This window comes from Triticum aestivum, chromosome 6B (genome assembly GCF_018294505.1).
Source record: "Triticum aestivum cultivar Chinese Spring chromosome 6B, IWGSC CS RefSeq v2.1, whole genome shotgun sequence".
NCBI lineage: Eukaryota > Viridiplantae > Streptophyta > Magnoliopsida > Poales > Poaceae > Triticum > Triticum aestivum.
This window is the reverse complement of record NC_057810.1, coordinates 703,256,290-703,324,115: the sequence shown is the minus strand read 5'-3', so window position 1 is coordinate 703,324,115 and position 67,826 is coordinate 703,256,290. Positions and strand designations below refer to the sequence as shown.

General features: G+C 43.4%; 4 protein-coding genes and 1 long non-coding RNA gene across 7 annotated transcripts; 1 reads left to right on the top strand and 4 right to left on the bottom strand.

Moving 5' to 3' along the window:
* Positions 1–14,755: 14,755 nt before the first annotated feature.
* LOC123135008 (uncharacterized) lies at positions 14,756–15,921 on the bottom strand. The gene is made up of 3 exons (XM_044554143.1): positions 15,745–15,921; positions 15,412–15,613; positions 14,756–15,102 (listed from the first exon to the last, which is right to left on the bottom strand). Exons 1-3 carry the CDS (start codon positions 15,798–15,800, stop codon positions 14,929–14,931), a joined length of 432 nt encoding a protein of 143 aa, XP_044410078.1. The 5' UTR covers positions 15,801–15,921; the 3' UTR covers positions 14,756–14,928.
* A 1,085-nt stretch (positions 15,922–17,006) lies between these two features.
* LOC123135007 (uncharacterized) lies at positions 17,007–17,897 on the bottom strand. The gene is made up of 2 exons (XM_044554142.1): positions 17,627–17,897; positions 17,007–17,531 (listed from the first exon to the last, which is right to left on the bottom strand). The coding sequence occupies exons 1-2, from the start codon at positions 17,834–17,836 to the stop codon at positions 17,364–17,366; spliced, it is 378 nt and encodes a 125-aa protein (XP_044410077.1). The 5' UTR covers positions 17,837–17,897; the 3' UTR covers positions 17,007–17,363.
* A 4,806-nt stretch (positions 17,898–22,703) lies between these two features.
* On the top strand, positions 22,704–30,495 carry LOC123139679 (uncharacterized). 2 transcript variants are annotated; one of them, XR_006469624.1, is made up of 4 exons: positions 22,704–22,945; positions 23,749–23,842; positions 29,849–29,967; positions 30,045–30,495. It is a non-coding gene; the product is annotated as an uncharacterized lncRNA (long non-coding RNA). The 2 variants fall into 2 exon arrangements; XR_006469625.1 differs by lacking the exons at positions 29,849–29,967; positions 30,045–30,495 and adding an exon at positions 24,979–25,216.
* LOC123139678 (probable LRR receptor-like serine/threonine-protein kinase At3g47570) lies at positions 24,169–28,719 on the bottom strand. 2 transcript variants are annotated; one of them, XM_044559413.1, is made up of 4 exons: positions 28,483–28,719; positions 27,697–28,020; positions 24,901–27,189; positions 24,169–24,816 (listed from the first exon to the last, which is right to left on the bottom strand). In XM_044559413.1, the coding sequence occupies exons 1-4, from the start codon at positions 28,547–28,549 to the stop codon at positions 24,380–24,382; spliced, it is 3,117 nt and encodes a 1,038-aa protein (XP_044415348.1). In that variant the 5' UTR covers positions 28,550–28,719; the 3' UTR covers positions 24,169–24,379. The 2 variants fall into 2 exon arrangements, with proteins under 2 accessions (XP_044415348.1, XP_044415347.1); XM_044559412.1 differs by having other exon boundaries at positions 24,901–28,020.
* Positions 30,496–32,661: 2,166 nt separating the features above from the next.
* Positions 32,662–36,004, bottom strand: LOC123135006 (probable LRR receptor-like serine/threonine-protein kinase At3g47570). Its single transcript, XM_044554141.1, has 2 exons — positions 33,262–36,004; positions 32,662–33,177 (listed from the first exon to the last, which is right to left on the bottom strand). The coding sequence occupies exons 1-2, from the start codon at positions 36,002–36,004 to the stop codon at positions 32,747–32,749; spliced, it is 3,174 nt and encodes a 1,057-aa protein (XP_044410076.1). The 3' UTR covers positions 32,662–32,746.
* Between the last annotated feature and the right edge of the window lie 31,822 nt (positions 36,005–67,826).

The following is a 67,826-nucleotide window of genomic DNA, read 5'->3' as shown; positions in this document are numbered from 1 at the left end:
GACACGTGTGGATGTGCAGTGAATGCAATCGTACAACGTACGTATGGATGTTCGATTGCACACGAGTATACGGAGACGTGCGGCATAGATTCTGGCAACGCGGATGGTAGTCTGTGTCTGTCGGTACGCATGCCGTCACATATAACAACATCGGGACCTACACGTGGCGCATGGGAAAAAAAAACTTTGGCCGCCACACGAGCTCGCGAGATCATGGCTATGGCGATGGCGGAGGATAATGGCTTCGAGTTCTTGTCAGATCCCGTCGACAGGCACCTTCCAGACCATGCCTTTAATAATTCAAGTCGTCTCCGGTGAAGGTAGCAGACCGGCCTACTAGTGCGCTCGTCTTTGTTTCCCCTTGTGGATCTGCCCGGCGGCGGCAGCAGCCTCCCCCAAAACGAACCCACTGAAACTCTGATTTCCGCCGCGTCCGAGTGCAGTATTGGCGATGTTGGCAACGTAGCAGTCACAGCAGCAGCCGATCTGAATAGCACTTGTGAGGGGGGCCGCCCTCTCAGCACCATTATAAGAGAATTTGACAGCCAAAGATGATCCTCAAGCACCCGGCTGGACAAAAAGGTATACTCCATCGGATAGTGTGCCCCTAATCTCTCTTTTCCCTCCGATTTGATTGCGTTATGTAAAAAGAACAATTTGCAACTTGACTGTTCTGATTATCAGCCATAAGGCACTCGTCAGGCATTAGGATCAGAATAAAAGCATCCATGTTTCTCATGTTGGAAAAATGGTATCCCGATGCTGCCTAACACGCGCATGTTCATAGAATGGACCCCCCTTACTCGCGTCAACCTTGCAGACGGACAGAATGGGTGGACATCTGGCGCATACGTAGTAGTAGAGGGGGTTGGATCTGACGATTGCAAGGTCGCGGCAAAATGGACGACGCCGTGAAGGCCGAGCGACGCTCAATCCTCCTCGCCAGAGCTGCACAGGTCGATGTACTTTGCCGCTTGCTCCGCGCGGATGCGACGCCACTCCTCAGCCTTGTCGTTGGCGACGGCGTTGGCGGCGACCGCCTGCAGCCACTGGAGGGCTTCGAGCTCCTCGGCGTGGCGCCGGCGCTCCGCCTCCTCGCGCACGCTCCGCTCGGCGATGGCGGCAGTGACGGCGTCGAAGTCTGCGATGTAGTCCTCGGGCCCGACGACTCCGTCGCGGCCGAGCGGAGCGGGCTCCTCGGGCTCCTCCTTCACCGGGACGAAGGCGAACGGCGCCGGCGGCTCTGGCTCCTCCTCGTCGTCCGAAAACTCCCTCTTCACGGGGAGGAAGCCTGCGCCGGAGGACGACGAGAATCCGACGTAGGAAGATCTCGCGGAGGAGAATGACGTGCTACGGCGGTCGTACTCCGCCGTCTCGCAGCGGTTGAAGCTCGGTGGCCGCGACATCCCGAGGTTGGTCCACCTCCGGGCGCCGCGCTTCCTCGCGCCGTCCGCCCGGACGCGCCGCTCACGCTCCGGGTCGCGCTCACGGCCGGATCTGCTGCCGGAGCCGCGGCCGGAGCTCCACGTTCGCCCCCACATGGCGGCTGGAGGGGCGGCAGGTGATCGTCGGCGGCGAGAAATTGCGAGAGGGGAAAGGGGAATCGGGTGGCTCGCGGCGGCGGGGATAGGGTTTGGACCCGCAAAACGGTCACGAAACCGCAGTTATACTGCTCAGTGAAGGCGGTTTGCGGGCTGCGACAAAAAAATTTACGGGCCGGGCGAGTATGCGGGCTCTGTTCTGACCGGAAAATTGGGCCGAGCCTACATACTCGCCGGGATTTTTGCGGGCTGGGGGTTTTGCGGGTTCCGCTAAAGTTGCTCTAACTCGATCGCACGTGAAAACATCAAGGTGAGCAGGCTGGCCACTGTCACACGCGATATTAATTCGCTTCCGAGGAATTTGTACGCGCAGCGTTAAGCAGTGCACGTACACAACGTCCGTACATATGTATCTGCACCAGCACACTGCCTGTTTTTTTAAGATAAACCAACACTGCTAGCTAGCTACCTTCCTTTTCCTCATTTTTTTTCTTTTGGATCAAAGGACAGAGCATTCAAACACATGCATGGATGCATTTCACGTACTGTACATCACTAGCTGCAAAAAAGTATCGTACATCACTTTAAGTATCTGTACGCACATGCACTTCCTCCCATCGATCGATGGTAGCTAAACTAATGCATTTCAATCTAGTAACAACCCATGCATGTTAGTCGATAGAAAATTAAATTTGGGTTAGTTGACTGACGCAAATTAAAACAAATAGTGAAAAAACTTCATACCTTTTACACATAAATTGTACTTTTTTATAATATGCAAGAAAGCACATATAATAATTGAAAGAAAATAAAATAGAACTAAAACTAAACCAAAATTTGCACACAATTTACAAAGAAATTGCACTTCTTAAATATGCAAGAATAAGCACATAATAGTGTAATTTCTAAAAAAAAAGGTTTTCTAATAGAAAACGAATTAGTGGCTTTGGTATTGCCCTTATAGAAATACTAATAAATAAAATAAAATAATAAACTTTTCTAAGGAAGAATGAATTACTGACATTGGTATTACCATTTAAGAAGAAAAAAGAAAAGAAAAAGTAATGACAAAATTTGCACAAAATTTATACAAAAATTGTGTGTTTTATAATATGTAAGAATAAGTGTATAATGGTGCAATTTCCGTGAAAAGGAAGTTTCCTCCGAAGAAATAGATTAATGGCTCTGTATTACCCTTAAAGAATAAAGAAAATAAAATGAAAAGTAAAACAAAATCAAAATAATGATGTTTTTCTAAGGAAGAATGAATTAGTGGCATTGTTATTGCCCTTCCGGAAGAAAGAAAATGAAAACAATTGCACAAAAATTGCACTTTCGGTAATATGCGAGAATAAACTTATAATAGTGAAATTTTCGCCAAAAGAAAATTTTCTAGAAAGAATTAAAGAAGAAAGACAATAAACCAAAAACTAAAAATTAAAACTAAATAAGAATGATGATTTTTCACAATTTATTATAGTTTACACTCATTTGTGTAATACTTGTGTCTATACATTCAAATAAAAACAACCCGACCAAAAAATAAAAAATAAAAACACACACACAAATGTCAATAAATAATCTGAACCATATCTTGTATCAATGGTACATCCCAATCTCACACATATGCACGGCACACAACACACACGCGCGCATAAAAAAACTAACATGCAGAAAAAGAAAAGATAAAAAAAGCTGCAGCGTATACAGGCATGAAGGCATGACACCGGATGTAGCCATGCATACGGCTAGTCAGAGGCAATCTTGCATGCATGCATGTTCGGAGTAAAAAGAAAATATACATGTTAGCCTTGTGCCTAACCTCAAGCAAGTTGCACCCCTACACCATCAACCGACCCCACCACCACCATCCCCTCAGAAACAAAATGAATAATGATAAAACTTGCACACAATATATACAAAAATTATGTTTTTTATAATATGCAAAAATAAGCATGTGTTAGTGGAACTTTTACAAAAAAGATGTTTTCTCAGAAGAAATGAATTAGTGGAGTTGACAATGCCCTTAAAGAAGAAAGAGAAAAATAGAAACAAAAAAATCATAATAATGAAGCCTTCTAAGCTAAAATGAATCACTGGCATTTAATAGTACCCTTGAAGAAGAAAGAAAATAAAAAAAATTGAACGTTGACAGTACCCTTTAAGAAGAAAGGCAATAAAAAACAAGTAATGACAATATTTGCACGCAATTTACACAAAAATTGTGCTTTGTTATAATATGCAAAAAATAAATGTATTACTGTTAAAGAAAGAAAATGAAATACAATTAAAATTAAAATGAAACAAAATAATAAACTTTTCAAGGGAAGAATAAAACCATTTAAGAAGAAAGAAAATAAATCAAACACAAAATAATGAAATTTTCTAGGGAAGATTGAAACCCTTTAAGAAGAAAGAAAATAAAAAAACAACAACAAAACGAAATAATGATGTTTTCTAGGGAAGAATGAAACCCTTTAAGAAGAAAGAAAATAAAAAACAAAAACAAAATAACGAAGTTTTCTATGGAAGAATGAAACCCTTTAAGAAAACAAAATACAAAAACTAAAACAAAACAAAACAATAAAGTTTTCTATGTAAGAATGAATCCCTTTAAGAAGAAATATAATATAAAAAACAAAACGAAATACTGAATAGAGGAAACTGAAACCCCTTAAGAAAAAAGAAAATAAAAAAATAACTTGCACACATGTATGCCTTGAAATTGCACTTCTGCAATATGCCCAAAATAAGCATATACGGTGCAATTTTTGCTCTCTACTATAATATACACACATGTTGTATCATACTTGTGTGTACTTACTTACAAACACAAAAATAGAAGTAATTTTTTCTAAGAAGAAATGAAGTATAGTGGCATTGGTACCACCCTTTATGAAGAAAGGAATTCAAAAATAATAATGATGCAATTTGCACACAATTTACACATAAATTGCAGTTTTTTAGTTATCTAAGAATAAACATATAATACTGATTTTTACATAGAAACAAAGTTTTTAAACAAGGAACGAATAAGTGGCATTGGTATTGTCCTTGAAAATAGGAAATTAATTAAAAACTAAATATGGTAAAACAAATAAAGTTTTTTAAGAGGGAATAAATTAGCGACATTGGTATTACTCTTAGAAGAAAGAAAACAAATAAAAACTTGCACACAACTTTGCAGGAAAAATGCACCTTTTATAATATGCCGCGAATACACATATAATAATGCAACTTTAGCAGTCTAGTATAATTTACACACATATTGTATAGTTCTTTCATGCATGCATGCATGCATGCATGCATACATACATACATACATACATACATACATACATACATACAATAATAGAAATGTATTTAATTAGCAAAAAAAATAGCACAAAAGAATTAGCATTGGTATTACCCTTAAAGAATAAAGAAAATAAAAAATAAAAATTCACAAAATTAGCACAAAATGCACTTTTTATAATATGTAGGATAAATATATAAGGGTGAAGTTTCCGTGCTGTAATGTAATTTGTACATGTAGTACTTGCATGTATACAGTTTCACGCACTCAACATCCGAAAATACACGTAAAGAAGAAAAGTCAACTGAAAAATAAAAAATCTGCACATGCAAAAAACAAAAGCAAACACATGGAAAAACAGCATGCACGCACGAAATTCAGCCCAAGAACAAAATCGACTGACCCAAAATAGATGTCAATCAAATCCAAACAGCCCAATATCACCAGCAAAACATGACAGAAAAAAGAAAAACTACACAAATCTTAAAGCACAATCCAAAGGCCAGAAAATTGATTGACCACATGACAAAATTCAGCTAACTGAAATCTAGCTAAATTGGTCTTAGAACTATTTGCATTGTTTGAGATTAGGCGTTGTTGATGTGACTACCTGAATTGGGTGACATGGCTCGTGGCCCGGAGTGCGGCAATAGAGCACACGGGCTCGCCTGGTCCTGGTAGCACGAGACAACAAGTCGTTGACATGTAATGTCTCAAAAAAAAACAAGTCGTTGACACGTGTGGATGTGCAGCGAATGCAATCGTACAACGTACGTATGGATGTTCGATTGCACACGAGTATACGGAGACGTGCGGCATAGATTCTGGCAACGCGGATGGTAGTCTGTGTCTGTCGGTACGCATGCCGTCACATATAACAACATCGGGACCTACACATGGCGCATGGGGAAAAAAAAACTTTGGCCGCCACACGAGCTCGCGAGATCATGGCTATGGCGATGGCGGAGGATAATGGCTTCGAGTTCTTGTTAGATCCCGTCGACAGGCACCTTCCAGACCATGCCTTTAATAATTCAAGTCGTCTCCGGTGAAGGTAGCAGACCGGCCTACTAGTGCGCTCGTCTTTGTTTCCCCTTGTGGATCTGCCCGGCGGCGGCAGCAGCCTCCCCCAAAACGAACCCACTGAAACTCTGATTTCCGCCGCGTCCGAGTGCAGTATTAGCGATGTTGGCAACGTAGCAGTCACAGCAGCAGCCGATCTGAATAGCACTTGTGAGGGGGGCCGCCCTCTCAGCACCATTATAAGAGAATTTGACAGCCAAAGATGATCCTCAAGCACCCGGCTGGACAAAAAGGTATACTCCATCGGATAGTGTGCCCCTAATCTCTCTTTTCCCTCCGATTTGATTGCGTTATGTAAAAAGAACAATTCGCAACTTGACTGTTCTGATTATCAGCCATAAGGCACTCGTCAGGCATTAGGATTAGAATAAAAGCATCCATGTTTCTCATGTTGGAAAAATGGTATCCCGATGCTGCCTAACACGCGCATGTTCATAGAATGGACCCCCCTTACTCGCGTCAACCTTGCAGACGAATAGAATGGGTGGACATCTGGCGCATACGTAGTAGTAGAGGGGGTCGGATCTGACGACTGCAAGGTCGCGGCAAAATGGACGACGCCGTGAAGGCCGAGCGACGCTCAATCCTCCTCGCCAGAGCTGCACAGGTCGATGTACTTTGCCGCTTGCTCCGCGCGGATGCGACGCCACTCCTCAGCCTTGTCGTTGGCGACGGAGTTGGCGGCGACCGCCTGCAGCCACTGGAGGGCTTCGAGCTCCTCGGCGTGGCGCCGGCGCTCCGCCTCCTCGCGCACGCTCCGCTCGGCGATGGCGGCAGCGACGGCGTCGAAGTCTGCGATGTAGTCCTCGGGCCCGACGACTCCGTCGCGGCCGAGCGGAGCGGGCTCCTCGGGCTCCTCCTTCACCGGGACGAAGGCGAACGGCGCCGGCGGCTCCGGCTCCTCCTCGTCGTCCGAAAACTCCCTCTTCACGGGGAGGAAGCCTGCGCCGGAGGACGACGAGAATCCGACGTAGGAAGATCTCGCGGAGGAGAATGACGTGCTACGGCGGTCGTACTCCGCCGTCTCGCAGCGGTTGAAGCTCGGTGGCCGCGACATCCCGCGGTTGGTCCACCTCCGGGCGCCGCGCTTCCTCGCGCCGTCCGCCCGGACGCGCCGCTCACGCTCCGGGTCGCGCTCACGGCCGGATCTGCTGCCGGAGCCGCGGCCGGAGCTCCACGTTCGCCCCCACATGGCGGCTGGAGGCGGGGCAGGTGATCGTCGGCGGCGAGAAATTGCGAGAGGGGAAAGGGGAATCGGGTGGCTCGCGGCGGCGGGGGATAGGGTTTGGACCCGCAAAACGGTCACGAAACCGCAGTTATACTGCTCAGTGAAGGCGGTTTGCGGGCTGCGACAAAAAAAATTACGGGCCGGGCGAGTATGCGGGCTCTGTTCTGACCGGAAAATTGGGCCGAGCCTACATACTCGCCGGGATTTTTGCGGGCTGGGGGTTTTGCGGGTTCCGCTAAAGTTGCTCTAACTCGATCGCACGTGAAAACATCAAGGTGAGCAGGCTGGCCACTGTCACACGCGATATTAATTCGCTTCCGAGGAATTTGTACGCGCAGCGTTAAGCGGTGCACGTACACAACGTCCGTACATATGTATCTGCACCAGCACACTGCCTGTTTTTTTAAGATAAACCAACACTGCTAGCTAGCTACCTTCCTTTTCCTCATTTTTTTTCTTTTGGATCAAAGGACAGAGCATTCAAACACATGCATGGATGCATTTCACGTACTGTACATGACTAGCTGCAAAAAAGTATCGTACATCACTTTAAGTATCTGTACGCACATGCACTTCCTCCCATCGATCGATGGTAGCTAAACTAATGCATTTCAATCTAGTAACAACCCATGCATGTTAGTCGATAGAAAATTAAATTTGGGTTAGTTGACTGACGCAAATTAAAACAAATAGTGAAAAAACTTCATACATTTTACACATAAATTGTACTTTTTTATAATATGCAAGAAAGCACATATAATAATTGAAAGAAAATAAAATAGAACTAAAACTAAACCAAAATTTGCACACAATTTACAAAGAAATTGCACTTCTTAAATATGCAAGAATAAGCACATAATAGTGTAATTTCTAAAAAAAAGGTTTTCTAATAGAAAACGAATTAGTGGCTTTGGTATTGCCCTTATAGAAATACTAATAAATAAAATAAAATAATAAACTTTTCTAAGGAAGAATGAATTACTGACATTGGTATTACCATTTAAGAAGAAAAAAGAAAAGAAAAAGTAATGACAAAATTTGCACAAAATTTATACAAAAATTGCGTGTTTTATAATATGTAAGAATAAGTGTATAATGGTGCAATTTCCGTGAAAAGGAAGTTTCCTCCGAAGAAATAGATTAATGGCTCTGTGTTACCCTTAAAGAATAAAGAAAATAAAATGAAAAGTAAAACAAAATCAAAATAATGATGTTTTTCTAAGGAAGAATGAATTAGTGGCATTGTTATTGCCCTTCCGGAAGAAAGAAAATGAAAACAATTGCACAAAAATTGCACTTTTCGTAATATGCGAGAATAAACTTATAATAGTGAAATTTTCGCCAAAAGAAAATTTTCTAGAAAGAATTAAAGAAGAAAGACAATAAACCAAAAACTAAAAATTAAAACTAAATAAGAATGATGATTTTTCACAATTTATTATAGTTTACACTCATTTGTGTAATACTTGTGTCTATACATTCAAATAAAAACAACCCGACCAAAAAATAAAAAATAAAAACACACACACAAATGTCAATAAATAATCTGAACCATATCTTGTATCAATGGTACATCCCAATCTCACACATATGCACGGCACACAACACACACGCGCGCATAAAAAAACTAACATGCAGAAAAAGAAAAGATAAAAAAAGCTGCAGCGTATACAGGCATGAAGGCATGACACCGCATGTAGCCATGCATACGGCTAGTCAGAGGCAATCTTGCATGCATGCATGTTCGGAGTAAAAAGAAAATATACATGTTAGCCTTGTGCCTAACCTCAAGCAAGTTGCACCCCTACACCATCAACCGACCCCACCACCACCACCCCCTCAGAAACAAAATGAATAATGATAAAACTTGCACACAATATATACAGAAATTATGTTTTTTATAATATGCAAGAATAAGCATGTGTTAGTGGAACTTTTACAAAAAAGATGTTTTCTCAGAAGAAATGAATTAGTGGAGTTGACAATGCCCTTAAAGAAGAAAGAGAAAAATAGAAACAAAAAAATCATAATAATGAAGCCTTCTAAGCTAAAATGAATCACTGGCATTTAATAGTACCCTTGAAGAAGAAAGAAAATAAAAAAAATTGAACGTTGACAGTACCCTTTAAGAAGAAAGGCAATAACAAACAAGTAATGACAATATTTGCACGCAATTTACACAAAAATTGTGCTTTGTTATAATATGCAAAAAATAAATGTATTACTGTTAAAGAAAGAAAATGAAATACAATTAAAATTAAAATGAAACAAAATAATAAACTTTTCAAGGGAAGAATAAAACCATTTAAGAAGAAAGAAAATAAATCAAACACAAAATAATGAAATTTTCTAGGGAAGATTGAAACCCTTTAAGAAGAAAGAAAATAAAAAAACAACAACAAAACGAAATAATGATGTTTTCTAGGGAAGAATGAAACCCTTTAAGAAGAAAGAAAATAAAAAACAAAAACAAAATAACGAAGTTTTCTATGGAAGAATGAAACCCTTTAAGAAAACAAAATACAAAAACTAAAACAAAACAAAACAATAAAGTTTTCTATGTAAGAATGAATCCCTTTAAGAAGAAATATAATATAAAAAACAAAACGAAATACTGAATAGAGGAAAATGAAACCCCTTAAGAAAAAAGAAAATAAAAAAAATAACTTGCACACATGTATGCCTTGAAATTGCACTTCTGCAATATGCCCAAAATAAGCATATACGGTGCAAACTTTGCTCTCTACTATAATATACACACATGGTGTATCATACTTGTGTGTACTTACTTACAAACACAAAAATAGAAGTAATTTTTTCTAAGAAGAAATGAAGTATAGTGGCATTGGTACCACCCTTTATGAAGAAAGGAATTCAAAAATAATAATGATGCAATTTGCACACAATTTACACATAAATTGCAGTTTTTTAGTTATCTAAGAATAAACATATAATACTGATTTTTACATAGAAACAAAGTTTTTAAACAAGGAACGAATAAGTGGCATTGGTATTGTCCTTGAAAATAGGAAATTAATTAAAAACTAAATATGGTAAAACAAATAAAGTTTTTTAAGAGGGAATAAATTAGCGACATTGGTATTACTCTTAGAAGAAAGAAAACAAATAAAAACTTGCACACAACTTTGCAGGAAAATTGCACCTTTTATAATATGCCGCGAATACACATATAATAATGCAACTTTAGCAGTCTAGTATAATTTACACACATATTGTATAGTTCTTTCATGCATGCATGCATGCATGCATGCATACATACATACATACATACATACATACATACAATAATAGAAATGTATTTAATTAGCAAAAAAATAGCACAAAAGAATTAGCATTGGTATTACCCTTAAAGAATAAAGAAAATAAAAAATAAAAATTCACAAAATTAGCACAAAATGCACTTTTTATAATATGTAGGATAAATATATAAGGGTGAAGTTTCCGTGCTGTAATGTAATTTGTACATGTAGTACTTGCATGTATACAGTTTCACGCACTCAACATCCGAAAATACACGTAAAGAAGAAAAGTCAACTGAAAAATAAAAAATCTGCACATGCAAAAAACAAAAGCAAACACATGGAAAAACAGCATGCACGCACGAAATTCAGCCCAAGAACAAAATCGACTGACCCAAAATAGATGTCAATCAAATCCAAACAGCCCAATATCACCAGCAAAACATGACAGAAAAAAGAAAAACTACACAAATCTTAAAGCACAATCCAAAGGCCAGAAAATTGATTGACCACATGACAAAATTCAGCTAACTGAAATCTAGCTAAATTGGTCTTAGAACTATTTGCATTGTTTGAGATTAGGCGTTGTTGATGTGACTACCTGAATTGGGTGACATGGCTCGTGGCCCGGAGTGCAGCAATAGAGCACACGGGCTCGCCTGGTCCTGGTAGCACGAGACAACAAGTCGTTGACATGTAATGTCTCAAAAAAAAAAACAAGTCGTTGACACGTGTGGATGTGCAGTGAATGCAATCGTACAACGTACGTATGGATGTTCGATTGCACACGAGTATACGGAGACGTGCGGCATAGATTCTGGCAACGCGGATGGTAGTCTGTGTCTGTCGGTACGCATGCCGTCACATATAACAACATCGGGACCTACACGTGGCGCATGGGGAAAAAAAAACTTTGGCCGCCACACGAGCTCGCGAGATCATGGCTATGGCGATGGCGGAGGATAATGGCTTCGAGTTCTTGTCAGATCCCGTCGACAGGCACCTTCCAGACCATGCCTTTAATAATTCAAGTCGTCTCCGGTGAAGGTAGCAGACCGGCCTACTAGTGCGCTCGTCTTTGTTTCCCCTTGTGGATCTGCCCGGCGGCGGCAGCAGCCTCCCCCAAAACGAACCCACTGAAACTCTGATTTCCGCCGCGTCCGAGTGCAGTATTGGCGATGTTGGCAACGTAGCAGTCACAGCAGCAGCCGATCTGAATAGCACTTGTGAGGGGGGCCGCCCTCTCAGCACCATTATAAGAGAATTTGACAGCCAAAGATGATCCTCAAGCACCCGGCTGGACAAAAAGGTATACTCCATCGGATAGTGTGCCCCTAATCTCTCTTTTCCCTCCGATTTGATTGCGTTATGTAAAAAGAACAATTTGCAACTTGACTGTTCTGATTATCAGCCATAAGGCACTCGTCAGGCATTAGGATCAGAATAAAAGCATCCATGTTTCTCATGTTGGAAAAATGGTATCCCGATGCTGCCTAACACGCGCATGTTCATAGAATGGACCCCCCTTACTCGCGTCAACCTTGCAGACGAACAGAATGGGTGGACATCTGGCGCGTATCTGCTGAACAAAGCATTTCGTAACGTATTCTCCTCCGCGATAAGGGCTCACGTATCCATGTGCTTACTAAAACCCGTACATGACTTGCATCGCCTGCCGTACTTGCAATTTCGCATTCCAATACGGCAAAAAACAGTTGACCTCTTTCGAGTTCTTTGCCATGGACCGCAACTTCAGGTTCAAAAAGTCCCACAAAGGATCGCCCTCCTGAAAGTTCAAGACGCCATGCACAGTCTCCGCAAAAAAAGATCTCCATCTTGGTGCAGAAGTGATCACCCTTGGACCTCGGGCCAATACGTATGTCATTATTAAGATCCAGCAGAAGTGAGCACGGATCTAACACCAACGAGTCCATGTTCGTGATTTGACAGGTCGGTTAAAGCTCCTCCCGTGAGCTTGTGCAGAAAACATGGGCATTTTTCCTCCGGGTGTTGCTACATTCCTTTCATTTGACCACCTATATCCCCTCCCATTACTGAAAATCTCGTTTAGCTGGAAAAGGTTAAGCTTCAAATGAAATCATCCCACCATCCTGCCATTGATGAAGACATTGCCATTGTCCTGCAACTTGACAAACGGGTTGATGTCACCAAAAATGAAGCACCGAGTGGACAGCGTGCACGTCACCAATTTCAACAAACTCTTCTGAAGAAAAATCCAGCTTGTCATATTTCGATGTGCGCCCATAAACATCCCTTGGTCCACCAGTCACTTCCTTTCCACTAGTTTCAGCAATGCTATGAGACTGTTCGATGTGTAGCAAGGGCTGGACAACCCAACTACCCCATGGCCCGGTGCAAATAAGAATCCCTCCACGTGTCCCAACAGTCGGCATGAAGCAGGAAGACGACATGTGAGCACCAGGGCAATCTCATAGTTACCTCAGCCAAAAAAAAACACCGCTAGCTGTTTAAAAAAAAGGGGGATCGACCAGAACGAAACACAAAAATGAAAAAAAAATCCACGCTAACAAGCTAGTACATCGCCCTGTCTCATCTGTTTACCGTGAAAAAAAAAGATGCACGTCATCTAGCGAAATCACTAGGGAGTACTCGTTGGAAGATCACTCCAACTTTCCCAGGTTGCGACAAGTGGTGTGCTGCATGTGCGCCACTTGTTGCAACCGGAAGTTTTCTTTTCTTTCGTAGATCCATTTATTCAAAATGTTTTATCTCTTAAACCATGTGTTCAAATCTTGAACCGCTTTAGCTGTTGGATTCCTCGCGTCAAGATCTTCAAAATTAGATCCCATGTTAATAGGTTTTGACGAACTTTTTTTCACAAAAAGCCGGACGAAAAACTGAACCGGGAGCACTGATTTTTCCCTTTCCGAAAGAGGCACGCCGGTGCCTCTGACGAAATCACAACCGTGCCTCTCATGGAAACAAAACCGTGACTCTCATGAAAGAAAAAAAAACAAAGAACACGTTTTTTTTCCGAGGAGGCACGGCCGTGACTCTCGCGAAATCACAACCATCCCTCTCGTGGAAGCAAAACCGTGACTCTCGTGAAAAAAAAGAAAATGCGTTTTTTTTCATTTCCGAGAGGCACGGCCGTGACTCTCGCGAAATCACAACCGTGCCTCTCGTGGAAGCAAAACCGTGACTCTCGCGAAAGGAAAAAAAACAGAGAGCACGTTATTTTTTTTTGTTTTCGAGATGCATGGCCGTGACTCTCGCGAAAGCAAAACCGTGACTCTCGCGAAAGGAAAAAAGAAAACACATTTTTTTGAGCAAAGGAAATGGCTAGGTAAGACAAGTGAAAAACCAAAACATCGAAAAAGAGGGGGGGGGAGGAATCCGTTTAAAAAGCCGAAAACGCGTGCGAAAAAAAATCCGGAAGGAGCGTCCAAAATGCAACACGTGGCAAATGGCTGAGAGTGCATTAAATGATGCTGATCGTTATGAGGCCCCCGAAGGAACGCTAGTTAATTAGTTGCTCTCGTCACCTAGCAAAACAAAAATCATCGCATGGCTCGAGCAGTTTTCAGTCCGTCCAGTGCACGTGACGGCCATCACCACGCCACGCACAAACGCCGTCGCCTCCTCATTCCGTATATCATTAAATTATTCCCTGTCTACTGTACCACAATACAACATGGGCGACTGGTACCGACGCTGATCAACGCCCAGCGATACCGAGCGCTCCTGCGGATTTTAGCTCGTGGCCCCAACTACTACATGGTGGGGAAGGCGCCTTTCTACTCACGTAGAAGCCGTTTTCTCCTGGTAAGGCTGGTTTCCAGAGCTTCGGCAAAACAGCGCTGCTATACACACGACACCATGCAGACGATTTGTGCACGACAGCACATATCAAGCCGTTCATGCATACTATCCAGCGCATATCAGCGGCTGGACTGTCCATCGTCCCAGAGTCGTGCACACATCCATCATCTGCGTAGCACTTTCGTTGGCAAAAATGCGTGAAACAACCTCTCTTGCCTTTTTTAATGGATTTATTCTCGGCCTCTGCATCAATTCGTTCATGCACATGGCCACAGGCCTTTGACGGCTTTCTAACGCCTGCCGCGTGTATCCATGATCCCGGTCTGGAGTTTATATTTTATTTCCGTGATTTAGGATGAGAGCCTATATCATGTGTACATGCACCATTACGGTGTATATTAAGAGAGAAAACACATTCAATAAAACATGTTCTTTGGGAGTTGATGACGTTGACATTTTTCTTACCGTGCTATAGGATGAGAACATATCATGTGGACTCGCTCGCCATAAAATGCACACTGAGACCGAAGGGTACACTCCATCAAAACCATGGAACACTTGTTATCGGAAAACTTCCCCATATTCTAAACATGGCGTACATGAGGGATTTATTATCGATACTAGTCAATTCACCACAAAGATACATGTGAAATCTTCAAGAGAAACTGGTAAGCTTCACCGTAGTGTGACTCCAAACTCTGGACGCCAATGGGGCAATCAAGTCATCTGGATAGTCCCAATGTACGACTGGGAAAATTGCAGCCACAAGGCCCTTGGTGGCGCCATCTTCTTCGTCAACTCTTGGCACATGGAGACACCGCCGGTGAGCATCCTAGGCATCGTCATCGCGATCTTGCCCCCTGTGGTGTACAGAGCCGCCCCTTCATGGATCTAGAAGGAAAAGGAACAATGAAGCATGTATAAAATACTAGTGGTTCATGCGACCAGAAATGCTACTATTTCTAAGTGAACGCTAAGAACTGTTCGATCGAAGAAAACACTGAAATTTGAGCATGCTTGCAAAACGAACTAGCTTAGTTGATCAGATATTTGTACTAGTGAAACCTGACCACCTGGATTCAAGTCCTAAACTTAACATGTGTGCTCGCACTTTATTTATTTATTTCAAAAGTTAAGGTTTTATTCTTTCAGTAATGAATCAAGCGTGTACATGTGTTTCATAAAAAAAAAGTGTCTTACTTTTGTGGTGAGGGCTGTGAGGTCCGGCGTGTATGAGCCACCGGATGGGGATCTCGCAGCGATCACAGCTTCCTCTTCGACCACGATCTCGGCCATCTGAGCTCCCACCTCGCCCTGCGCCGCCGCCCGGAGGCCGGCATAGGGTAGCATGACGTGGCACCCCGCGCAGACCTGCATGAACACCTTCTGCCCGCGTTGTGCCCTGCTCCATCCATGGAAGGGTCAAGTCAAAACCCACAAATAAATTCTCAGATGGAAAAGGAAAAACCATGTGATCTACAGTGCTGGCAGAAACGAAGCGTCATGTTTGTTTGCTGTGTGCTCAGTGCTCACCCGTCCTGCGGCGCCCATGAGTAGGCCGCCGGGCAGGCCGCCGCCGGTGAAGCCATTGCCGTGGTTGGTGCCGGAGCTAGTGCCACTACTATAGTTTTGGTTCCGCTGCTGGTTGTGATTTGCGTGTACGAGTAGGTTTTGTGTGGGTCTGCTGGAGCTCGAGCTGTATATATGCTGAGCTCGTGCTGCTTTATAAACTGTTATCTGCAGGCTCGATCCGATCCATCTAGATCTGCAGGGTTCATATACTAATCAGCGTGCAAGTCGCGTGCATGCATATATTAACATCTGTCAGAACTCAGAAGAGTGGCGATGCATGCATTGGATGTGCTCGGTATGAGAGGAGTATATAAAATCCATCTAGGTCGTCGGTTGGGGAGTGGTTGTCTGTCTTGGAGGATGCATACATGCATGCCACTTGCTACACGTAGTAGTCAAGACAAAAGATTAAGATCCAGTCACCCGATCAGGATGCATCCTTGCGCCCCTACCAAAAGGTCAAAACATCTTTTTGCGTGCGTGCATGTGCTTCGGTCCACTGTGAAAACCAGCTGTCCAAGTGAGATTTACCACGCGAACCAATCCATGGTTGGATGGTTAGAGAGATAGTAGTATCTCACCCCACCAGGGTTTAAGTCATGATGCTTGCATTATTCTGGATTTATTTCAGGATTTTCGACGATGCGTCCCTACCGAAAGGTCAAAGCATCTTCTTGCGTGCGTGCATGTGCTTCGATCCACTGTGAAAACTAAGTTGTTCGAGTGAGATTTACCATGTTTTGACCTAGTTGTTCAAGGATTTCCGGTGCAGAATGCGTTTTATGCAAATGGGGGACTAGGAGTGTGTTTGGATAGCGCCTGTACTAGCCACGCCAAAGTTGGTTACGCCAAATTATTGGCGGAAAAATTTGCCGCCACGGGCTCGCCAGCGCGTGGGCGAAAAAAATAGACGAGTGGATAGGAAGTTAGTGCAGAATCAGGGAAGAGCAAACAAATTGGTTACAATCCAAAGGAAGGCCCATGCAGTTGGTCAACACCAATATGTTGGTAAGGCAGCTCACGATTGTAGTCCAAGCAGACCCTACATGTAAGGTAGCTCGATTTCAGTCGTGAGCTGCCTTCCGCATCCCCTACTTATTACACTATACTTTTGGAGAGCGCATATATTTCGCATCCCACTTGACTATGAACACTTGTAACTTTAATGGTAATTTTCTTATATGCTAAAATTAATGAGTTAAAAACACTAGACGTTAAAAACATATAGAAATTTGCGAGATGGCATCTTATTTTCACCTTCCAAGAGCACATACCGTCTGAAAAATTACATACAAATCTGACAAGTATACCCTCTTATTTTACTGGCACACAACAACACATTACGATACATTTTAGGAAAAAAAGACATCGACGAAACAACATGCAGCACTCTGAAACAAGACAAGCTTTTGACAAAACCAGAAAACGTAGCACCAATCTCCAAGTAACGATGAGCGGTGGATACATGCACGCTATATAGTCTGCACGGTAGAAGAAACCATCATCTCGCGAACTTTTGTCATCCAGAACACCATCTGCCGCGAGATGCACGGCCGGGCGCGGCGCCCGGCGGCGATCGATCAGAACTGGTAGACGTGCTTGTTCTTGGCCCAGGCGGCCCCGCCCTCCTCCTCCGCCTTGCGCTCCTCCGCCTCCCTGCGCTCGGCCTCCTTGGCCTGCTCCGCGCTGATCAATCCGATCACCTTGTCCGGCCTCTTCTCCCCTGTCGCCTTCTGGTACCTCCAGTCCTGCACACGCGTACAGGAAGCTAGCTAGCCAGTGAGCGTCGCAAACAAACCGTCAGAATCAGTAAGCTAAATCGTGTGCGCGATACGGTGCGTACGAGAACGCCCGCGGTGGCGATGGAGCCCATGTTGACGTACGTCGCCGGCAGGTCCATGTCCACCCCCCTCCCGCCGGCGTGCTCCCGCTGGTCGTGGCCGTGGCCGTGGCTGTGGTTGTGACCGTGGTCGTGGCCATGCTGCTTCTCCTCCCCCTCCTTGTCCTCCTCCTTGTGGCGAGGCAGGTGCAGGGGGCTCCTCTCCTCTGCCATGGCTGGATGCTCTCCTTTTCTTCTCCTGATTAAGAATTGCACGGCGTGTACGACGACTCAAGCGGGTTTTATATATAGTCGTAGAGCTTAGGTGAAGGATATATGTCACCTACTCAAATTTATGAACGATTTAATTATATCGATAGTATGATTGTGTGGCCTACACGTGTGGATATACGTTGCCATCTGAGTGATGAAGGGTTTGTTTTCTGTCGCTCGCCGCAGATATCTGCTACATATCGCCGACGATGGTGACGTCGCGCCCTCTCTAGACTCCAGACCAGCCGAATGGGGAAGTGTTTACCTGGCCGTCGACGAGCCAGCAAAGCGCCGGTGAACTACAGCTACTCAATCATATATTGTATTCTATTCTATGAAGTATACAGCATCAGTGACACTGTCCTGGATTGGGTGTGCACGCCACATTGGCCTGACATTTATGGACCGGGCCGAGGACCCGTCCCCAATTCAAGAAGGAAGTGTTTGTGTGGTCGTCGACGAGCCAGCCAAGCACCTAATGTCATGTATAGGCGATAAATCAGGGGGTCATTCCCAGCTAGAACATGTGCATGTATATGCTCAATAATGGTGTTATATACTCCCTTCATTTGAAAATAAGTGTCTCAAATTTGCATGTATATGCTCAATAATGGTGTTACATACTCCCTTCGTCTCAAAATAAGTATGTCAAATTTGTAATAATAGTTGTATTAAAAGTTAAGACACTTACTTTGGAACATTACACTCATCTATATGTGGTCGCTACTCACTCCGACGGAGGCCAGGGAGCATTTAGTTACCGGATCTATTCGATGGAAGACGGTAGCACGGGCTATCTTCAACCGGTTTGGATGTTGATCATGTAATAGGATAGGTGTTTAGTTTTCTATCTTATGTTTTGTCTGCCGGTTGTGGCTATCCTATTTTTACATTCATTCTCTTTGTGAGCATTTTTTCTTTTTGTTTGAGACCTCAAGACTTATGTTGGACCTTTTGGTTATCAATAATATAGCCGTATGCATCGCTCTGATGCAGAGGCCGGACAAACCCCCTTTCTATAAAAAACTTATTTTGATACGGAGGGATTTCACCGGAGCCAGGAAAGTTGCCACCGGAACTGAAACTTTGGGGTAATAAAACTGTTACTTTTTTGGTTAGGGAATAAAACTGTTACTTTTGCTGTTTTGCAGCCCTTCAAGGTGTAGCTCGTCGATCGTTTATTTACTTATGATGAAATTGCCAACGCCCGCTAAAATGGCAGCAGAAAAAAGCAAAGTTGACATCAAAATCGCCAAACTCTTCTGCTTGCTGTTCAGCAAATGCAACACCTGAAGTTAGTGGGAGATGCCTATGACGCGATTTGTGGTTAATTTTATCTGAACTTTCGACTGTTGGCCACCTGCTTGCTGATGTTTCCGATCCACCAATCGATGGGGTTGCTGAATACTGATTCTCCACCACCTTCGGTTTCCTGCAATATGTTCCAAAAGTAGGAAGTAACCTGAAGCTTTGGGGCCCGAGGTGACAACTTTGGTGAGCTCGATCGTATACATACATCCGGGCAGGGATGGAGAGGCGGTAGTGACAAGTCCGGGACGTCGAGCTGCTTCCTGGGAAAACTGTTTTGGTGCTGCGTGCTTGTGCTGCTTGGCTACAAATTAGGGGCGCGGACACGTCTCGCCTCCTAACCCTAACCCGCCGCCGCCGCCACAACTACTGCCGCCGCCTCGGTCCCCCTCCTCTTTCCCGTCCGGCGGCCTTGTCGGCGGCAAGAGGAGTGGGGACCCGTCCGTCTTGTTTTATTTTTCTTAGGTTTTTGTTTCTTCGGCGGCATCGACGAGGTGGTGGCGATGATGACGTGTTGGAATAAAGTCTTTCCGGTCTATCTCTACCTCGACGATGTCCGATCCGGCGCCGGCGAAGGGCCTGTGAGAGTTTGTGTCCCCAGATCGGTTGGTTCCCTTCAGATCTTGGCAGTTTGTGTGTCTTTCAAGGAGTTGTCTTTCAAGGAGTACTTTTGGCTGGCGTTTGGTGTGGCGACCACGACATCTTCTTCTGTGTTGTTCTGTGGCTTAACCCGATTTCTCCAACCCTCTGATCTCGTGGTGGTGGATTGCAAGCTTGTTCTGCTTGGGGTGATGCTCCAGCCGATGCTGCTTCAACGACTTTTAGATCTCGTCTCAAGGGGCGAGTGGCTATTGCGGTCTTCAAAGCCTTGTATGGCGAGGGCACTTGCAGGTGTTGCTTTTCTTTGCTATTGGTTCAGTGCAATTTTCAATCACCGGCGGGCAGCGTACAATCAGAGGAAGAAGAAGACTAGTATGCTTTTTATTGTAATTTTATTTTTTACTGGTCGTTCTACGTCCAGTTGTCTATCCAGTGTACTGGCCTTTGTTTTCCTCGATGATAATCAGATTTAAGATGCCCTTTGGGTGTCTTTATTCAAAAAAAAAATAGGGGCGCGTACACATGCCAACTAAAAAAAATACTCATGGCCACATATGCATGCATTGAAATTTATAATGCCCAATACACATAAATAGAGTGAATTGCAAAAAACCACCACATTTGGGGCTTCATCTGTGGAAAACCACCAGGTCGGTAATCATTTGCAAAAATCACCGCGTATTCAGTAAACATTTTGTAGTTTGCACTGAACAGGTGATTTAGCCCATTTAATCATTTTCTGACATGTGGGGCCGGACTGTAAGGAGCTGACTTGGCAAAAAATTTACACACACATCCCTCGATCTAAAAACAGAAAAGCAATCCAGCCCTTGCTCCCGGCTGGTTGTCGTCGGCTGCCTCCCTGCAGCTGCTGAGTGCCGTTGTTGCTGTTCATCGCTGCGTGCTGCTGCTCGCCGCCGCAGTTCCCCGCCGCTGTGGCTGCCTGCAAATGTTGATGCTCGCCGTTGCAAGTCCTCGCCACGGCGACTGCTCGCCGCTGCGCCCCGCGGCTGCTGCTGCTCGCGGCAGCTGCTGCACGCCGCAGCGGGAGGTGTAGGAGGAGGGGAGAAGGCGCCGGAGACGGGCGGCGCTGCTGCCGACGGCGGCCTAAGTGCTTGGAGGTTCGCCCGCGTCCACGGCGTCGAACGGCGCTGGGCATCCCTGGCAGAAGGGCCGAGGCGCGGCCACGGCATCCTGGCCGAAGCCGCCGTGGCTTGAAGGCCGAGGCGCGGCCACGGCATACCGGCGGAAGCCGCTGTGGCTTGAAGGCCGAGGCGCGGCCACGGCATCCCGGCGGAAGCCGTCGTGGCTTGAAGGCCGAGCTCCTTGCGGCCGCCTCCGCGAAGTCCACGCCGCGGACGCTACACAGGAACTCCAGCTCCCCGGTGACGACAGTGCGCTGCTGGCCCTCGTGGTTGTGGAGATGGCCGACGCGTGCGGGGACATCTCCTGTGCCGTCGCGCGGCTCGCCGGCCGGTGTGCCCACCCGCTGCTACGCGCAAGAAAGGAGAGCTGGTGCTGTCTGCGGGGGAGATGCCCTCCGTGGGGGAGGGGGAGGGGCTTGATTGCCTTTTGTTTTAAGATCTAGGGAGGTATATGCAAATTTGTTGCCAAATCCGCTCCTTACATTCCGGCCCCACTAGTCAGAAAGTGGTTAAACGGGCTAACTCAACTGATCAGTGCTTTTTGCAAAATGTTTACCGAATGTGCGGTGATTTTTGCAAATGATTAGCGACCCGGTGGTTTTCCGCAGATGAAGCCCCAAATGTGATGGTTTTTTTGCAATTCACTCCACATAAACACTATAAAAATGCTTCTATCAAAACAGTTTATCATCCAATTTTCTAATGTGTTTTTTGAAGTATTTAAAATAAGGTCCTCCAATACGCCTAGGCTCCAAAAATCCACTCACGCAATTGATTCAATCATGCATGTTGATGCACTCAAATAAAACCATCAACACTCAAATAAAACCAAAAAGAACTTGGCACACAGAAGTAGAATAATTTGCATAAGAATCTCCGAGAAGAAAACTTAAAGCGAAGCCCTTGGTTTTTTGCAACTATCAACATCACCGGCCACCGTGGTTGGACACGATGAAGCACCAGCATTCATGGGGGCTTTGTGAGCCAAAGAAGAGACTCGGCATCGGCGAAGCCAAATTCGATGTGGAACGTCTCATGCTCCTCGAATCCAGAACACGCCACATGTCGTGGACATCGCCAAGGTAGGGTCGCATGATCCGCCGTCCTCGAACCGCCTTTTGTGTCCCTAGATCTTCGTCTTGCCTTCTTCCCATATAAATCGGTAGCATCACTCAAGACGACAACCGCCACAACACCTAGAACATACCACCCGGCGCATCAAAGTGCAACATAAAATGGGCTCCTACGGTCACTCGACTACACCATCTAGGGAGGGGATACGCTACCCAGATGGAGTCGAGATTGGAGAATACTCAATCGAAAGGTCCGCGCCACCATCACCAAAATAACACCTTTTGAAAGACTTGAGCTGACCTTAACTGTACTTTCAAAGCCGCCTTTCCCGTAAACCTCGTATGTCGGGCCCGGCTTGAAAAAGCCCAACCCCCAACTACAAGCCTGAGCCTAGCCCAAAGTCCAAAAAGTTTTTTTTTCTCAAGCCCAAGCCAAACCTAAAAACAATCGAGGCTTGCATGTGTTTTTTCCAGTGCGCGCACATGTAAGCCCGCCCGAAAAGTTGCAAAACAGAAGCCCGGCCCAGCCCGTACCGGATATTATTCGGGCCGCAAAACAGAACCCAAGCCCGGCCCGAAAGGCCGCGTACGGCCTCGCGGCAAATGTGCACGTCCCTTAGCCAGCCCAACCAGTCCAATAGCTGCGCGAGTATTTTATTTCCACTCCGTCTGAACATATCAATGGTAGTCCGCCGCCGCTACTAAGCCGCCGCCGGTGAACTCGACCGGAACCACCCTTCACGCCCCTGCTTCTCTGTGGCTGGCCTCCGTGGATCCGACCAGTCTACCGCCCACCACGGCGTCCGCTCGCTTTCTGCGACCTCATCCCCAGTTCAGCACAAGCTCACACCCCTCGCATCCCACTCCCCCTCCAGCAATGGCCGCACCCGCCGGCCGGGGTGTATTTAGCCTGCGGTCACCAGTTCGTCTGCGGGCTTAATCTGGTCCGTAAGTGCGCGCGGGATTCTTGTTCATCCCTCTTTTATCTGCTAAACTCCGCCAGTAGATTCCTCGAAATCTAGAGGCAGTAACTCTGTAGAGGCTAGCATACTTTGATTCTGCAAATCCATATGAAATAATTCATGGTTTCTGAGATTAATTTATGGTATACGTTAAATTTGGCTGCCTGAATCAAGCAGCTTCTAGTTGAATTGAATGCGAGCGCCTACCAATACCAAATACTCCCTCCGTCCCAAAAATTTTGTCCATCCGTATCTAGACAAATCTAAGACAAGAATTTTGGGACGGAGGGAGTATTACTGTTGGAACACACACACACAAAAAAATCTAGTATTTGGTTGTGGGAGACGGGAATGATACTAAGAATGACTTGAAGTTGTCTATTGCCATGATGAGTTGCAGAAATGACCGTGTATCTAGATTTTCACTCTGTTATCTCGAATAGAAGACCAGTAGGAGTTGAACTCTTCCCAGTACAGCAGAGCCAAAATAAGCAGCATGACTAGTTCTATTTTTAGATGAAGGAGGCCTTGTTGGTTTCTGTTCTTGGCATTTCATTTTGATCGTCACATTTTATAGAGCCGGAGGAGGAGGAGGAAGAAGAAGAGGGTCAAAACTTTGGAGCGGCAAAAGCCGAACTACATCTTATAGGATGTGTACATAGCATATACTTGATGTCTCAGTAGCAGTCATTATTATTATTATATCACTTCCTTTTGCTCAATAGCGTTGTTATTTCCTCGCTGCCTACTTAACACCGCCTCTGTGTTCCCTTCCCAAAAAGCAGGGGCAATAGTTGCATTTTAAGACGACAGCAGATAGAAGACACTGAACACAAGTATTGCCTGTGACATGGCACTGTAATAACCGCCTGGAGTATGGTGAGTACTGGATATCCTTTCTCCATCTAAAAGATAGTTTCCTTTTATTTATTTTCTTCTACTCCCTCCGTAAAGAAATATAAGAGCGTTTAGACCACTATCTAAACGCTCTTATATTTCTTTACAGAGGGAATAATAAAACAGAATCAAGAAAACCATAATTTATCTTGTATCTGCCCCCCATTTATACAAATCTACCATCATATAGTGACCACTGAAACTCCTGGGAACAAAGTACAGATTTGTCCGGTTGTGTTATTAGTGCATATATCATGCAGTCTTTTAGATGGAAGGGATTCACTTATATTTGTATTTAGCACAAATAGTAGCCGATACAAATGATATTACCAGTTCACAATGTAGGCATCCCCATATACAAACCATATTAACTATTGCAGGCAGAGTAACAGACAGGCTGCAAAAGGCAGATCAACAAGCTAAGAGAACATGGCCAGCCAGAAACTAACATATCAAAACCAGAGTGCAATATATAACTACTACAAAGCCATTAATTAAGAGTGGGTGCGTGATGCCAGTTCAAGGGGCCGCCCTGGTTGTTTCAGCAAAATGCCTTGCGGTATATGCAGCTGTAACAACCCCCTCATTTTGTCTTGCTTTAACATAGCCATCCCTTATCCTGTGAATCGCAGCAGCAGCATCTCTGATGCACATTCTCTCTGTTGGTGCATGCCTGCTGCATGATAGCGCAACCTTCATGACAGAGAATATGGCATGTTCCATTGTGTTGCTTCCATCCTGCAAACTATTAGCATTGGCTTCTTCAATGGACAGTAGGGCTGGATTAGCAATCTGCATTAGCATCCCTGGAAATGCATTCTCGGCATGTTTCTGCAGGGTCAACCCATCTCTGAACATGTCATGAGTAGGTGCCATGCCTGTAAACAACTCGAGGATCACAGTTCCAAAGCTGTACACATCTCCACATGAAGAAACTTGACCACCTTCGCCATATTCTACATTGCATAGATAAGAATTAGTTATTTTACATAGAAAATTAATGTTGTGCATTATGTTATTTTAGAGAAATGTTTAGCTACCTGGAGCGACGTATCCAATTGTTCCCCTTATTCCAACTGAGCTCTTTGAATTGATCAGCTGCTCAACTGTTGATTCAGGAAGAATCTTTGCAAGACCGAAATCCCCAACGTGAGCAACTAAATCCTCATTGAGAAGAATGTTGCTTGGCTTCAAGTCACAATGAATTATTGGTGGTTCACAATTGTTGTGCAAATAATCTAGTGCATCAGCAATATCAACCGTGATATTTAGTCTCTGCATCAATGTCAAGCCTTGGAGTAGATGTGTTACATGTACATCCATGTGTAACCACCTATCTAGGCTCCCATTAGGCATGAACTCGAAAACGATGGCTTTGAAGTCGTTTTGATTCAAGTCAGAGCTTGAACAACAAGTTATGACACTAATCAAGTTGCGATGGCGGATCTTACTAAGTGCCTCACACTCAGATTGAAAGCTTTTGAAAGAGCCAGACTGTTGAAGATCAAAAACCTTTACAGCTACTGTGGTCATCATATTTTTTAGCAGCAGACAACACTTATACACCGATCCATATCTTCCTCTGCCAAGCAAATTGTTTACTGCAAAGCCACTTGTTCCTTGGACCAATTCAACATATGTAACTCTGGGATGACTGTCATCCATCAACTGAAATCCTCCTGTGGTTGTAGACTGAGTTTTTGATTTCATTCTCATTGTCAAGAAAACAAGCATCAAACTCAAAATCAGAATTACTCCAGCAATTGCGGTAACTAGGGTGATCGTCAAATGGCGTTTGCTAAAGCCACATCCCACAGATTTTGTTTTGCATGCGGGCAAACGTAACTCTACTATACCACCACAAAGCCTCAAATTCCCTCCAAATGAAAATCCAGATGCATTGCTGAACACTCCCCGTAATGGAACTTTGCCATCCAGAAGGTTGAAGGACAGGTCTAACTGGTACAAAGATGCCATGTTTTCCAAGCTTTCTGGGATATGACCAGACAAGTTGTTGTGTGCAAGGTATAACTGTTCTAGGCCACCCATTAGCCCTAAATCTTTTGGAATCAAGCCTGAAAGTGTGTTCTTTGTAAGATTTAGCAACATCAGACCTCGCATTTTGTTGATAGACGATGGAATGCTACTATCAAAGGAATTATCGTCCAACCTGAGTTCTGTCAAGCTTTGGCAATTGCTGAGTGCACCAGGTAGGGGCCCTGACAAGTTGTTATGTGACAAGTATAGGCGTGCAAGCTTTGTCAAGTCGCCTACTTCAGGTGGAAGAGGACCAAGAAAGAAATTGCTCGACAAATCGAGGGCATCTGCTAGGGATGATATGTTAAAGATGTCTTTGGGCAATGGGCCTGTGAACTTATTGTTTGAAAAGGTTGCTGAAGTTATCTCTGGTAGTCTTCCAAGGCTTGCATCTTGAGGAATCACACCTGAAAGTGTGTTCTTTGTAAGATTTAGCAACATTAGACCTCTCATTTTGCTGATAGATGAGGGAATGGTACTATCAAAGGAGTTATCGTCCAACCCTAGTTCTGTCAAGCTTTGGCAATTGCTGAGTTCATTAGGTAGGGCCCCTGACAAGTTGTTTTGTGATAAGTATAGCTGTGCAAGCTTTGTCAAGCCGCCTACTTCAGGTGGAAGAGGACCAACAAAGTAATTGCCTGACAAATCCAGCGCGTCTGATAGGGACGATAGGTTAAAGATGTCTTTAGGTAATGGGCCTGTGAACTTATTGTTTGAAAAGGTTGCTGCTGTTATCTCTGGTAGTCTCCCGAGGCTTGCTGGAAGAGGCCCCTCAAATGTGTTGTTATCTGTGTATAGATTTAGTAGTTGTGTCAAGTTCCCAAGGGAGGATGGCATGAACCCTGTCAGTAGGTTATATCCCAAGTCCAGGAATTGTAGTGAACTTAGCATCCCTATGGTGTCAGGCAAAGCACCAATAAACAGGTTGTCAGCTAGCTCCAATTGATTTAGACCAACAAGATTGCCTATGCCAAATGGTATTTCTCCAGAAATCTCATTGCCTTCAACATATAATGATTGAAGTTGTGTTGATAGGTTGGCAACTGAGCTAGGCAGCACGCCACCTAGCCTGTTGCCTTGGAGGTTAAGAAAACTGAGGCGTGTGCAGTTTGTCAACAATGTCATGAACTCCCAGTCCTGCTGAGTAGTCGCCATGAACTGATTTGGTCCGAGACTGAGGAAGTTTGGACATTGCATTCCAATCTCTGGAGGCAATCTTCCTATTAAGTTGTTGAAGGAGACATCTAGTGCAAATATCTCGGTTGAGTTGACAAGAGAAGCTGGAAGGTTTCCTGTAAAGTGGTTACGGTCAATGAATAGTTGGTTTAGAATTGGGAGGTTATCCCCAAACTTTGGGGCCAGTTTACCGCTCAGTTCATTTAGTGCCAAACCCAAGCCTATTAGAGAAGAAAGGTTGAAGAGAGCTGTAGGGATGGTGCCTGAGAGGTGATTCTCTGACAGGCCTATGTAGGCAAGGACACCGAGCCTCCCAAGGCCCTCAGGGATGGCACCCTCAAGTTGGTTTGTGCTGAAATAGATTCCTTGTAGTGTTGAGAGATTGGTAAGTGATGACGGGATGGTTCCAGTGAAGTTGTTATTGCGCAGGTCTATGGCTTTGAGACTTAGCAAGTCTCCGAGCCAAGTAGGGATTTCCCCAGTCAAACGGTTTGAACCAATGTGCATTCTTTCAAGGCTGGTGCAATTCTTCAATTCATCATTTACATCACCATGAAGTGAGTTGTTGGATAAATTAAGATATCGTAGGCGAGACAGACGACCAAAGGATGAAGGTATTTCACCTTGCAGATTGTTCCGCCTGAGATCTAGAATTCTCAAGAAGGAGAGGTTCCCAATGGAAGGTGTGATCGTGCCACCAAGGACCTCCGAAGAGAGGTTAAGCACTGTGACCCTGTGCTTGTGTTTAAGGCTGCAACCAATGCCTGGCCACTGGCAGTAGTCAGTTGTTGTGTTCCATGCAGCTAGGACACCATGCTTATTGCTTAGGCTTGCCTTGAACGCCAGCAAGGAATCCACATCAGTCCTATTGTTGGATGCTCCCACTGATGCTGACTGGAGTACATATGGCAAGAGAAGCAACAGAAGAACAGGCAACATTGAAGACGCTGATAATCAGAGAAGAAATGTAAGCTCTAAGTAATTTCATATGCTACACTCAAAACCAACGAACATATTCTGATCAACTTTATTTATTATGGCTAGAGACAGGACTTTCAACACCCGGGTGCCCCTATACCCTCCATGAACAGTAAATTCGAAACAAATTGAAAAAAAAAATCAAAAGAATCTGAAACTTTGCGGGATCAAAGATGATCAAACATTTGATGTTCTTGCAAAGTTTCAGCCACAAATAACATTCGAGGAGCCCTCACCTAGAAAAACAAAATCACATTCTTCCATTATGTATTATGAATTCGTTTTTTGTATAACCTCAATTCAGTGATTGTGTGCTCTATAAGATTCAAAAGAATCGGTATCCTCGAATACAAGGTTTGACAACCCATCCAAAAAGCGGACACATTGAATTTCACCTAGAGAAAGTGAGAAGCAAGGTATGACTCACGCACCTTTTGATTTGCTGCTTCTAGTTTCTGAGGAGAAGACTGTTTTACTGCCTGTGCCGTTGCCTGACATGCAGCTCCTACCTTCGGTACTTATCTTGTATGCACTATAAAGGAGAGGAGTCAAGAAGGCCAAGCATTTGTATGCAGCTCCTACCCTCAGTACTTATGTTGTATGCACTATAAACGAGAGGAGTCAGCAAGGCCAAGCATTTGTATGCTCCATAATATCCTCTGGATAATACCTTTGCTATCTCTTGTTTTCTCTTTCTTTGCTTTTGGCATTTTACAATTATTACAGTCCGACTAGTCATTTAGAAAACGATGCCCCGTTGTCTTCTCTAGCTAGTTGTTGCCTCGTTGATGTATCGAAAATGGCAGCAAGTATAGACTGGGTAAAAGATCAAATGAAATTCGTAATATTTCTAGAAAAAAAAGGTTAAGCTGTAGCATGCCATCTGATTGGACCGTGTTGTCACGCAAGCTTCTAAATGAGGCCATCATTTTTCACTGGTTCTCCTGAAATGCAGCTTCTGCACGCCAAAGAATTTCAACGATCTGAATTGACGAACAGATTAATCTCTTCGCCTTGACTGGGATTTTGGTTTCGTCAGATTGGTCTGCACTGCGGAAATTGCAGAAGGTGGATCTGCAAAAAGGTGCTAGCCCAGTATGAAAAGTGTTTGCTATAGTTTTTTCTGTTTCGAGAACTCATCGCCAAACAAGAATAGAGTGTTTAGCCCAGTGCTAAAAGACGAGGGAACCGGGTACTACCTTACATTTTGTTTCTTCCTTAACCAAATATCGTCGAGGCTCCTCCCTCCATTGATCTCGTACGTCGCCACTGTCAGGCTTATGTACCAGCCTTCGGTACACAAATGAGAGGAGTTTGTGTACCATTTGTATGCTCAATAATACGTACGGGATAATACCCTTTCTGTCTAGTAGATGTCAGGAAGTGATTTGTATCTTGTTTTCTCTTTCCTTGTTTTTGGCATTTTACAATTATTATGGACTGGTTAGTCTTTTAGAAAACGATGCCTGCTATCTTCTCTAGCTAGTCTTTGCCTCATTAATGTATCGAGAATGACATCAAGGATAGACAACCGCCTTGACTGGGTAAAAGGCTAAATTAAATTCGGAATATTTCTAGAAGAAAATAATAAGCTTAAGAGTGCCAGCGGATTGGGCTGTGTCGTCATGCTGACCTCGAAATGAGTTTATCATTTTCACTGGTTCTCCTGAAATGCAGCCTCTTCATATCGAAGAATTACGACGATCTGAACAGATTAATCTCTCCACCCTTGATTAGACATTTGGTTTCGTTGGATTGACTTGTCTAATCTGTATGTATTCGCTGCTGCTGCTGCAGAATGCCGGGAGCTGGCACACACTCAAATGGGGGCTGGACCGACGACCGGAGCTGTTGATCTCCGTCTGGCTAGTAGCTGATGCTGACTTGGCATTCCGGTCAATGGCTAGTAGCTGAAGGTGTTCCTGTGATCTTGTTGTGGCTTTTATCTATCTGAACTTGTTGTCAGAGCTAATGCGTTTTTGCCGCGTACCAGATTTTTCAAGTGCGGGCACGTAGCAGCGGGTTTCCTATTAGTGCATCGAACTCGCTCTGTCTTTCTTGTCTCCTTACTATCACGCCCCGAATGGAGCGTCGTTGGGAGAAGCGTCGAGGTGTCGAGCTCGTGGCATGGCCAAATTTGCAGAAGCAGAACAAGGCAGGCTGAATCGAACGGTCGAAGTTGAACCAGCGCAACTGCAGGACAATATTCAGGCTGAAGCTACTACTGTCGAAACTGAACCAGCGCAAGTGCAGAGCAACATTCAGACTGAAGCTACTACTACTGATGATCTGGCTGGTGGGACCCGCAGGTCAGCTCGACCCCTAGGCCCGTCCACGTAGTGGGTTCTATGTTAGCAGTGGGTGCGTTTGTAAGCGTGTTGGTTGAGTGTAGTATTCATAGCCGCTATTGGGGATGATTTTGGCATCCTTCCATCCATCTTCTCTTCTCCCTGTAATCGGATTGCTGGATTGAATCAAACCACTTGAGCGAGAGAAAATCAAAGATACCTGTTGCTGTTGCGCTGGTTACGGAAACTAAGAGTCACCCGTTTCCGCTATATCTGTTAATGGAAACAAACATCATACATGCAGAAAACACAGAAAAAAAAATCAGAAGCCTCCACTAATGCCAGGAAAAACCCACTGAAATGTTGTCGGGTCGACAAACATCCTATGAGGCAAAAAAAAAAAAAAAACTGGCGAGACTCTGACAGAGTATCAAATGTGCTAGACTTGAAGGTAATATATATATACTACATCTGACGCAGTAGGCCAACGACATGAATGAAAATGGCAATACAAGATTACAGCTCCATCACCCCCTCCATCCAGCCCCAGTGCAAAGAGAAAATTGAACGCAGAGTTCTGTTGTCTGTTAGCTGCGCCACTCCGGCCCTCTTTTTTTTTTAGAAAGAAGACGCTAGGAGCGTCCGGCTTTAAATTAATAAAGCCCACAACGAACAGACAGAGTATCGAGCGGACGGACATTACACTGACAAACCCAAAAGCCACGGCATAGCTAAGAAGATGAAAGCAAGTCTTGACAATTTCCATATAAATTGCCATCTAGGATTACCCTGGCAATGTATAAAGTATTGCACTATTTTTGTCTGACATAGGACACAATTTGCAATCTTTGATGAATGAAAAATCTGGAAGATGCTGTAGCTTATTACTCCCTCCGTCCCATAATATAAGAACGTTTTTGACACTACACTAGTGTCAAAAACGTTTTTATATTATGGGACCGAGGGAGTAGGACTTAGTGTCTACCTTGATTCCACCAGGTCATAGGTTGCTATTAAGAAAGAAAACTGGAGGAAAAATTTACGGGATATGTCATGACCCAGAAGGATGAGTACATGACAGAGATGTAAAGTCTGGATACGCCACCGTCAGAGCTAGCAGTGAATAACGGTGGCGTGGTTTGGTGTACGTTAAGGTAAGCGTGTGGTGTTGAATTGCCTATAACTCTATAAGGCTGTGAGCTGTAACCTGGAGAGGAGAGGCATGCTGAATGAATGAAAGAAAATCTTTCCCCGTTCTTCCTCAGGTTGTGTTCTTCTCCCTTTCCCTTGCAATTATTCCTCAGGCTGTGCTCTTGAGCTGTAACCTGGAGATGCAAGCTCACGCCGATTCAGTTCTAGGTCACGGGCACTACAAAATAATAGAGATGTTGTCAAGAGATGGAAGAAACTGTAAGACAGAAATAATAATACTAGTATTTTGTTGTGGGATAGGGAAAGAATCTAGAAATGGATGAAGTTGGCTATTGCCATGAAGAATGGCAAAATGGACCAGTAGGAGTTGAAGTCTTGGCAGTAGTATAGCAGAGCCAAAATAAGCATCATGGCTTTCTTGGTTTATGGTATTGGTGTTTGACTTGGATTGTCATATATGTTGTAGAGCTGGAGGAGGAAGAAGAACAGGGTCAAAAGTTTGGAGCGGCAAAAGGCGAACTACATTTTGTAAGATGCGTACATGTCATATTACTTGATGTCTCAGTAGCAGCAGCATTATTCAGTGATGTTCACTTCCTTTCTCTGAACCGCGTTGTTATTTTCTTGATGTCTTCTGAACATTGACTCTATGCCCCCTTCCCAAAAGCAGGAGAAAACATGGTTGGATTTATAAAGGACAGATAGAAGGCACTGAAGACAAGTATTGGCTGTGACGTGGCGCTATAATGAACCCCTGACCATGGTGAGTACCGGATATCCTTTCTCCATCTAAAAGAGTTCCTTTTTTTTCTTCTAGTAGAACGTAAATAAGAGATTATATACATATTCAGCTTGTATCTGCCCATCGTTTATACAAATCTTCCATCATATAATGACCACTAAACTCCTGGGAACAAAGTATATATTTGTCCGGTCTTTGTTGTTAGTGAGCATACTATTGGTGTATATGTCATGCAGTTATAACTTTATTTTAGATGAAAGATAATTCACTAATATCAGTATTTAGCAAAGACAAGACAAATGGTAGCCGATACAAATGAGATTACTAGTTCACAATGTAGACATCCCCACATACAAACCATAATAACTGTTGCATGGCCAGACAGGCTGCAAAGGACAGATCGACAAGCTAAGAGAACATGGCCGGCTAGAAACTAACATATCAAAATCACACGGGAAGTGCAAATATAAGCACTACAAAGCCAATTATTGAGTGTGAGTGTGTGGCTTCACTTTAGGGTGCTGGCGTTGATTCTGCAGCAAAATGCCTTGCATTAGCTCTAACAACTTCCTCATTTTGTCTTCCTTTAACATAGCCATCCTTTATCTTGTGAATTGCTGCAGCAGCATCTTTGATGCACATTCTCTCTGTCGGTGCTTGCTTGCTGCATGATAGCGCAACCTTCATGACAGAGAATATGGCGTGTTCCATTGTGTTGCTGCCATCCTGCAAACTATTAGCATTGGCTTCTTCAGTGGACAATAGGAATGGATCAGCAATCTGCATTAGCATCCCTGGAAATGCATTCTGGGCATGTTTCTGCAGGGTCAACCCGTCTTTAAACATGTCATGAGTAGGTGCCATGCCTGTAAACAACTCGAGGATGACAGTTCCGAAGCTGTACACATCTCCACATGAAGAAACTTGACCACCTTCGCCATATTCTACATTGCATAGATAAGAATTAGTGATTTTGCATACAAAATTAATGTTGTGCAGTATGTAATTTTAGAGAAATGTTTAGCTACCTGGAGCGACGTATCCAATTGTTCCCCTTATTCCAACTGAGCTCTTTGAATTGATCAGCTGCTCAACTGTTGATTCAGGAAGAATCTTTGCAAGACCGAAATCCCCAACGTGAGCAACTAAATCCTCATTGAGAAGAATGTTGCTTGGCTTCAAGTCACAATGAATTATTGGTGGTTCACAATTGTTGTGCAAATAATCTAGTGCATCAGCAATATCAACCGTGATATTTAGTCTCTGCATCAATGTCAAGCCTTGGAGTAGATGTGTTACATGTACATCCATGTGTAACCACCTATCTAGGCTCCCATTAGGCATGAACTCGAAAACGATGGCTTTGAAGTCGTTTTGATTCAAGTCAGAGCTTGAACAACAAGTTATGACACTAATCAAGTTGCGATGGCGGATCTTACTAAGTGCCTCACACTCAGATTGAAAGCTTTTGAAAGAGCCAGACTGTTGAAGATCAAAAACCTTTACAGCTACTGTGGTCATCATATTTTTGAGCAGCAGACAACACTTATACACCGATCCATATCTTCCTCTGCCAAGCAAATTGTTTACTGCAAAGCCACTTGTTCCTTGGACCAATTCAGCATATGTAACTCTGGGATGACTGTCATCCATCAACTGAAATCCTCTTGTGGTTGTAGACTGAGTTTTTGATTTCATTCTCATTGTCAAGAAAACAAGCATCAAACTCAAAATCAGAATTACTCCAGCAATTGCGGTAACTAGGGTGATAGTCAAATGGCGTTTGCTAAAGCCACATCCCACAGATTTTGTTTTGCATGCGGGCAAACGTAACTCTACTATACCACCACAAAGCCTCAAATTCCCTCCAAATGAAAATCCAGATGCATTGCTGAACACTCCCCGTAATGGAACTTTGCCATCCAGAAGGTTGAAGGACAGGTCTAACTGGTACAAAGATGCCATGTTTTCCAAGCTTTCTGGGATATGACCAGACAAGTTGTTGTGTGCAAGGTATAACTGTTCTAGGCCACCCATTAGCCCTAAATCTTTTGGAATCAAGCCTGAAAGTGTGTTCTTTGTAAGATTTAGCAACATCAGACCTCGCATTTTGTTGATAGACAATGGAATGCTACTATCAAAGGAATTATCATCCAACCTGAGTTCTGTCAAGCTTTGGCAATTGCTGAGTGCACCAGGTAGGGGCCCTGACAAGTTGTTATGTGACAAGTATAGGCGTGCAAGCTTTGTCAAGTCGCCTACTTCAGGTGGAAGAGGACCAAGAAAGAAATTGCTCGACAAATCGAGGGCATCTGCTAGGGATGATATGTTAAAGATGTCTTTGGGCAATGGGCCTGTGAACTTATTGTTTGAAAAGGTTGCTGAAGTTATCTCTGGTAGTCTTCCAAGGCTTGCTGGAAGAGTCCCCTCAAACGTGTTGTTATCTGTGTACAGAATTAGTAGTTGTGTCAAGTTTCCAAGGGAGGGTGGCATGAACCCTGTCAGTAGGTTATTTGTCATGTCCAGGTATTGTAGTGAATTTAACCTTCCGATGGTGTCAGGCAAGGCACCAGTAAATCGGTTAAAACCTAGCTGCAATCGATTTAGCCCAACAAGATTGCCTATGCCAAATGGTATCTCTCCAGAAATTTCATTGCCTCCAACATATAGCACTTGGAGTTGTGCTGATAGGTTGGCAACTGAGCTAGGCAGCACGCCACATAATAGGTTGAATTCTATGCTAAGCCAAAGGAGCCGTGTGCAATTTGTCAACAACATTATGAATTCCCAGTCATGCACGGTAGTTGCAATGAACTGATTTGTTCTGAGATTGAGGTAGGCTGGACAGAGCATTCCAATCTCTCGAGGCAATTTTCCGGTGAAGTTGTTCGAGGAGACATCTAGTGTACGTATCTTAGTTAAGTTAACAAAAGAAGCTGGAAGGTTTCCTGTAAAGTGGTTAGCACCAAGGAGTAGGACCACGAGATTTGGGAGGTGATCCCCAATATCTGGGGGTAGTTTACCGCTCAGATTATTTAGTGCCATGCCCAAGCCTATTAGAGAGGAAAGGTTGAAGAGAGAGGTAGGGATGGTGCCTGAGAGGTGATTATCTGACAGGCCCATCGAGACAAGCCTGCCAAACCTGCCAAGGCCCTCAGGGATGGCACCCTCAAGTTGGTTTCTCGTGAAATAGATTCCTTTCACTGCTGAGAGATTGGTAAGCGATGTCGGGATGATTCCAGTGAAGTTGTTTGCGAACATGTCTATGACCTCGAGACTTGACAAGTCTCCGAGCCAAGCAGGAATTTCTCCAGTCAAGCGATTGGAAGCAATATTCATTCTTCGAAGGCTGGTGCAATTCTTTAATTCAGCATTTACATCACCATGAAGTGAGTTGTTGGACAAACCAAGATATCTTAGGCGAGACAGACGGCCAATTGTTGAAGGTATCTCACCTTGCAAGTTGTTCCATCTGAGGTCTAGAATTCTCAAGAAGGAGAGGTTCCCAATGGAAGGTGAGATCGTGCCACCAAGGCCCTCCGAAGAGAGGTTAAGCACTATGACCCTGTGCTTGTGCTTAAGGCTGCAACTGACGCCTGGCCACAAACAGAAGTCAGTAGTTGTGTTCCATGCAGCTAGGACACCATGCTGATTGCTTACACTTGCCTTGAACGCCAACAAAGAATCTACATCAGTCCTATTGTTGAATGCTCTAACTGCCACTGATTGGAGTACATATGGCAACAGAAGCAACAGAAGAACAGGAAACATCGAAGACGCTGGCAATCAGAGAAATGATGTAAGCTTCAAGTAACTCCATATTCTACACTCAAAGCGAGTGAACATATTATAATCAATTTTATAGCTAACCTCTTCTGCTATTGTTTAATGCATGTTCAACTCTATTATTGTTTGTCTACCTTTTTCATTATTATTTTAGAAATGATGAAATTGCATAGGTAAACAACCTTTAGGGTTAAGGCAACAAAAATCCACAAGTCCAGGGGATTTTTGCTAATACTCACACCCCTTTGACCGAAAGTAGTTTTCCCTAGCGGTTCCCCGTCTCCCTTCCTAGTGGTGCGTGCTGGTGCGGGGTGGTTGCCTCGTCAGGAGGCATGCGCTTTGCAAGGAGACGCGGCACGAGTATGGCTAGGGCGTCCGCGACAGCGCGGATGGCTGTGTGCCGGTGTTTGGCGGAGCGCGCTTGGACAGGGACGCGGCTGTGAGTTTGTCCAGATCTAGAGCGAATGGCTCCTCCGGGCGGTTGTCCATGGGCGGATCCACCCGAGCGTGACGTGCTGCAGGGCTCTGGTGGGGTTTGTTCAGCGGCATGACGCTGCTGTGACGGACTCGTCCGGGGTGCAAGTGGTTTGGGTCTATGGGGCCGGTGATGCTCGAAGCTGGTGGTCGTGCCCCTACCGACGGTGCAGAATGGCAGCAGCGGTCTTCCTTCCCTTGGGTCTAGGACGATGGTGTGGTTGTGAGCCGGGGCTCATGCTCGGGTGGATCTGAACGGGCCCTCAGGGCGAGGCAGAGTTGGCATTCCAGATAGGTGAGGTTGGGTTCAGTTGGGAGGTGTCCGCGGGCAATGAGGTCCCTCTTCCCGTGGGTATGGTGGGCGTTGGTGGTGGTCGGCGCTCCAGTACACTGTCTGGCAGATCGGCGTCAAGGGCCGCGGGCATGGTGTCGTGCAAGCGTGCTTGGCGACAACCGTCGGGTAGTCATGGGGTTGTATCTCCCCCGGTCCACATAGACTGGCTAGAGACGCGGACGTGGGCGCCTCGTACCAATGGAGGGGTCGACCCAGACTTTGTGGCTGATGTCGGGCTAGGAGTGAACGCCTTTCACTCCTACCGTGATGTGGGTGGTTGGTGGTGTCTCGACATGGATGCCGGGGAGGTGTCCTCGGATGACGGTCTGCATGGTTGGCTCTTCGGCGGGCACCATGGCGGTGATATCCTTCCCTCTTGGTTGTGTGGGCGGCGAGAGGTGGAGCAGCGTGTGGCTCGGGCGCGCTTTCTGTCACTGGCAATAGTGCTGCCCCGATCTAGATCTGCAGTTCTGAACTCGTCGGGCTTGTCCTGGAGACCTCGTGGTGACACAGGAAGTTGCCAAGCGAAAGCTCCACCTTTGTCGCCGATGACATTGACGCTCGGGGCCACCCTTTACTTCTTGAAGATGCCGTCATGGTGCTCCTCTGAGTGTTTGGGTACCGGGTGAAAACCGTTGTCTAGTGTGGACTCAGCAACGACGACGCTTGGCGCCGTTCTCCCTCCTGGGGGTGTTGACATGTAGCTTAGGTGTTATAGGGCATAGCATGGTGTTGCACTATGTGCTTTCTTTCCGTAGCAAAGTCGTGTCTGTCCTGCATGATCCGGCTATCATGTGATTTGCGTTGTACGAGGGCTATCTCATCACATTGTATCATTTGGCCGTGCACTTTGTTCGGTTATTGTTTTATACTCCCTTCTGTTTTATTTACTCTGCATATTAGGTTTATCGAAAGTCAAACTTTATACACTTTGATCAAGTTGTAGAAAAATTTGTTATCATATACACCCCCAAATCAATACCACTGGATTCATCTTTGCATATATTTTCACATAGTATAGATTTGTTATGGTACTTCAATCAAAACTAATATGCGGAGTAAATAAAAACGGAGGGAGTACATCAAACGAGGTGAAAGCCTAATTTTGAGAAGTAGTTTTCCCTACACAAATGCCAAAGCACAACTTGATGAGATATGAATCACATACCTTCTTTATATTTCCTGCTGGTGGTTTCTTTGTATCCAGTGTGGCATGGCTTTGCGCCTTTGCCGGTTAAAGATGACACTGCCAGTTGGCGACTCCTCTAGAGCTCGGTGTCGAGCGGAGCAAGCAGCAGGAGGAGCAGCCACTGCTGTACCTGCTAATTTTGTTCTTCAGGGGGAGCAGATTAGATGGATACACAACAAAACAGAAGCAGGCTATGAGGATTTTATAAGGATGAAATGTGTGGTGGGCCCCAGTAAAAAAGAAAAGAAAAGGAAATGTGCGGTGGAGAAAAATCAACTTCTCTTCAGTTGGACTGTTACTTCACAGCGCTTTGTTTTCCCTCTCAAATCAAAGACTAGCTGATTTATTGAGAATTTTGTCAAGCTGTAAATTCATTTGAATAAACCGAGTTCTACCCATATGTGACTGGTTTGATTTATATTAGTATAAGAAGGCGGTGAAATAGTGTGAAAAGAGCACCACGACGAGTTTCGAGTGCAGCGTTTGGGTGCCCAGGCTCATCTCCACCCGGTCAAAAAAAATCACAAAAAATTCAAAAAATTCTATTTTTTTCTTTCCTGTGGTAGAAAATTTATTGCGTGAGATCCACTTCAATTTTAAGATCATTTGGACATCTGAGTAGCTCTAAAAAAGACAAATCATGTCAGAATAGTGCATGAACAGTAAACTTTTTACAGACCCCAAATTTGTTTTTTTCCAAGAGCTGCTCAGATGTCCAAATGATTTGAAAATTGAAGCGGGCCTCACGCATCAAATTATCTACCATGCAAAAAAGGATTTTTTTTCTTGAATTTTTCTACTATTTGTTTTGATTTTTTCTTCAGCGTGGATGCAGATGAGCCTGGGCTCGGAAGTGGATTATCGACGCACGAGTTGATCTCTCTCTCCCTCCCCTCTCCCCCTCTCTCTCTCTCTCTCTCTCTCTCTCTCTCCTAATTCCTCCTTTTAGAACAACACCTAGTTGTACGCGCTATTTATCCTTTCCGTGCGATCTAAAATATTTGTTTGTTTTTATAGCCTAGCCTTTTACTTCAATGGGGTCTATTTTCTTTAAAATTCTTAACATGAGTTGTAACTTATTTCTTTTTGTTTGAATTACAGATTGCACTTATGTATCCTTGATAATTTGTTTTCCTGTTCATAAAATCTGTCAGACTCCGGGTTGATGGTAGATGGCAGAACATGTTTTTATTTTTTTGTAATTGTGCATATGTTACAAGATCCAAAATAATGGTATGTACAAATTAGTACAAGATTGCACATCCCTTCACCCGAAAGGTGAAAGAGCAACATGATGAGATATGAATAACATACCTTCTTTATATATCCTGGTGGTGGCTTCTTTGCAGTGTGGCACGGGGCTTGCTGGTTAAAGAAGGCACTGCGAGCCTGTGAGTGGCCAACTCGTCCGAGACTCCTCGTCGTCAAGCGGAGCAAGCAGCATGAGGAAGCGGATTTTTTGTGTTTATTACTGTTCTTTAAATGAAGCAGCTGTTTCTGCGCTAGATTTGGATGGTACGCAGCAAAGCATAAGCAGTCTATGAGATTATAAGGACGAAATGTGTGGTGGGCCCCAGCAAAAAGAAGAAGAAATCTGTAGTGGAGAAGAACCAACTTCTCTTCAATTGGACAACTAGTTACAGCGTTTTGTTTTCTAAGATCGAAAAGTAGCAGATTTAATGAGATTTTTCGTCAAGCTGTAAATTTGCATTTATATTTTGTTTGGCTAAACCGAGTTGTTGTAGGCATATGCGACTGATTTGCTTTATTCGTAAAAGGCGGTGAAATGGAGTGAAAAGACGTGTTTATTATAAATACGCCAAAAACACACTGTTTACTCCGAGAAACACATTAAACTCATGCCGGTAGCCTGGCAGTACATAGAAAGTTCATAATGCAAAAACTACACCAGTCATTGCATAAAAATAGTAAACAGAAGTTCAATCTTCAAACTTTTGTAGTTTGCCAATATAAAAATAAAAAATCCACTCTATTAAACCTGCAACAGTTCACTGTAACAAAAACAAAAAGCATTAGAGAAACACACATTAGCTAAAAACATTAGTTTATTGCTAAAAACTACTTGGTGTCAAAAATGATCTTACATTTTGGGACGGGGGGAGTAGAACAGATCATTGTATAATTTTTCTTTTCAGAATGAAAACAATCTTGGAGCTCCAGCAGTTCTCCATATAAAAACAGAAGTTCACTATGCTAAAAGTATACTCTTCAAACTTATATAAAAGTCAGGTTTCCACTCTGCTCAAACTGCTTTGGTGTCCGCCTGAATTCGAAGCCACCATCTTGGCCATAAAACCCACAATAAAGTTTGTGGCTGTCTAATTGATGCAGTCAGTGAATGCTCTCGATTATTCTATTCCTGATAGAAGGGTCATGGCGTCCCGGAAGCATTCCATCCAGCAGCGGCGTCTCCTTCAACCATGCGAGGACAAAACTGATGTTAGCTACATTCGAGCGTTCACCGCACAGAGGCGATTTCAAACAGTACCTATATGGTAATAAATCCAAAGAAAACATCATGGCAGTTATCAATCTGACTTTATTGATATTATGGACTGTAGCCGGACATAGTGAGGCATCATCATGATGCAGAGGCCGGGGGCATATGCCTCCATTTTCAAAAAAAAAAAAACCGGACATAGTGATAGAAAATACAACAAACGTCATGGCCGTGTACCGCTCAAGATCACCATTTCTCTTTTTGATAGAAATTGTCTGGCCAGAAGTTCACTTGGTAGCGCCGGACGGTAAAGTCCTTCAGTGCCAGCGGTACACATACTCTGTTTTTTCGGAGTGCAAATCTACAGGCACTATCATATGAGTCGATCTGAACCTAAGACACCGTCAACCCCGAGCCGGAAGGCCTGGCCGTGTGGTACACGTACGTCAAGCCGATGTGTTCCCTCGTCGGGCAGCCATCTATAGACGGCGAGCTTCAACAGCCATGAAGATCACCTCCATACGGGAGGTATAGGTGGAAGGAACTGCTTTACCACCTGCTGCCGTGCACGACCTTGACAATAACATTGACCTTGCCAGTCAAGAAGAGCCACTTAATTACGAGGTCGTTGCCTACTTGTTCACTAGTTAGTGGTACGTAGCTTGCTTTGGCCCTCGACATCGTCATGGCTAATAGCATGCGTGGTCGTCAACATCATGGATAACAGCACGCATCTGTAGTGGCACCTTTTTGACTTGTTCGCGACTTCAGTGAAATCTTGATAGTGGATTATATCTAGAAACAAAATTAAGCTAATGGATGCGAAAAATTCAACTAGTAGCACCTTTTTGACTTGTTGACAACTTATGTGAGTGCAATGTGGACTATATCTGAAAACAAAATTAAACTCAGGGGTGTGAACTGATTGGGCTATGTTGCCACTATGGCTTCAATGCCGCCTCAGTTCAGAAAATGAAGAATCGCGGCGATCTTAAATACTCCAGTACTTTGTAGCCTTGAACTTTTTGGACCATGAGAGGCTCAGCACTGCCCTCTGCTGTGCTTGTAGCAGAGGGTAGTGCTGAGCCTCTCATGGTCCAAAAAACACCATTCATTCATGTTAGTTGTTACCACAAGCATTGAGGTCATGTTTATTACTTTATCAATCCCGCTCCACTTTTGTCTAGTTGGATGTGCCGTCTAAAACAATATCAATCTTTTAAAGTAATGGCATTATCATCCTCCAGTCCAAATATTGAGACAAATGATATGCTTTTGTGTGTGTGCGTGCCAAGAGCATATCCCTTGAGCACATCGAGATACTGGTGGACCATGCATCGATCATTCTTGATTCTAACTCTCCAGTATCCTCCACCGCATGCCACCCATTCAAATTCAAATTGGGATGATTACAGCAGGAAGGCTTTGCAGACATCATTAAGAATGTTTGGAAAAGGCCCACCGGTGGTCGAATGCCAATACAGATATGGAATTTTATTATCCATGTCACAAGGCGATTCTTTACTGGATGGAAAAAACACATCACCGACATATACAAAAAAGAAAAGCAAAGCCTGGCCACTATTAATGATGACCTCAACAAATGGCAGAGACTCGCACACTGCCTGAACATGAGATTGATATGAAAATTCAATTCAATGAGCCGATAGCACACCTCTTGCGAGAAGAGAAAAGTGGTTACCAAAGATCCAAAGCCCGGTTTATCTTGGAGGGAGAAATTAAACAACCCACAATATTTCTACATGGTCGCCAATGAGCGACATAGATAAAAGTGTATTTTTAGTCTCCAACGAGATGAGGGACAGATCGAAGGACAATAAGAGCTGAAATATTATATAAACAGATACTACAAGTCTATGTTCGGGGCTCCGGATGAGGGTAGTGTGCCGCCCCGGCGCAGCCACCGATTCCTGACCGTTATGCGTGGCGGGATCTAGATTGTCCCCATGCATAGATCAACACTTGGAGGTTCTTTGCTAATGGGCTCGTGGTAAAGAAGGAATTCATTGTTGGTATGAGGAGTCTATCATTCCTATTAAGACAGGTTACAGGTAGCTTAACCCTCGACGAGGCCCAAATGGATAATATCCCATAACTCACGGGAGAACAAAATTATATCATCACAATACCTTTCAAGGAAGAGGAAGTGAGAGCTGCGGTGTTCCAAATGGAACACAACAAAGCTTCGGGCCCCAATGGCTTCCCCGCAGAGTTCTATCGGAACTTCTAGGATGTCATCAAGTTTGACCTTATTGATTTGTTGAATTTCTTCATGCCGACCAACTTGACCTATCAAGGCTTAATTTTGGTGAAATAGTTTTGTTTCCAAAGACTATGAAGGCTGAATGGATTCAGTAGTCTTTGTCTAGAGTTGTATAGTCGTGATGTTTCAGTTAGGCACGTGCTAACTCTAGACCAGAGCATTTATGAGACTTGCTACTATGAGACAAGAACGACATCAACACTGCGGTGTGCAAGCCCTCTAGATCCATTGCTAGTGATAGATGTGTGCCTCTCTAAGAGTTGGCAGAATTTCTCTATTCATATCTCATGTACGTAATTACAATGCGGCAAATGCACTATGGCAAGGCATGTGACCGAACAAAGCACTGCAACCAACTGATAGACAAGAATCGTTTACCTTATTTTAATGCTAGAGAGCAAAAGACATATGGGTTACACTGGGATTGACATTCTTGAACGAATAAGTTGGTGTATGCTTTTGAGGGGAGGGGGCTTATGTCTTATTCTCATCGACCCCACCAAGATCCATATTAAATGTTGAAGATAATTCACAGAGATATCAAAGATAACTTGATCCCATATTAGATATAATATAATATAACAAACGGTCCACAAATTTGGTTGGTTTTCCATCTTTCCAAAGTCCCCAAGTACGAACCGATAGAATCACCAACTCAAGTTACAATATTTTATTGGATTGATGAAATTTTATGATCTCACAGAAAGGTATTGAAGCTATAGATGTCCAATTTTCCAACAAAAAAACACCTCCCACCACATATTCAGGTGACATGTAACTGCTATTTTAATCATTTCAACAGAGCATGCTATCGCCGGCCAGTATTAATATACATACGATAAGCTTCTCCTCTTCATGAATGCAATGGCCAAGAATTCTAACTAGACTCCCATGCTACAATTTGGCAATTAAATTTACTTCATTGCTAAGCTCCTCGATACCTTGTTCCAGAATCATCACTAAACATTTTGATAATCATTTCATCTCCATTTTCAAGTATACCATTGTAGGCCTTGCCAAAACCTCCTTTTGATGCAGATTGGAATAGGAGAAAATTGCCCCTTGCATTGACTAATAAAATTATTTTGTGGCATGTAACACCAACACTAATAAAACCATTAAATGGCAATGATAGGGGCGGGGGCTCTTGCCCCCCCCCCCCCACACACACACATAACTTCATACTATTTTCTCAGTACTTGTGTATGCTAACGTAACTCTAATTTAATAACCAATTTAGTCATGTTTTTCTGAGTTTTGCACACACTTTATTTCCTTCCATAGGGCCTCGGAAGCAATAGGACTAGCCATTCTCGCAAGTTCCTAGAGTGGCAGAGGATTATTTGCAACCCTGCTAGTCACAATATAAGCATCAGTTTGCAATCTCTGACACACTTTCACACCGCATACAAACACGTAGTTGCTTCACTTCATGTTAAAGCACTATTTGCAAAGACGCGCCCTCGACGTGAATGCTTGCTAATATCCACCAAGCAGGCGACGCATGCTGCGGTGCACAACTTTGAGAGAGGGTTTGTAGCACGCAGCGGCCAGTATACACACTAAGTCACGCATTTATGGTGTTTGTAGCATGCATGATTTTTTGAGAGATTGCATGCATGCTCCATCCACTTCACCATGATAGTTACACTCTCTCATGCTTTTTAATTTGACTTTCAATTGAACTGAAAGTTTAATTTATTTTTTATTTGCATATTTATGTTCCTTGCTATGGAAACCTTTAGAAAGAACACTCTTGAATACATTTTGACATGTTGTAAAATTTCACCAAGTTCGAAATATTAAAACTTGATAATAAAGAAGGATAGTGAAAAATTTACAATATTAAGTTTCTGCCAAGTTTTACCAAGTTCGAGCCTATTGTTTTGTACATCTTAAATTTCCTAAGGAATGATTGCAAGGCTTGTAGCGATATCCATGGCTCCGGAGCCACACACCGTCGACATTATCAAGGCAAATCATCGAATCCACCACCCTCGAACCGCCCTCTGTGTCCCTAGATACATGTCTACCCCATGACATGACCACCGCTCAAGAAGAGAACTTCCACACCACCTATAAATGTTGGATCCGCTACGCCAAACAATCAATATAAGAGGACTCCCACAAACCCCTAGAATACTCCATCGGGGCGCAGTCTATATGGAGCCCGAACTGGAGAACACTTATTCCAAATGTTCGCACCACGTGCATTAAAGTTATCGTGAAAACACTTTACCTAACCCTAAGCGCATCTCTAACCCTTGCCTAAAAAAACTTTAACTCTTCAAAAAATTCCCTTTTATGGAGCTCTAACCCAGCTAACACTAACCCAGCTAACACTTCCACTATACATATGGATTGTTATGTATAATTAAGTAGTATGTGGCAATCTATTTTTGATTTTAGTGCACATTTTTAGTTTTAGGGAGTTAATTTTTGGGGAAGTGTTAGCTCCACAATCTTTACTCCTCGTTAAGGTTTAGCAAAATAATTGCTAGTCGCTTAGCCCCCCCCCCCCCCAGTCGACAATACCAATCCTTTTAGCCGGCCCAAAACTATCGCGATGTAGGCGAGACCTAAGAGGAATTGGAATGGATGAATAATAGCTCTCACGGTTGACACCCACGAGCATCAACTAGGGTTCTATTCCATTTCCTCGCTTTCAAAGTGGACTCTGAGAGGTGGACCGAGTTGCTCGGTAGCAGCTAAAGGGGGGGTATGGGCTGGAGAGATAACTGACCGCGAGCAACCATGCGCTCAGGCCTAGCTTATTATTGACCTCGCCAACTTTTCTAAGTTTATAACTCCTGTGAATTTCCTAAAAAAATATCCCGTGCATGTTGTTGTAGTGTTGTAGAGAACTCATTATAATGTTGTTGTATGTTATGGAAAATAGTAATATGGTTGTCAATCTTACCCCTGAGTTGGATTTCTTTAGGAGAAGACTTACCCCTAATTTTGTAGAATAATCGAATTTTATGAAGTTGAAGTGTGTTGGTTTCTTGTCTTCCCACAGACACGATGTTATCTCCTGGAAATTTGGGCCTAACAAAAGATTTACCACCAAATCCGTGTATGAACTGCTAGAAAATCCTTTTGCTGGTTGTGAGTATAGGCGGAGCTGGAAAGCTGGGTTACCTTTAAAATTACAAATCTTTCTTGGGAAAATATTACAGTTCTAATTAGGCATGAGGTGAAGAGAAGGAATTGGCCTGATAACCCTAAGTATTCATTCTGTGGTGAGAGAGAAACCTCTCAACACCTATTCTTTTTTTTCCCAGTTGCTAGGGTGGCCTGGCATACTGTGGGCTTGATCTTTGGGACCGATCTATGACCAAATAATATCTGACAATTTTCGCCTTGTGATATACTCCCTCCGTTCCAAAATAAGTGACTCAACTTTGTACTAACATTGTACTAAAGTTAGTGCAAAGTCGAGTCACTTAATTTGGGACGGAGGGAGTACTTTCTTTCCTAATGGGAATTTTTTTTACAATGTTAGAGCATTTGGAATTGCTGCACCAGAGCAACCTTCGAGTTCAAGTTGCCTCAGTTACCATTTGTAAGTGCATTTGCTTCGTGTGCTTCTCTATGTCCTTGGAAAGTTTACAGAAGGCTAGTGACTTGGACTATTGGGGTATGAAACTACTCTTCTCAGGAGCAATGCTACAAATACGATGAAGATTTGTGCGGCGATCTTGGAAGGAAGTGCTAACCATGGATAGCTGGGTGTCGGACGTTGCCCATGCTGCTACTTTTGCACGTGGTTCTTCCAGAAGGCTTCACTTACACTAGACGTGTGTTCTAGTTATGTTTTGTTGTAACTTGAACATGTTGGTTCTGGCTGTGGTAGCATAGTTTTTGTCGTGATATCATGTTTTTGTCCCATGATGTGTGTCTATTGTGAGCACACATAATGGGTTTCTTGATAGTGCTTTGAGCTCACTTTTCCCCTTTCCCGCTCCCTGAATCTTCTTATTGGTTACAAACAAGTTGTATTTCCATTATGTGTTATATTGGAAAGCAATTTATGCCCGATTCAAAAAGAAAATGTGTTGGTCAAGTGGCTGGCTCTGCCTACCTCCCTTCATCCTTCGAAGAGTGTACTTCCAACTTTGTTGGAGGCTCGAACTATCTTAAAGTTTGACCGAGTTTGTGCAAAAATATATCAATTTTTGTGATACCAAATAGGTATATGATAAAAAAATAATATTTTTATCACAATCTAATGCTACTAATTTTATGGCATAAATGTTGGGTTAAACATAAAAGTTTGACTTTTCAACAAAGTTGGAATTCCACTCTTTCAAAGACGGAGGAAGTCTGTGCATACGCATACGTACCTGCCGTCAGATTTTGAGAGGGTGATTATTTTGAGCTGGTGCATGCGCTGACTAGTGCTTACGATGGCAACACTTAGTCAGATTGGAATTATGCATGGACGACGGTGAGTGGTTGAGTGCTGACTGTTGTGCTCGATCGACGTGTAGCCGGAGCCGTTACTAAGCAGCACAAAACACGACTACTGTTCCGTTTCTTCCTCTCAAAGCGGTGCGCGCCCTATGCCTCACTTATAGCAAGGTGAAAGGCAGCATCGCTTACAGGGAGCCGATGCTGGGATGGCCAGTCAGAATGTGAGTTCGCCACGTTGGTGTCAGCCAACGTTGCAAATATAGTTTTTTTTTGTTTTATTCAGATTTTAAAAGAATATATTTTACAAAAACTTAAATTCATTTCTAAAAAGTAAAACCATGAATTTGAAAAGGTTACATATTAAAAAAAGTTAGGCCTTTTTAAAAAAGCGTGTATAGCTTTAAAAAGATGTCCTTGACAATGAATAATGTTCCTGTGTTTCAAAAGGTTGCATGTAGTTTTTTCAGAAAATTGTGCATACAATGTAAAAAATATGTTTGCATAATATAAAAAAAGTATTGTACCATTAAAAAAGTTATGTAACATTTTAAAACAATAGTCTCTTGTTTAAAATATATTAAAATAGAAAATATTCAATGTTTATTTAAAAATATGTTGAACAGGTATTCAAAAAAGTGTTCAAAAACATGTATTAAAAGAAAAATGCGCATTCTGTATTTGAAAACCGTTCAATGTGCATTGAAAAAATATTTCATGTTGACATCATGAAAACTTAAATTTATATTTAAAAAATAAAACCATGAATTTGGAAAATATTAACACGGTATAAAAATTGTTGGCGCAACTAAAAAATAGTGATAGCTTTAAAGTAAACTGTCGTGACAATGAAACATGCTCCTGTGTTCCAAAAAATAGTATGGGAAACTTTTGTAAAATGTGCACACAATTTTAAAATAAATGTCTGTGCAATAAAAAATGTTTTATACCATTAAACTAAATATATGTAATGTTTTAAAAAAATTCTCGCATTTAAAAGAAATAATGAAGACATTTACAAAAATGTTTATACAACATAAAGAAATGTTCAAGTAGGGGTAAAAATGTTTATTATCATAAAAAAATGTTCAACATGTATTTGAAAAAATACCAACCATGTATTCAAAAGTGTGTTCAAAACATGTATTAAAATAATATATAAATTGTGTATTTGAAAAATGCTCAATGTGCATCAGAAAATTTTGATAAAATGTGGACCATGTATTAAGATTTGTGTTCAAAACACGTATTAAAAGAAAATGCACATTGTGTATTTGAAACATGTTCAAGGTGTATCAAAACAATGTTTTATGTGTACTCTAAAATGTATAATGTGTACTGAAAACATAGACGCGTGTTGAACAAAATGGAAACAGATGAAAATTGATAAAGGAAAAAAGAAAAGAAAATGAAAAACATAAAATAATACCAAATAAAAAGGAAAACCAAGGAATAATAATGCAAAATAGTGAGACCCAAGAAGGAAACAAAGAAAAAAATAAAAAAGAGAGAAAAGAAACAAAGAAAAACAAAGAAGGAAGAAAGGAAGAAAATTTAAAAAACTAGTGATAGACGAGAAACAAACAAAGAAAAATAAAGAAAAAAGAGTAAAAACGTGTAAGAAACAAAGAGACCTGGGAAAAACAGATAAATCCACAAATAAATAAATAAATAATATATAAATTGCCAGGACCAAACCAGTAAGTCGATCGAGCGGCAGCAATCCAGCTACCTGCACCCATATGCCCGCGATTCAGACAACACGAATGCTATACTCCTTATAAGCGAGATATAGTATTCGTGCTCAAAGTAGCCTCCCAAACAGTTAATCAGCTGGGCTCAGATAATGGCCCGCAAGCAACTCTGGGCTCAGTCCACCGTATTGTTTGTTTTGCTAGCTTGTTTAATTTTATATAATACTAGCAAAAATAGTTGTCGTTTCCCTGCGGCAGCTAGGGTTTGTTCCTCTCGGGGCGATTCCGATCGCCGCCGTTGAGATTTTGCCTTCCCTACCCCCGTACTCCTCTCTGGCCCTCCTCTGACGATCGAGAGTTGCTAGTCTCCTCGGTCCTTGGTGGGGCGGGGGAGTGGGAGGTGCCTAGGGTTCCTGCAGAGGCCCGGTTTCATTGTTGATCGGGTTAGGGTTCGAGGTGTAATGGCGTCAGACGGAGCATCGAGGCCGCGGTCAGGACCTACAGATCCGGATGATGTGACGGCACTGATGAAGGAACTAGGTCTTCGTGAGGAGGATCTAGATGACGTGGTGTTTGATGAAAAAGAAGCACCGGCAGAGGCGGCATGGTGGATTGCTCTCGCTAGGGTTCACTCGCCAAAGACCTATAGCCAATATTGGTTTTTCAAAAACATGAGGGCCGCCTGGGATCTTACTCAGGAGGTGCAGTTCAAGCCTTTGGAAGATAATCTATACACGGTGCAGTTCTCTTGCTTGGGGGATTGGGAGAGAGTCACACATGATGGTCCATGGCACTTTCGAGGGGACGCTGTTATTATCAAACCATATGATGGATTGGCTAAACCATCAACGGTTTTGCTGGATACAATTGAGATTTGGTTGCAGATCCATGATGTACCACCCTTATACACTCATCTTGTGCCATCTTTAGCAGCAAAAGTCGGAGAAGTCCTATATGCCGAGCCGCAGTCACAAGATTTCACGGGCAATTTCCATCGTGTATGGATCAGGATTAATGTGAACAAGCCGCTGAAGAATGTTGTGTCGATGATAAGGGATGGGAAGCGCCAAATATATAGGCTAAAATATGAGAAACTTCCAGACTGGTGTGCGGTTTGTGGTATGTTTGGACATCAGTTTAAAGAACATGGCACTGGAATCCATCCTCCGTCATCATTGGTTTTCAAAGATTTGCGTGCTTCTTGGGTTCTCAGAACCGGACAGGGGCCGGGAGGTGGTCGAGGCCGTAGAGGCGGCCGGAGAGGAGGCCGTGCTGGTCGTGCAACCGAGCGCCGCCATGATCATGACAAGGGCGATGACGGGAAAGAGGGTTTTGGCAGTGCGTCAGATACGATTATGGATGATGCAAATAGTAACAGGAAGAGGGCGCCGGCCCAAACGCAACATGTGATTCAGCCAGGGAGTAATGCAACGAGCGACACAAGCCAGGGAGTGATGCTCTTCCTTCCAGCTCCCTCAACGGTTCCAACTAGTCCGAGCAGTAAACAGGACCAAAAGAGGACCAAGATGAGTACAGATGCAGGGGAGGATGATTTGGAAAACAGTGCCGGTCTTGGCAGGATCGTCTCTTCATTGGCGGGCTCCTTCGAGGGGCGCCGCCGAGCCCAATGAATATTTTCTGTTGGAACTGTCGCGGTGCGGGCAAAGCCGCGACAGTTCGAGAGCTTCGCGATTTCGCGAGGCTTTTTGCCCCTACCCTCTTATGCATTGTTGAAACGCAGTTGGAAAGTGGTAGGGTAGAAGCATTAGCTGGTACGTTCGGTTTTGATAGCGCTTATGCTGTAAGCAGTAGAGGAAGAAGTGGAGGAATAGGTTTGTTTTGGAACAATTTAATAAATGTTGAAATCCTTGGTTATTCTGATTATCATCTTGATGTATCCGTCGAGGAACCAGGCAAAGAGAAGTGGAGGATGACATGTGTATACGGAGAGGCGCAGACACACTTGAGGCATCAAACCTGGACAACTTTGAAAAACGTCAGTACTTTGAGCACCCTTCCTTGGCTCTGTTTGGGTGATTTCAACGAAGTATTACGTCCAGATGAACATCATGGGATTGGACAACGGAGTAATGCTCAAATCCAGGCTTTTCGCGATGCCGTAGATGTTTGCATGCTGCTTGATTTAGGCTATAAAGGAATTTTTGGACCTTCGAGAAGAAAGTAACGGGAGGAACCTACACACGATGTAGACTTGACCGAGCTCTTGTGAATTCTGATTGGCTGTCAATGTTTCCCTTGGCATCGGTAACACACTTGACGGGAGTCACTTCGGATCACTCTCCTTTGCAGCTAAATCTGGATCCTGGGATCAACGATCGCGTCAATCGTCCTTTTAGATATGAAACAATGTGGGAGAGACATGACAGTTTTCGAGATGTAATAAATCAGGGATGGGGTGCAAGCCCGCCATGTGCGACAGTAGATGAGCTGCGTCAGAAGCTTCAGAACCTTTCAAGCGACCTGGGAAGGTGGAGCCGTGATACGTTCGGAAGTGTGAGAAAGGAGATAAAATCGTTGAAGAAATCCTTGGATGAACTAAAGAACGATCCCTTGAGGACATGCCCTACACATGCAGAGCTTAAGATCAACGAGAGGTTGATAGAGATGTATCATAGAGAAGAAAACATGTGGCGTCAGAGAGCAAGAGTTGAGTGGCTTTCAGCGGGAGAAAAAAACACAAAAAAAATTCATCTGCGAGCCAGTCTCAGGAGGAAGAAAAATATGATCAAGGCCCTTCAGAATTCGTTGGGAGTGGAGATATCCGACCCTGGAGAGCTAAAGACTTTGGCTTATGAATTTTATCACTCCTTATATCTCTCCGAGGGGGTGCAAAACATGGACGCTGTTTTAAATCATGTGCCACGCAAGGTGACAGCAGCTATGAACATGGAACTATGTGCTCCATATACTAAGGAGGAAGTCAAGATTGCTCTCTTCCAAATGTTCCCAACCAAAGCTCCGGGGCCTGACGGATTTCCTGCCCATTTCTATCAGAGGCATTGGGACGTTTGTGGTGATGAGGTAACAAGCATAGTGCTGAGATTTGTAAGCGGTGAGGAGAGCCCAGAAGCCATCAATGACACCGTGCTTGTGTTAATCCCAAAGGTAACTACCCCTACAGTGCTTGCTCAATTTCGTCCTATAAGCCTATGCAATGTTTTGTATAAAATAGCCTCAAAGGTGATAGCCAATCGATTAAAAGTGATATTACCTGACATAATTTCGGAGGAGCAATCTGCTTTTGTCCTCGGAAGGCTCATCACTGATAACATCATTTGCGCATATGAATGTTTGCACTTCATGAAGAGGTCCAGATCAAAGTCCAACAGCTTCTGTGCTCTGAAACTGGATATGATGAAGGCGTATGACAGATTAGAGTGGGACTATTTGCGAGGGATCATGACAAAATTGGGTTTTGACGGCCACTGGATAGATATTGTCATGCGCATGATTTCTTCAGTCTCATTTTCCGTGTGTTTCAATGGAGAAAGGCTAGAATCGTTCAAGCCTACACGAGGTATCCGGCAGGGAGACCCGATTTCCCCCTACTTGTTCTTGATCGCAGCAGAGGGCCTCTCGTGCCTCCTTAATTCAAGTTCTCAGTCGTCTCCGACAGGTATTCAGGTGGCTCCTACGGCTCCTACCGTTAACCATCTCCTGTTTGCAGATGATAGCCTGTTGCTATTCAAAGCCAGTGGGGAAGGATCAGTTCAGGTGTCAAACCTACTTGATATTTACTGTAACGCTTCGGGACAGAGGATCAACAATGATAAATCTTTGATTTTCTTCAGTAAGGGTTGCCCGGCACAGTTGAGAGAGACTATAAAGAACAATTTGCAGGTCCAGAATGAATCATTGAGTGAGCGCTACCTGGGTATGCCAACAGATGTTGGTCACTCGAAGAATGGTACGTTCAAATATCTGCGAGACCGTGTCTGGGAAAAGATTAAAGGTTGGATGGAGAAATTGTTGTCTGCGGCTGGCAAGGAAATTTTGATAAAATCGGTTGCACAAGCGATCCCAGTCTACTCGATGGCATGCTTCCGTCTGCCAAGAGGTCTTTGTGATAGCATCACATTAATCATTCGTCAGTTCTGGTGGGGCTCAAAACAGGGGAAGAGGAAGCCGAGTTGGGTAGCATGGGATACCATGACTCTGCCGAAACATTTAGGAGGTTTGGGGTTTCGTGACTTGGAAATCTTCAATCTTGCATTACTAGCAAGGCAGGCATGGCGTACGCTCACAGACAGTACATCTCTTAGCGCCCGGATTCTAAAGGCAGTATATTTCCCTGACTGCTCTTTACTTCAGGCTGAGCTGGGAGCCCACCCATCACAGATATGGAGGGCGATATTGGACGGGCGTGACATCTTGGCACAAGGTTTGGTGCGCAGAATAGGAGATGGTGCATCCACTAATATTTGGCAACACAACTGGATACCGCGAGACAATTACAAGCGCCCTATAACAGCTCTCATCCAAAATCCACCGGACCAAGTATCACAACTTATTGATGCTACATCGGCAAGCTGGAATGAGGGCCTGGTCCGAACGATTTTTACTACATTTGATGCCGAGGCAATCCTCAAGATCCCTTTGTGCACGCGTCGTGTTGACGATTTTTGGGCGTGGCATCATGACCCTAGGGGGAGATTCAGTGTTTGGTCTGCCTATCACATGAGTCCAGTGAGACCAACAACTGGTCCATGATTTGGCATATCCAAGTACCCTCGAAACTCAGGATGTTTCTATGGCGATTGGCCCGTCAATATATGCCAACTGGGACTGTTTTGCAACACCGTCATATGTCAACCGAAAACACTTGCTTACTCTGTGGAGCAGTGGACACATGAAAGCATGCACTGATTACATGCCCTATGTCTGCGAGTATATGGGCGCTGGCGCCGGAGGATTTGGTGCAACACATGGTAGAACGAGGAGAGGAGAACCCAAAGGATTGGCTCTTTGCTATACATGAAATATTAATCAAAGAGCAGTTTGATCGTTTGGTGGTGTCTCTTTGGGCAATATGGGGAGCTAGGAGGAAGTCCATTCATGAGAATATCTTCCAATCCCCTCACTCAGTCGTCAGCTTCATATCTAGCTACTTAGGGGAGCTGCAGGTGATCAATGCCAAAACCCCGGCGGGGACGACGCAGAGACGCGTCAACCCAAGGGGGTGGCTGGCCTCGTCGGCGGGGAATGCCAAGATTAACGTTGATGCGGCTGTATCGAGGCGAGGGTTCGGCTCCATTGGAGTGATTTGTAGAAATCATGAAGGCATGTTCATCGGCGCGTCAACTTGTGGCTTCAGCAACATTGTAGACCCACCGACTCTAGAAGCTCTAGCCATAAGAGAAGCTTTGACACTGGCGGATGATCTATATTTGAGGCGGGTTGAGGTTGCATCGGATTGCAAAGTGGTCGTGGAAGACTTGCAGAAGGACAATCTTGCGAGCTACGGTGCAATTGTACATGAAATAATAGCTCACTCTTCGGTTTTTGAGTTCTGTAATTTTAAACATGAGTCTAGGAGCTCCAATTATGAAGCTCACAACTTAGCGAGGCATGCATTATCTCTTGGTGGTGGTCGCCATGTCTGGTTAGGCCACCCCGGGAACCTATCTTTCGTCCCTGTAAACATTGTGACGACTTAATAAAGCCTCGTGACGTTGCCTAAAAAAATATAATACTAGCAAAAGAACCTGTGCGTTGCAACGGGAAACAAAATAACATATACTCTTAACCCGATAATCATAACTCAAGATCCTAATAGTCCACGTCATTCATTTTCACATGGCATCGATTAACCAAAAAGTCAGGGATTTTCTAGATCCCAATAATCATAACTCAAGATCCCAATAACTATAGATTGATTAACCAAAAAGTCAGGGATTTTCTAGTAACATGAAAAAATGATTCGGCTGACTTAAATATCGACACGAGTTGATTACCTAAAACGTGAGGGGATTTATGAGAAAATACAAAAATCAGTTTGGTTGTGACTTAAAACATGTGCCGCGAGTTAATTTATAGAAAATAAAGGGTTTTTTTGTAAAATGACGGGACGGTGAGTGGGCAGAATCAAGCGCAAACTAATTGAGGAGCACTCGTTCGGGAGCCTACCAAGGGTCACGTGGGGTCGTCTAAGAGCGCGCAACTTGGCGCTCTCTCAGCCACCGCCACGTGTCGTGCTCTGGACGCTCCCTCTGGATTTTTTCTAATTTTTTTATTTTTCTGCATGCGTTTTTTGCGTTTTAGATGTTTTTTTTCTTTTTTTGGCTTTTTTTTATTTTCTGCTGGTCTTTCTTAGCTTTTGGAAAAAAATAATTAAAAAATATTTTTTTGCGCAAAAATTGCATTTTCCTTTTATTTTCTTTTGCAAGAAGCACGGTTTTGCTTTTGCGAGAGGCACGGATTTGCTTCCGCGAGAGGCACAGTTGTGCCTCTTGAAAGTGAAAAAACGCATTTTTTTTCTTTCGCGAAACTCAAGGTTTTTACGCCCGGTTTTTTCTTGAAAAAAGTTCGTAAACCTATTAACATGGGATCTAGTTTTGAAGGTCTCGACGCAAGAAATTGAAAGATGAAAATGGTTTAATATTTGGGCGCACGATTTAAGAGATAAAACATTTTAATTAAACAGATGTATAAAAAAAAGGAAAAACTCTCAAATTGCAACAAGTGATGCATATGCAGCGCGTCATTTCTTACAACCCGAGGGGGTGAAAATGATCTTTGAAAAAAGTATCCCTCAATTAGTGATTTCGTGGTGGATTCTATTACTGTCCGCATGGTCACGCAGGACGACTGGGCGAGCTACTAGGGCCGGCCCAGGTCTACCTTTCACTTGCGCGTGCTTGATTCGTTCGTTGCCCAGTTTTGTTTCGTTTTGCATTTTACTCGCGCGTGTTGGGGTACGTTCTTTGCCTAGGTTTCTTTTTGTTTCATTTCTATTATGCTTTCTTGTTTGTCTATGGTTTTGCTTTATTTATAGTTTTTCTTCGTTTCTTTTCCTTTTTCCTTCTTATTTTTTCCCTGGGTTGATTTTCTCCTGGTTTTTCTTCCAGCATTTTAACATGCTTATAATATATGCTTCATTATATGGTGAACATATTTTGAAATATATACGGACATTTTTATTTATATACAGAGAACTTTTTTTAACATAATGAACTTTTTGTAATATACGTTGAACATATTTCAAATATAAATTGAACACTATTGTAATATATGTTGAACATTTTTCTTTAGTATATGATGAAAAATTTACAAAATGCATGGTGAACGTTTTGTAATGTATGGTGAACATTTTTATAATACACAGTGAGATTCTTTACATATTATTTTGAATATGTTCTTATATTTTTAAAATCCTAAAAAGGTTCAAGCAGCGGCTTTTAGAACAAAACCGATCAAAAAATTGATGAAATAAATAACAAATAAAAGAACAGTGGAGCATGATCCATCCATGAGCGAGACGGTTCGAAGAGGTGACCAACGCGAACCAAGCTGTGGTTGGATGGTTAGAGGGATTGTGGTATCCCTAGCCCACCAGGGTTCAAATCCTGGTGCTCGCATTTATTTCAGGATTTCCGGCGATGCGCATTCAGTGGGAGGAGACGTTCCCGTCGACGACGAGACGCCTACGGTGACTTCATAAATCTCAAGATGATATGTCGGCTCAGTCTTTCGGAGATGCTCATAGGGGTAGGGTGTGCGTGTGTGTTCATAGAGATGAGGTGTATACGTGTGTTATGAACGCTTGCGTCTGTACTGATGTTAAGAAAAGAAAAAGAGGTGACCAACACGTGTGTGCACACCTGGATGGATCCTACACTGACCACCGACACGTATGTATGCAACATTCTAGCTAACGTCCGTACATTTTTAGGTAAACGGCGTAGGTCGTGCACCCGGGGCTTGTGGGCTCCTGGTCTATTTTCTGGTTCTCTCCCGAAGATTCTAAAATTTCTTATTTTTCATAAAAATTCATCATAAATTTTTATTACATTTGGACCTTTCTATATACAGATTTTTCGCGAAACCAAAACATAAAAAAAAGAATTGACACTATGCACTAAATTAATAAATTAGTGCATATAAATAATATAAAAATGCATCAAAAGCATATATAATTGATGTAAATATAGCATGAATACTTTATAAATTATAAATACATTTCAGACATATCACTATCCCAAGCTTAATTCCTACTCGTTTTCGAATGTGTAAATGATAAAGAAATAAGTTATGAAGTGTGAATGCTAGAACAGTACATACGTTTCATCAATGATAATTCTAGTAACTTTTCTAACATCATTATATATCATAACCAAGAACTGTTTCTCATAAAACTTCTCATAATCAAGTAGCAATCTATTCACATGTTAAGTGTAGACAATTACAATTCATGACATTTTTCGGAACAGTCTATGTAAGAGTTTTTGTTTAGCAAGCTTTGCATAACTATCATATAGTCTTCATGAGAGATAAAGGAAGATGGGGGTTTAGTGTTTCTCTGCTCAACTTATCTTAAGGATAACTGTCAATAATAATAACTCATGATCATATATATTCAACTGGATATATGTGTCTGGATCTTTCCCCAACATACAACCAAGTAAAGAATAGAGAGGTTGGAATAAGATGTTGACTCAACATAAAAAATAAAATTAACAAAAATAGTAAAAAAAAAATAGGCCATTCGCGGAGAGAAGTTGAGTCTTGTAAAATCCTCCACACCTGCCGTGCAAGCAAAGCCAAATTGAAAATCTCCATATTCTCAAACCCAACCCCCCTTTGTACTTCGGCATCACCATTGTATCACAAGATACCCAAGCAGCTTTTTGCTCTCCTTTTTTACTTCCCCACCAAAATTTCTGTAACAAGAAAGTGATATGTTGATATATAGACCAACGTCACCAAGTTTCTGTGATGTGGTTCATTAGCTCGAGCGAAGGTGGCCATTGCATGCGGCAGAAAACAAGATCGTGAGTTTTTCTTCCTCTTGCTCAACTTGTTGATTGATTCGTTCACTCAATATTGGTCTACACGTTATATGTAGCCCGCGCGCGCTGCCTTGGTGTATCACAGGGCAGAGGAACAACCCTTTACGTGCACACGCTGTTGGATGAAGTTGAAGGGGAAGTTTGTGTTGAACGACATGATCCTTTGATGAAAAACTTGTTCGACATCCGGAATGTAGTCGAATATGAGGCATTCTTGTGCCAGACTTAATTTGGATGCTATGTATGAATGATTTGTGCTATTTTCTATCCGAACTTTGATGAATATCGGCTGGCTTGCATGACTTTTGTCTGGTTAGTTTAAATGCCGGTTCAAATGTTTGCGGCTAGCATTAGATGACGTCCTCCCACATCTATTTCCGTGAACTGCCCCCCCCCCCCCCCCCCCCCCTATCCGCAGACGTATGCAAAAGAAAAATTGCGGGTTGTCGTTGGTGATGCCATTAGTCCTCCGACAACGACAATGGCGAAGATACCCATGGCTCTTGCATGCAGCCAACACTGGTGCGACCGGCTCGGAGGCATGGAGCCAAACAACAAATTCGTTGTTAACCTTGGTACTCCCTAAGCAGAGGTAGGAGTACCACTCAAACCTAGCCCTTTATTTAAAAGAGTAGTTTAGTCTTTTAAATTTGACCTTATCTAATTCCGGATCTCTCAGTGAAAAAATAACAATTCCTAATCTGATCATAAATCTTGTTTCTCGGAAGAGAAACTCTCGGGTACCGCTCGCGATGATCTCTTCATTCTTTCGCGCTGCCATGGCCACTGAGGCCGCCGCCACTTGCACGCTTGCATGCATCTCGCTCGCGTTGCTCGTCTTCCCTACGGTGACCACGCTGCAGCCATCTCATCCCGCCCGTGCGTGTTAACTAATCGATTATGAAAAACTGGATCAGATTTTGCAGTTCTTTTTTCTGCAGTACCTCAATGTGACATGAGCGTTAAAGAGGCTCAAGAGCCCGTTTTCTTTTTATAAGGACTAAAATCACTTCTTTTTGGCTTTTTGACCCCATATTATAGGTTGGATCTTCAAAGATAGGAAAGATCTTCCTCTAAGCCGTACACGTGACTTTTATCTGAATATCAATCAAACAATATACGGGAGGCCGCAGGACCCGATAATGGTGTGCAGTACATTATGAGTCTCGGTCGGCGCAAATTCTACACGCTTGCCGCCGGCATCTTCCCCCCGGGTAAAGAGGATTTTTTATCGAAAGAGACCACCTGCGCGAACGAATTGCCAAAAAGGACGACCTGCAGATGAATTTGATAAAAAAAGGACCCCCTCGGCCGTGGCGGCGGGCGCGACAGGCGACACGTGACGCCTGCCGCCACGGCTGGAGGTGGCGGGCCTACCGCCACGCCTGCAGGCGGCCGCCGGGGCAGGACATGTTATCTACAGTGCCTCGTGCCGGGACGGAACGGGGCGGGCCAGGTGGGCCATGCCGCCACCGTGCGAGGCGGCCAACGCTACAGCTGCCGCTCCTAGGCCGACAGGCCGTGCTGGTCGCGGGCCCAGTCGGTGGGCCACGCCACCAACTCAGCTGACGGCACCCCTGCTGCACGCGCGACAGCCAGGCCGACGTCGATGATTCCCACGTGCGACAGCGACATCGACGTTGACGGCGCTGATTTCCACACATGGGAATATGGACTCTGATGCCCGGGATTCACTCCTGCTTTTCTGCTTTTGCTTCTTTTGCCTCAGCAGATACGACGACACTACGAGAATCGCTCTGGCTATTGCTTCAACGGATGTGACGGCACTGCAGGAATCACTCACTCGCGGCGGGAATCCGAGGCTGCAGGAACCTGTTGTGCCGACACTACAGGGATCCTAAAATTTCCTGCCTAAAATTTTGTCTGTTCGCGCTTATTTTCTCGCCATCATTTGTCGTCTGAGCCTACAAAAGGAGACACCGAGGCTCTCGTCATCCTCGTCCAGCCATCCTCGAAATCGCCACTGCGCAAAGTGTGTAACACATTTTTTCAGTCGATATGAGTTTGCCTTCCTCGGATCAAAGCATTAGGCCGAGGAAAATGAAGAATGCAAGTTTGCCTCCGGGGCTGGCAGTCCTGCGGTGTTGGTGTGGCGATCTTTGCAAGGTGAAGGAGGTGACGGATTTTTCAGATTGGTTGGGCATGAAGTTTTTCATGTGCGCCAATTATGAGGAAGATCCACCCGTAGCTATTTCAGAGTACGACAAGCCTCCGGTATGCTTTAACCATCACAAATAGATATTGTTGGTATTTTGATTGATTCTTTAATAACATTCTTGTTTCTTGCTGTAGTATCCTCCGCTCTGTGCATGTACTATCATTGGCTTGGGCAGTGACTGAGATTCGCGAAAGAATTCGCCATGCATGGAATAGTTTCTATGCGAAAGAGCGACACGAGAAGGTGGAAGCTGAGGAGAAAGTAGAGCAAGAGAGAGAGTTAAAAGAATACTATGCGAAGCAACACCGTTTTTTTCAGGATTTAGGAAAGAAAAACAGGAAAGAGGCTCGTCGCATATAGGAGTAGGAACGACAGCAAAAGGAGGCTCGTGAGGCGGAGAGACAGAGAAAGAAAGAAAGAAAGGGCTCGTGAGGCCAAGGCAGCAGAAGAAGCTGGCGATGGAAAAGGAAAATATCCACGCTGGACTCAGTAGATTCTTGTGGTAGTATTTTAAATTTCACAATCGTTTCTATCTTAATTTTTGCAGTTTAATGTAGTTTTATTTCTGTAGTTAAATGTAGCTCATTTCAATAGTATGATGTACCTTATTTTCAGTTATACCGTGTCGTAATGAAACAAAATAGTTTTAGAATAAAATGTGGCATTTTCTTTCCCTCCACTAATTATCAAACACCGTGCAACAACTACAACATGAAATTAAGATATAACATAATGCCCTACAATAAGACAGGACAAACTAATAGTGCAAGTACATCTGAATTAAACTGTAGAACTGGACTTGCTTAAAAACTACATGAAGGCATCATCATCATCCTCCGTCGATGCAGAACTCTTGCCCTTCGAGGATCCAGAACTCTTACCCTTGGATGATGTAGAACTCTTGCCCTTCGAGGATGCAGAACTCTTGCCCTTGGACGATGTGGTAGTTGTGGTCTTGGTGCTGGGCATGAAGATATCATCTTCGTGCTCGCTGTCGTCAATCCATAAAAAAATATGTTTTGCTGCAAACACACTCTTATGCTCTATCTGAAGGAAATATGCCCTAGAGGCAATAATAAAGTTATTATTTATTTCCTTATTTCATGATAAATGTTTATTATTCATGCTAGAATTGTATTGACCGGAAACATAATACATGTGTGAATACATAGACAAACAAAGTGTCACTAGTATGCCTCTACTTGACTAGCTCGTTAATCAAAGATGGTTATGTTTCCTAACCATGAACAATGAGTTGTTATTTGATTAACGAGGTCACATCATTAGTTGAATGATCTGATTGACATGACCCATTCCATTAGCTTAGCACACGATCGTTTAGTATGTTGCTATTGCTTTCTTCATGACTTATACATGTTCCTATGACTATGAGATTATGCAACTCCCGTTTGCCGGAGGAACACTTTGGGTACTACCAAACGTCACAACGTTACTGGGTGATTATAAAGGAGTACTACAGGTGTCTCCAATGGTCGATGTTGAGTTGGCGTATTTCGAGATTAGGATTTGTCACTCCGATTGTCGGAGAGGTATCTCTGGGCCCTCTCGGTAATACACATCACATAAGCCTTGCAAGCATTACAACTAATATGTTAGTTGTGAGATGATGTATTACGGAACGAGTAAAGAGACTTGCCGGTAACGAGATTGAACTAGGTATTGGATACCGACGATCGAATCTCGGGCAAGTAACATACCGATGACAAAGGGAACAACGTATGTTGTTATGCGGTCTGACCGATAAAGATCTTCGTAGAATATGTAGGAGCCAATATGGGCATCCAGGTCCCGCTATTGGTTATTGACCGGAGACGTGTCTCGGTCATGTCTACATTGTTCTCGAACCCGTAGGGTCCGCATGCTTAAGGTTACGATGACAGTTATATTATGAGTTTATACATTTTGATGTACCGAAGGTTGTTCGGAGTCCCGGATGTGATCACGGACATGACGAGGAGTCTCGAAATGGTCGAGACGTAAAGATTGATATATTGGAAGCCTATATTTGGATATCGGAAGTGTTCCGGGTGAAATCGGGATTTTACCGGAATACCGGGAGGGTTACCGGAACCCCCCGGGAGCTATTTGGGCCATAGTGGGCCTTAGTGGAAAAGAGAAGGGGCTGCCCTAGATGGGCTGCCCGCCCCCCCTTCCCCTAGTCCTATTAGGACTAGGAGAGGTGGCCGGCCCCCTCCTCCTCTTTTCCCCTCCGAGGAATCCTAGTTGGACTAGGATTGGAGGGGGAATCCTACTCCCAGAGGGAGTAGGACTCTCCTGCGCCTCTCCCCCTTGGCCGGCCAGCCTCCCCTCCTCTCCTCCTTTATATACGGAGGCAGGGGCACCTCTAAACACACAAGTTGACACAAGTTGATCCACATGATCTATTCCTTAGCCGTGTGCGGTGCCCCCTGCCACCATATTCCTCGATAATACTGTAGCGGAGTTTAGGCGAAGCCCTGCTGCTGTAGTTCATCAAGATCGTCACCACGCCGTCGTGCTGACGAAACTCTTCCCCGACACTTTGCTGGATCGGAGTCCGGGGATCGTCATCGAGCTGAACGTGTGCTCGAACTCGGAGGTGCCGTAGTTTCGGTGCTTGATCGGTTGGATCGAGAAGACGTACGACTACTTCCTCTACGTCGTGTCATCGCTTCCGCAGTCGGTCTGCGTTGGGTACGTAGACAATACTCTCCCCTCGTTGCTATGCATCACCATGATCTTGCGTGTGCGTAGGAAATTTTTAAAATTACTACGTTCACCAACAGTGGCATCCGAGCCTAGGTTTTATGGTTTGATGTTATTTGCACGAGTAGAACACAAGTGAGTTGTGGACGATACAAGTCATACTGCCTACCAGCATGTCATACTTTGGTTCGGCGGTATTGTTGGACGAGACGACCTGGACCAACCTTACGCGTACGCTTACGCGAGACCGGTTCCCTCGACGTGCTTTGCACATAGATGGCTTGCGGGCGACTGTCTCTCCAACTTTAGTTGAACCAAGTGTGGCTACGCCCGGTCCTTGAGAAGGTTAAAACGGAGTCTATTTGACAAACTATCGTTGTGGTTTTTGATGCGTAGGTGAGATGAGTTCTTACTTAAAGCCCGTAGCAGCCACGTAAAACTTGCAACAACAAAGTAGAGGACGTCTAACTTGTTTTTTGCAGGGCATGTTGTGATGTGATATGGTCAAGGCATGATGCTAAATTTTATTGTATGAGATGATCATGTTTTGTAACCGAGTTATCGGCAACTGGCTGGAGCCATATGGTTGTCGCTTTATTGTATGCAATGCAATCGCAATGTAATGCTTTACTTTATTACTAAACGTTGGTGATAGTCGTGGAAGCATAAGATTGGTGAGACGACAACGATGCTACGACGGAGATCATGGTGCCACGCCGGTGACGATGGTGATCATGACGGTGCTTCGGAGATGGAGATCACAGGCACAAGATGATGATGGCCATATCATATCACTTATATTGATTGCATGTGATGTTTATCTTTTATGCATCTTATCTTGCTTTGATTGACGGTAGCATTATAAGATGATCTCTCACTAAATTATCAAGAAGTGTTCTCCCTGAGTATGCACCGTTGTGAAAGTTCTTCGTGCTGAGACACCACGTGATGATCGGGTGTGATAGGCTCTACGTTCAAATACAACGGGTGCAAAACAGTTGCACACGCGGAATACTCAGGTTATACTTGACGAGCCAAGCATATACAGATATGGCCTCGGAACACGGAGACCGAAAGGTCGAGCGTGAATCATATAGTGGATATGATCAACATAACGATGTTCACCATTGAAAACTACTCCATCTCACGTGATGATCGGTTATGGTTTAGTTGATTTGGATCACGTGATCACTTAGAGGATTAGAGGGATGTCTATCTAAGTGGGAGTTCTTAAGTAAATTTGATTAATTGAACTTAAATTTATCATGAACTTAGTCCTGGTAGTATTTTGCAAATTATGTTATAGATCAATAGCTCGCGTTATTGCTTCCCTGTGTTTATTTTGATATGTTCCTAGAGAAAATTGTGTTGAAAGATGTTAGTAGCAATGATGCGGATTGGATCCGTGATATGAGGTTTATCCTCATTGCTGCACAGAAGAATTATGTCCTTGATGCACCGCTAGGTGACAGACCTATTGCAGGAGCAGATGCAGACGTTATGAACGTTTGGCTGGCTCAATATGATGACTACTTGATAGTTTAGTGCACCATGCTTAAACGGCTTAGAATCGGGACTTCAAAGACGTTTTGAACGTCATGGACCATATGAGATGTTCCTGGAGTTGAAGTTAATATTTCAAGCAAATACCCGAGTTGAGAGATATGAAGTCTCCAACAAGTTCTATAGCTAAAAGATGGAGGAGAATCGCTCAACTAGTGAGCATGTACTTAGATTGTCTGGGTACTTCAATCGCTTGAATCAAGTGGGAGATTATCTTCCAGATAAGATAGTGATTGACAGAATTCTCTAGTCACCACCACCAACTTAGTAGAACTTCGTGATGAACTATAATGCAAGGGATGACGTAAACAATTCCCGAGCTCTTCGTGATGCTAAAATCGACGAAGGTAGAAATCAAGAAAAAACATTAAGTGTTGATGGTAGACAAAGACCACTAGTTTCAAGAAAAGGGCAAAGGGAAGAAGGGGAACTTCAAGAAGAACGGCAAGCGAGTTGCTGCTCAAGTGAAGAAGCCCAAGTCTGGTCCTAAGCCTGAGACTAAGTGCTTCTACTACAAAGGGATTGGTCACTGGAAGCGGAACTACCCCAAGTGATTGGCGGATAAGAAGGATGGCAAAGTGAACATAAGTATATTTGATATACATGTTATTGATGTGTACTTTACTAGTGTTTATAGCAAACCCCTTAGTATTAGGTACTAGTTCAGTTGCTAAGATTTGTAACTCGAAACGGGAGTTGCAGAATAAACAAAGACTAATTGAAGGGGAAGTGACGATGAGTGTTGGAAGTAGTTCCAAGATTAATATGATCATCATCGCACACTCCCTATACTTTCGGGATTAGTGTTGAAACTAAATAAGTGTTATTTGGTGTTGGCGTTGAGCATGAATATGATTTGATCATGTTTATTGCAATACGGTTATTCATTTAAGTACGAGAATAAACTGTTGTTCTGTTTACATGAATAAAACCTTATATGGTTACACACCCAATGAAAAATGGTTCATTGGATCTCGATCGTAGTGATACACATATTCATAATATTGAAACCAAAAGATGCAAAGTTAATAATGATAGTGCAACTTATTTGTGGCACTGCCGTTTGGGTCATATCGGTGTAAAGCGCATGAAGATACTCCATAAAGATGGATTTTCGGAATCACTTGGTTATGAATCATTTGATGCTTGCGAACCGTGCCTTTTGGGCAAGATGACTAAAACTCCGTTCTCCAGAACAATGGAACGTGCTACTGACTTATTGGAAATAATACATACCGATGTATGCAATCCAATGAGTGTTGATGCTCGTGGCAAGTATCATTATTTTCCGATCTTCACAGATGATTTGAGCAGATATGAGTATATCTACTTAATAAAACACAAGTCTGAAACATTTGAAAAGTTCAAAGAATTTCAGAGTGAAGTGAAAAATCATCGTAACAAGAAAATAAAGTTTCTACGATCTGATCGTAGAGAAGAGTATTTGAGTTACGAGTTTGGCCTTCAGTTAAAAAACAATGTGAAATAGTTTCACTACTCATGCCACCTGGAACATCACAATGGTGTGTCCGAACGTCATAATTGTACTTTATTGGATATGGTGCAACCTATGATGTTTCTTACCGATTTACCACTATCGTTTTGGGGTTATGCATTAAAGACAGCTGCATTCACGTTAAATAGGGCACCATCAAAATCCGTTGAGACGACGCCTTATGAACTGTGGTTTGGCAAGAAACCAAAGTTGTCGTTTCTTAAAGTTTGGGGCTGCAATGCTTATGTGAAAAAGCTTCAACCTGATAAGCTCGAACCCAAATCGGAGAAATGTGTCTTCATAGGGTATCCAAAGGAAACTATTGGATACACCTTCTATCACAGATCCGAAGGCAAGATTTTTGTTGCTAAATTCGGAAACTTTCTAGAGAAGGAGTTTCTCTCGAAAGAAGTGAGTGGGAGGAAAGTAGAACTTGACGAGGTAACTGTACCTGCTCCCTTACTGGAGAGTAGTTCATCACAGAAAACCGTTTCTGTGACACCTACACCAGTTAGTGAGGAAGCCAATGATGATGATCATGAAACTTCAGAACAAGATACTACTGAACCTCGTAGATCAACCAGAGTAAGATCCGTGCCAGAGTGGTACGATAATCCTTTTCTGGAAGTCATGCTACTAGATCATGATGAACCTACGAACTATGAAGAAGCGATGGTGAGCCCAGATTCCGCAAAGTGGCTTGAAGACATGAAATCTGAGATGGGATCCATGTATGAGAACAAAGTATGGACTTTGGTTGACTTGCCCGATGATCGGCAAGCAATTGAGAATAAATGGATCTTTAAGAAGAAGACTGACGCTGATGGTAATGTTACTGTCTAAAAGCTCGACTTGTCGAAAAAAGGTTTTCGGCAAGTTCAAGGTGTTGACTACGATGAGAGTTTCTCACTCGTATCTATGCTTAAGTCTGTCGGAATCATGTTAGCAATTGCCGCATTTTATGAAATCCGGCAAATGGATAAACAAAACTGCATTCCTTAATGGATTTATTAAAGAAGAGTTGTATATGATACAACCAAAAGGTTTTGTCAATCCTAAAGGTGCTAACAAAATATGCAAGCTCCAGCGATCTATCTGTGGACTGGTGCAAGCATCTCGGAGTTGGAATATACGCTTTGATGAGTTGATCAAAGCATATGGTTTTATACAGACTTGCGGTGAAGCCTGTATTTACAAGAAAGTGAGTGGGAGCACTACAACATTTCTGATAAGTATATGTGAATGACATATTGTTGATCGGAAATAATGTAGAATTATTCTGCAAACCATAAAGGAGTGTTTGAAAGGAGTTTTTCAAAGAAAGACCTCGGTGAAGCTGCTTACATATTAAGTATCAAGATCTATAGAGATAGATCAAGACACATGATGAGTTTTCAATGAGTACATACCTTGACAAGATTTTGAAGTAGTTCAAAATGGAACAGTCAAAGAAAAAGGTTTCTTGCCTGTGTTACAAGGTGTGAAGTTGAGTAAAACTCAAAGCCTGACCACGACAGAAGATAGAAAGAGAATGAAAGTCATTCCCTATGCCTCAGTCTTAGGTTCTATAAAATATGCCATGCTGTATACCAGATCTATTGTATGCCCTACCACTGAGTTTGGCAAGGGAGTACAATAGTGATCTAGGAGTAGATCACTGGACAGCGGTCAAAATTATCCTTAGTGGAATAAGGATATGTTTCTCGATTATGGACGTGACAAAAAGGTTCGTCGTAAAGGGTTACGTCGATGCAAGTTTTCTGACACTGATCCAGATGATTCTAAGTCTCAATCTGGATACATATTGAAAGTGGGAGCAATTAGCTAGAATAGCTCCGTGCAGAGCATTGTTGACATAGAAATTCGCAAAATACTTACAGATCTGTATGTGACAGACCTGTTGACTAAAATTATCTCACAAGCAAAACATGATCACACCTTAGTACTCTTTGGGTGTTAATCACATAGCGATGTGAACTAGATTAC

Excerpts from the sequence above, each read along its gene's own strand:
- LOC123135008 (XM_044554143.1), bottom strand. The coding sequence starts at position 15,800 with ATGGCTTCACCGGCGGCGGCCTGCCCGGCGGCCTACTCATGGGCGCCG. Across the intron at positions 15,614-15,744 it reads TCATGGGCGCCGCAGGACGG|GGCACAACGCGGGCAGAAGG; the intron begins GTGAGCACTGAG and ends TGGATGGAGCAG. Across the intron at positions 15,103-15,411 it reads TCACAGCCCTCACCACAAAA|ATCCATGAAGGGGCGGCTCT; the intron begins GTAAGACACTTT and ends TTTTCCTTCTAG.
- LOC123135007 (XM_044554142.1), bottom strand. The coding sequence starts at position 17,836 with ATGGCAGAGGAGAGGAGCCCCCTGCACCTGCCTCGCCACAAGGAGGAG. Across the intron at positions 17,532-17,626 it reads TCGCCACCGCGGGCGTTCTC|GACTGGAGGTACCAGAAGGC; the intron begins GTACGCACCGTA and ends ACGCGTGTGCAG.
- LOC123139678 (XM_044559412.1), bottom strand. The coding sequence starts at position 28,549 with ATGTCAGGCAACGGCACAGGCAGTAAAACAGTCTTCTCCTCAGAAACT. Across the intron at positions 28,021-28,482 it reads TAGAAGCAGCAAATCAAAAG|CGTCTTCAATGTTGCCTGTT; the intron begins GTGCGTGAGTCA and ends TCTGATTATCAG. Across the intron at positions 24,817-24,900 it reads AATTGGATACGTCGCTCCAG|AATATGGCGAAGGTGGTCAA; the intron begins GTAGCTAAACAT and ends TATGCAATGTAG.
- LOC123135006 (XM_044554141.1), bottom strand. The coding sequence starts at position 36,004 with ATGTTTCCTGTTCTTCTGTTGCTTCTGTTGCCATATGTACTCCAATCA. Across the intron at positions 33,178-33,261 it reads AATTGGATACGTCGCTCCAG|AATATGGCGAAGGTGGTCAA; the intron begins GTAGCTAAACAT and ends TATGCAATGTAG.